Here is a 72,089-nt window from a genome sequence, read left to right on the forward strand (position 1 = left end):
ATATATTATTTAAGGTATATTTTGTAATGCCCTGAACCTGCTTCTTCTCCTTCTCCCCTTCACTTACATCCTTTTTCTGAAAATTCTTGGACACTCTTCCACTCTCATTCTAGGTGCTGAGCCATTGTAGAAGAAGGAGGTCCAAGCTCCTGAGGGTGAAGTTGTAGTTTCGTTTATAACACCACGATTTTCACAAATTATAAGAAGACTCAAGCCCAATAAGGGTGATTTAGTAGCTTAAAACGGGCCATCACTACTACAAACAGAGTTTTTTACATCTATTCTGCGAAGTCATCTACATTGGTTCCAAAATCGATGTAGAATAGAGTGACTTAGAAAATGGATGCAGTTTTACATCGATTTTAGAACCGATGTAGATTTGTACCTGGTCCCACCAGGCTTCTCGTACGAAGGACTTAACGACCATCTAGGAATCAACGACCTCAGAATCTCGACGGTGGCACTCTCGCGTCTCTTTCTCGTTCCCCACCTGGACTCCGCAAGGTACACTAACCTCAACTCGGAGGTACGACTTTTCATTGTCGCGGTTCAACGTGCCGGTGGCGGTGCTATCGAGCCCGGGGCCGCTAAGCGGGGCGAAGTGCAGGTCGTGCAAGGCGATGTGCTCGGGGTTGTGCGTGGAGAACGTGATGGAGAACATGGAGAACGTGACGTGCTCGGGGCTGTGCATGGAGAACATTTTGGAGGAGGGTGCGCTTGAGCTTTGCGACGCTCACGGTGGGTGGGAGAATATTTTTGACCGCGTGGCTGGGAACAAGTATGTCGCTGCTAGGGTTATTCAGATTCTTAGACCGTGAAAGAGATTCAGATTTTTAGGATTATTCACAAAAATGCCACCGTGCTTTTAATACTACATCGGTTTCACTTAAAATCGATGTAGAACATTTAATATTTACATCGGTTCCACTCAAAACCGATGTAAAATACCATTATATTTGATTTCTACATCAGTTTTACTAAAACCGATGTAGAATTGATGACGTAGAACATTATCTTTCTAATAGTGCGTTCCCAAACTGGAACAGGTCATTCCAAACTACTAAAAAGACCTATAAACTCTAGATTGGAACGGGTCGTTCCAACACAAGCTGTTATGAGTAAAATTCAAACCTAGAATGGGTCGTTCCAAACATGGCCGTTATGAGTTAAAACTCAATTCCAGAACGGGTCGTTCTAGATGTGAATTTTACACATGATGAATGAATTTAGAACGACCCAATCTCGATCCGAAACGGGCCGTTTTGGCCATTTTTGATGTCTATAAATAGCATACTTAGGCACTGCTCCTTGACACACTCTCTGAAGATCAAGGAGAACTAAGAGAAGGAGATCAACCAGATTTTGCTCTAGCTTCATCTTCTGGTTATCCAGGTAAGGGGGGAGTGCGAAACCTCGCTCGGGAGTGTGGAAATAATTGTTGGGTAGCAGGATTGGCCCCCAATCCCTTGCTTGATGCATGCTTCTAGGAACAAGAAAAATATGAAAATTTTCTGTTTTGCTTTTTGAATGTTCTGTTGCATTCCTCGTGTGATATTGAGTGTAAATATGTGTTTGATTTCAAAATTAGATAAGTTTTGATATGAATTAGAGTGCTCTGTGGGTTCCTGTGCGAAACCCTATGAGGAACAATTATGAGTATGACTATGTGAAATGTGAACAAATAACATGAGACATGATGTGAATGACGTGCTATTGTGAACACTATGACTATGAAAATGTGAAACGTGATGAAATGAGATAAGACATGAAATTCTATGAAAGGTGAAGTGATAAGTCCATGAGTTTGTGAATGTGTGACTTGCATCATATGCATTTATGTGACGGGGTACGATATGGAATACATCGTTAGGGAAGGCCCTCCAAGTGTGAAACATCTTGGAGGAGTCCTAGGGGATAGTGCAGTTTGGAAGGCCCAGTTCTGCCCATTTGTGTGCATGGGACATATCTTGCGCGGCTTCGCTATCTCGACGAGACCCTAGCAGTACATCCTTCTAGTTAAGAGTGCACAGTTGAGTCGGCATGTACTCCTAGATTACTTCAGGTATGTTGCTTCGGCAGTATACCACGTGATATGTAATTTTGAGACACGTGACTGGCACCACATGATGCATTTATAAGTCGAGTCCATGACATCAGCATGAGGATGTTGGTGATGAATGATTGTGTATGTGTTATTGTTGTATGTATAATTTGAATTGCACTTGATTAATGTGTAACTATGGCTGTGCTTGTTATGATTTGTGTGTGTGTTGCCTAACTTTTATTTTTACACCTGAAACCGAGTGAGATGTTTCTCACTCCCTTGTTGTTCTTTTGTATGTGTTTAAATTGTGTTGCAGGTGATCATCAGCATGTGGATATTGGTGATGAGGCTAAAGCTGCAACTGGGCATGCTCTGATAGGATATGTGACATCGGGGCATAGTTAGGCTTAGTTTAGGATTTCATTATTTTTATTTTGTTTTGGAAAAACTCATGCTTCAATTTTTTTATAAATTCCACATTTGACCATGTTTTAAGTTTACGAATGTGAATTATCTACTCTTATGTTAATGGAACCATTGTCTTAATTCTAAAGATTTTATTTAACCCAAGAATATGTTTTTATAATTATTGTATATGTATGTTGGGGTAGAGAGTGTCACATTTAGTGGTATCAAAGCCTGGTTGATTCAAACCGGATGTATATGTTATGTGCTTATCATGATTATGTTGTGTACTCTGACAATGTTTTGCTTGTTGTGTACTTTGATGATGATGATGATGATGATGATGATGATGATGATGTTCTCCTTGTGTTGATATTGTTGAGTTTGATACTGTTAGATTATTTTGTAATTAGAGGAATGATAGACATGATAGTGTTAGCTAATATCATTATGACTGCTCTTCTTCATTCTCATGATTGCTTGTTTGTTTGATACTTCTTGCCTACGTAAAAAGTAGTGGTTGGGTGGTATCGCTCGTGTTGCAAGCATATGTACGAGTAATAGTGGACGAAACATTGTGCTAATCAACTAGAAACTATTGGAACCTTAGGTTGGGTTGAGACATCGATCTGTTGAAAGCATTAAGATTCTATGGTTGGTAGAGTTTATGAAATCTATAGCTGTAGCGGTTGAATCCAAGGAGGTTGTAAGTTGAAAATTGGAGTTTGGAGTGTTCTTGATGAAAGGCTGAAATGTTGGTGATTTCTTGAGTTTTGATGCTTGCATGATAACCTTTTATGGATTAGGTTGCATGAGGACTTTATTTCAGATTCTAAGTCTTTTGTGCTGAATATGTGAGTTGTTTTGGTTTAGGATTGTAGGGGGAAGGTTAGATAGGGGTTTGGAAGTGTTTTAAAGTATTTTCGTGGCCATAGATTTTGGTACACTCTTTTGCTGTCTGATGTAGGGGATGTTTTCGCTTCAGTTTTGTTGTGCCAGTATAAGTACTTTATTGATAGAATTAGTTTTTGTAGTCTTCATAAAAGTTGTAGCCTTGGATGTTATCTTTTCAATGGAACCGAAATCAGGTAAAACGGAGGTCTAGAAATCCATTTATGGCTGTTTTAGTGAACAAAGGTCTAGCTGTTAGCGCTGATTATATCAGTTACGGTTTTTGAAAATTTTAGCTAAGTAGATGATCTTTTTAGAATTTCATACCTTCATAAGAGTTGTAGCTTATTCTCTTATATTTCTTTTGAGATAGGTTTGAGATCATTTGGATGAGTATAACTCTTTATGTATTATTTTCTTTGACAGTTGTTGAAGGGATATGTATGCTATCATGATGTTTTTGAGTTATTAGGCAATGCAAGGATAAAAAATGATTTTGTTATGATGTTCTGAGGTGTTGTTATTTAGATTGAGAGGTTGTTTAAGATTGTATGATGCTATGTGATAAATTTGGTTCATGTACATGCTATATGGTGTAAAAGGTGATTGATTCATACATGCTTAGGGATGATATATATATGAATGTTTAAATAGGTATTCTAATATGATTTGATATGTGTGTATGTTGATATGAGGATAAATGACTTTATGGATCAATTAGCGAATGTTTGTATGTTTAGTAAGATTGATCTTAGGGTGTGATATCATCATATTGGAGTTGAGGACGAGGATATATCTAAGGCATCTTTATGCTAAGTTATCTAAGTGTGATTTTTGGTTGTAAGAGGTGAGTTTTCTAGGTCTTGTAATTTCTAGTAGAGGTATAACGTAAATCTATCTAAGATAGAAGTTGTGCTTAAGTGGGAGATACCTAAGTCAGTTAGTGAGATTAGAAGTTTTCTTCGGTTAGTTTATTATTATAGGAGATTTATTGAGGAAATTTCTAAGATGACATTACCTTTGACTGGATTGACCAGGAAGATAGTTGCCTTTATGTGGGATAGTAAGTGTTAGAGTAGTTTCCAAACTTTTAAGGAAAGATTGACTAGTGTGCTAGTGTTAATATTACCAGATTTTAGTAAGTCTTTTGTGGTATATTGTGATGCTTCTAAGTTGGATTTGAGAGGAATTACCCTACCCATGATCTTGAGTTAGCGGCTGTGATATTCAAATTTTAATTTTGGAGACATTACTGGTATGGTTCTAAATTTGAGGTGTTTAGTAATCATAAGAGTCTTAAATATTTGTTTGACCCGAAAGAGTTAAATATGAGATAAAAGAGATAGTTGGAATTTCTTAAGGACTAGGATTTTAATCTTAGTTATTATCTAGGTAAAGCCAATGTGGTGGTCGATGCTTTGAGTAGGAAACCTCCACATTTAACTTTCCTTAAGATTAGGGAGATGGACCTTTTGGCTCGGTCTAAGGATTTAAATTTGACTTGTGAGATTACTCGTAGTAATGTGAAACTAGGTATGACTCGAGTAACGAATGGATTATTGAAGGAAAATGAAGAAACATAATTAGTTGATTCATTTTGGTGACAAGACTTGGAGACCGAGTATGAGTACGTAGTTAACTTACACTTAAGCGCTTAATCCTTAGAGAGGGTCAAGTAAAACTAATATTGTGGCAGATGCCTTGATTAGGATAACCATTCACCTATCATCTTTGATGATTTAAAGGTTGGATTTGATTGAAGAGTTTAGAGACTTAAGCTTGGTGTGTGAGCTTACCCTTAGGAGCATTGAATTGAGTATGTTAAAAATGACTAGTGAATTAATGGATGAGATTAAAGAAGCCCAGGAGTTAGATCCTTTCTTAGTGAACCAAGTGGAGAGGATTGGTAAGGGTATAGATAGCCCTTTACAAGTGGAAGTTGATTGTGTTTTGGGGTTCAAGGATAGAATCTATGTGCCTAATAATCCCGAATTAATGAATGATCTTAGAGGAAGGACATAAGAGTACTCTTAGCATTCAATTAGGAGCTACTAAGATGTATCAGGACCTTATGGAGATATTCTGGTGGCCTAAGGTGAAGAGAGGAGTAAAGGAATTTGTGTTCTTGTGTGTAGTATGCTTGAAGTCTAAGGTAGAACACTAGAAGTCTTTAGGATTTTTACAGCCTTTAGACGTCCCAATTTGGAAGTGAGATGGTGTGTAGATAGACCTTGGTTGTAGGTTTGCCTAAATATGCTTAAGAAATTTGATTCTTTTTGGGTTATAGTGGATAGACTCACCAAGTTTGCTTGTCTTACCCTTATTGATAATAGATATTCCTTAGAAAGATTGATAGAGTTGTACATAAATAAGGTAGTGAGATTACATGGGATTTTCTACTAGTATATTTTATGATAGAAAATATTTAGGAAAGTGTTATTTGGGAGTAAAGAACAAGATGCAAGAAGTTTATCCGTTTTTGTTTTCGGTAAATTTCTCGGACGAAATTTCAAAAAAAGGGGGGGGGGGGGGGAGGAATTGTAACACCCCAATTTTCACAAATTATATAAAGACTCAAGCCCAATAAGAGCGATTTAGTAGCCCAGAATGGGTCGTTCCCAATCTGGAACGGACCGTTCCAAACTTTTAAAAAGGTCTATAAACTCTAGATTGGAACGGGCTGTTCTAGCACAGACTGTTATGAGTAAAATTTGAACCCAGAACGGGCCGTTCCAAACATAGCCGTTATGAGTTAAAACTCAACTCCAGAACGGGCCGTTCTAGTTTAAGAACGGGCCGTTCTAGATGTGAATTTTACACATGATAAATGAATTTAGACAGGTCGTTCTGGATCCAAAATGGGCCGTTCTGGCCACTTTTGACGTCTATAAATAGCATACTCAAGCATTGCTCCTTCACACACTCTCTGAAGACCAAGGAGAACCAAGAGAAGAAGATCAAATAGATTCTGCTCTAGCTTCATCTTCTGCTTATCCAGGTAAGGGAGAGTGAGAAACCTTGCTCGGGAGTGTGGGAATAATTGTTGGGTAGCAGGATTGGCCCCCAATCCCTTGCTTGATGCATGCTTATAAGAATAGGCAAAATATGAAAGTTTTCTATTTTGCTTTCTGAATGTTCTGTTGCATTCCTTGTGTAATGTTGAGTGTAAATATGTGTTTGATTTCAAAATTAGATAAATTTTGATATGAATTAGAGTGCTCTATGGGTTCCTGTGCGAAACCCTATGAGGAACAATTATGAGTATGACTATGTGAAATGTGAACAAATAACATGAGACATAATGTGAATGACGTGCTATTGTGAACACTATGACTATGAGAATGTGAAACGTGATGAAATGAGATAAGACAAAATTCTATGAAAGGTGAAGTGATGAGTCCATGAGTTTGTGAATGTGTGACTTGCATCATATGCATTTATGTGACGGACTACGATATGGAGTACATCGTTAGGGAAGACCCTCCAAGTGTGAAACATCTTGGAGGAGTCCTAGGGGATAGTGCAGTTTAGAAGGTCCAGTTCTGCCCGTTTGTGTGCATGAGACATATCTTGCGCGGTTTCGCTATCCCGACAAGACCCTAACAATACATCCTTCTAGTTGAGAGTGCACAGTTGAGCCGACATGTACTCCTAGACTACTCCAGATATGTTGCTTCGGTAGAATACCACGTGATATGTGATTATGAGACACGTGACTGGCGCCACATGCGCACATTTATGAGTCGAGTCCATGACATCATTGCATGATGAATGCATGTGTTACTATTGTATGTATAATTTGAATTGCACCTGATTAATGTGTAACTATAGCTGTGCTTGTTATGATTTGTGTGTGTGTTGCCTAACTGTTATTTTTACACCTGAAACCGAGTGAGATATTTCTCACTCCCTTGTTGTTCTTTATACGTGTTTAAATTATGTTGCAGGTGATCACCAGCATGAGAATGTTGGTGATGAGGCTTAGGCTTCAATTGGGCATGCTCTGATAGGATATGTGACACCGGGGCAAAGTTAGACTTAGTTTAGGATTTCATTATTGTTATTTTGTTTTGGAAAAACTCATGCTTCATTTTTCTATAAATTTGGCATTTGACCATGTTTTAAGTTTACGAATGTGAATTCCCTACTCTTATGTTAGTGGAACCATTGTCTTAATTCTAAAGATTTTATTTAACCCAAGAATATGTTTTTATAATTATTGTATATGTATGTTGGGGTAGAGAGTGTCAAATCGTCCCCTGCCTTCTCTGTGTTTCTCTTAGTTCCTCGAAGATTTCAAATTTTTAGGTTAGGGAAGCTTCGCATCTTTTTAATTTGGATCAATTTCATGTAGAATGAAGTGTTGAACGCATTTTTATTGAAATGCAACTCTGTGTGTATGGATTAATTTGAGGTTTTTAGTCAAAAAGGTTGGGTTTTTTTTTGTTTGAAAGAAAAAGAGATGATTGATTTGAATAAGTGGTTGCATGTAGCTGTTTTTGTGTTTTAGGTGTTGGTTATTGAAGGTATTTCTACATTCTTGAAGTTGCATGTGTTGGATTCTTCTGAGATTACAGGTTTTGGTGAAAATGGTAAAGAACATGTGTGTTCTGTCACCAATGGTTGAGCCCTTTAAAAGGGCTGAACCCTTTGGAGGCAACGTGCAAGGAGAGGATTCCCTGGAGGCAAAGGGCTGACCCGTTGGGAACGGCTGAGCGCTTTGGGGAAACAACTGATCCCTTTGGGGCCGCGAGCCACAGAAGAATTCCTGGAGGTGAAGCGATGAGCGCTTTGGAGGCGTTGAGCACTTTTTTTATTTCAGAATTTGACTTTGGGGTCTTCATAAAAGTTGTAGCCTTGGATTTTAGCTTTCCAATAGCGTTTGAATCACCCAAAAAGAAGGTCTAGAACTCCAGATATGGCTGTTTTAGTGAACAGGGGTCAAGCTGTCAGCATTAGTTATAGTTGTTGCGGTTTTTGTACGTTTTGACCAAGTAGACGGTGAAATTAGGACTTAATGTCTTCATAAGAGTTGTAGGAACTTCTTATCTTTCATATGAGATAAGAATGAGCATGATAGGAATACTATAACTCCCAATATGTTGTTTTATGTGAAGGTTGTCATTTCACAATAAGTGATTTGGTTAAGTTGAAAGTTGTTTTGGGTGCTTAGGTTGATTTATGTTGTTTATTTGTGTAAGTTGGGATGATATATGATTTTTAAACATGTTAGATGATCTGTATTATGTGTTGAAGTTGTTTATAAGGTTGCAAAGTTGCTAAGTTGCCTGATGAAGATGAGTTGAGTAGTTGTTGGCTTATGTTGTTTATATGTTGTGTATTTGATGAAATTAAGTTGTGTACATGTTGTTTATCGTTGGATTATTAATAATTCACGGTGTATAAGTTGAAGTAGTTTATTATTTTAAAGTTGTTGAGTTGATTTAAAGTTATCAAGATGACTGTTGTTGTAAAGCTAAATGAAGGATGTCTATAGTTGTGAATTCGAAAAGTTGACATTGTGATGACTATAGGTGCTCAATTTGTTTATTCAAGTTGATATTATGATGCCTATTGTTGTAAAGTAGTATAAAGATGTCTATTGTTGTAAAGTTGTATAAAGATGCCTATTATTTTAAAGTTGTAAAGTTGGGGACATATGGTGAAGATATATGTCCTATGTTGAGATACATAGTACTAAGGTGATGAGTTGAAAGTTGTTTTAAAGTTGAATTCCTTAGTATTGTGTGGGTGACATGGAAGTAGTCGATCCATGTCATGGGTGAATGACCAATTTGAGTAAGGTATCTAGTTAGAGATGTAGTCTTTGACTAGATACTGGAGGGTGCGTGGTACTTGGAGGGTAGTGGGTGGGCTAACTCCATATGCGGATTGGCGATGCAAGCCAAGGCCGTGGTAGGCCTATACCCAAACCCTTCTGCCCTGACAGTAGTATTGAACCTCTGAGTCTAAGTGGCACACCTAAGCAATCGCCTATTGTTGTCTATACCTGGTTCTCTTTGGAGTTCTTAACAATGCCCTATACCTGACTTGGTTGAGATAGGTCAAATGTTGGATTCGGTAAAGTTTATGCCACCTAGACTACTCAACCTCAGTTGTTGGAGATCTCCTAGTTGTATATGCGTGACGATGCATTAGTTGATGTTGCATGTCTTATTGCATTCAAATTGCATATAATGTTGTATGAATGAGTTGATAGTTGAGCAATTATGATAAAAACTATGTGGTTGTGTTGTGATGATGAGTTGTTGATCACTGGGACTAGATGAGAAATTTTCGAAGTTACTTATCTCATTGTGCGGATTGAGATAGTTGTGGTGCTCTAAGAGCCCAGTTTATTAAAAAACCCTCCTTGGGAAGTTGTCCCTTGGAGTGGATGATGCGTTGTTCTCCTCTAGGACTTAGTTGGCCCATGTGTGGGCAAGGTCAAGGTGCACGTGTATGAAGCGACCATGGTATAAGAGACAAGCCGAGCTATACTGATTACAAGTGGCCAATTTGAGTAAAGTATGACGTGTTGAAAATGTTGTTGCTATTAGATGATGATGTATATCTATTGTTGTATGTGTTGTGTTGCTTTAGGTTGCAAGTTGAAAGTTGAATATTATTGATATTTATTACATGTTGACGTTTTTTTTTATTTTTATAATTATTGTTGTGAGCTTACTCTAGCATGTTTTCCCTTGTGGTTAGGGACTGCGATGACCATACCTTGGTATGCGAGCAGATCAAGATTAGGTGCTCTACTGGACTGGGTGAACTTCTTTTTGGTTGGGACTCAAGGAGGAGGGCTAACGTTGTATTTAGTTGATTCGTAACATTTGACTACCTAGTTGTTGTGTAGGGTATTATTCCCTACTTTCAGTTATATATATTATGAGACTTTTTAGTTGTGTATTCTCATTGTATATACAATTGTTTAGTAGTAATATTTTATTTTATGCTTGTATCTGAACGCTATAGACAATGCGAGACCTGGCGAGTCGTTACATATTTTACCATATATTTTAAAATATATAATATAATTATAAATATAATATCATGTTATACAAAATATTTTTTATTAAATTAATTTTTTTTATTATTAATGCACAATTGTTCAAGAAATTTATATATTTTAAGAGAATATAGGACATCAAACTAAATTGAGATGATTTGAGGCATAACTTGAACTTGTCCTCAAAATGCATCAACCTTAAATTCAAAACTCAAACCTATCAAAATCAACTTTGAGTCAAACTAGATTAATAAGGTGAGTTAAGTCATGGATTTGAATATAAGATTATAATCTTGAATTAATTTTCTTATGAGTATAAGTTTAAATGAGTTTTCAAGAATTCACAAAGGTGAGGACAATTGTCACTATTTAAAAAAAAAATACTTATAGATGTGCTTGTAAATCCACCAATTAGAGATGTAAGTGGATATGGGTCAACCCACAAATTCAATAATCTTGCCCAACTTACATTTCAACAAGTTGAGTTGAATCATTGGTTCAATTTAGATTCATTTTGACTAATCCAGTTGGGTTGGATATTTGGTTGATGAATTCCAAACTTAATTAACCTAACTCAACCCAAAGTACATATAATAATAAGAATAAATTAATAGCTTGACACTTGTATTGTATATTTGTTATGATAGTATTGGGTTTGGATGATTTTTTGTAAAAAAATTTCTCTGTTTTTAATCTTTTAAATTTATAAATTTTTTTGTCCTTTTAAAATTAGTAATTTTTAATTTTGGTCACATCAAATACTTTTCTTTAATTTTTAATTTATAAAAAAATTTAAAGTTAATAATTTTTGTTTCTAACTATTCAAAGAAAAATAAATAATATTTATTTTATAAATCTATAAAAATTTTATAAATATTACATTGACACGATATTACAAACAATTATAATAATAATTACTTAACCTTTTAATATCATTAAATAATAAAGATTATAAATAATAATTTTTAAATTTTAGAGAGATAAAATATTGTTCTTTTTTTTACTGAAACTAAAATTAAAACTGATTTATTTTGCAAGAATTAATAATATATTTAAATGTAGATTTTATATATTTTAAAATACTTTTTGTAACATTTTTTTTCTTTGTGGTTTTCTTCATCACGAATTAAAATATTTAAGTTTGATCTGTTTTTCATCCGGGAAAATACAATCATGAAGATATGAAGATATGGTTCTAGTAAGTTTTATTGAGCATTTTTTTTATTTAGATTACTTTTCATTTTTTTACAAATTAATTCACAAATCTTAAAATTACATATGCAAATTAAAAATAAAAAAATCTATACATAAAAGAGTAATACAATGAAATTTAAAATTAAAAAAATTAATTACAAATGCTTAAAATATGTGATGATTTGCTCGCTCACACAAATGCGTGCACATAATGTTTTTTAAAAATATGTATTTAGTCATTATTATATATTTTTTAAGATAGTTTAAATTGACTTTTTCTTTATTTTGTTCTTAAAATTTATTATTTTAGTTTTTATAATATTCGATTCATTTTGAGTAAGTTCTTATGAAATAAATTATTCACATATTACAAAGATAAAATGAAATAAATAAATATATTATAAACACTAAAATAAATAATAATGTCCAAAATAAAAAAAAAACGAAAATTTTACAAGAAATCATTTAAAAAATAATTTTATAAAAACTACAATAAAAATATAATATATTGCATGAATCCAGAGTATATTTAAGTTTATTAATTTTTATTTACAATATCTTTTTAACTTTGATTATAACTGTTTTAAAAATTATATTAATCACAGTTTTTTATTGGTCATAAAAATATTCTTTAACTTGTATGTTACTATTTTCCTCAAAGTGAGTTAATAAATGAATGATGATGTCATTGCACTATTGTGTCACCGTCTATCCCCTTTGCGATTATCTGAACCTAATAATAATAAAAATAAAATAATAACGAAAATCAAACTTTATTTTATTTTATTTTTTTAATGTTTTTTATTTATTTCCCTTTTACTTCACTATCTCGATTTCTCGCCGAGTTTTTATTGTTCCGATGCGGCAAAGCGGAATGCTGAAGCCGCCGTCTCAACCCGCCGCCGGTGACCTCTGTTGCTGATTCCACGACACCGTTTTGGTACTTCCAATTCATTCGTTTCTTCTTTGAATTTCATCTTTTCAAAGTGAAGGGAACCGACACTGTTGAATCTATCTTGTACTATTTTATTTTATTTTATTTTATTTTATTTATTTATTATTATTATTATTTATTTATTTATTTTTATTTAGCTAGACCATGGGCGTGTGGATTAACTATCACGGATTTGTTTTATTTCAGGTAGTATCTTGAGTCCAATATTGAATATACAACTAGAGTTAAATATTAATTCATGGTTTAACTATCTTATAATTTCATTTTATTTCTGTTTGCCTTTATTTCTGTTTTTTTTATTGCTATAAAGATTAAAAGGTAGAATTTATGAAATTATAAAAATTAAAAAGACACAAAAATGTTATGTAAATGAAATATTTTAATTATAGGGATTAAAAAGTAAATTCATGAAACTATAGAGAACAAAGAGTATTTAAACCATAATTCTAATATCTGTTTCTACTTTCTAGTAGGATTGCACCACAGAATACTGGTGATGGATAAAAAGAAAAATACAAAATTAGCTGTCACCGGTGATTCAATTTTGTGAAATTGGGATTGTGTGTGTGTGAGAGAGAAAATTGCATGCTAAAATGTGTTTTGGGTGTGGTTGCCTTGAATCTGAGATCTTCTTTGGCCATTTTCCATATGGATTTAATATATTTGTTATTTGGTTTTTAACCAAGCTCTGGGTTGTGTGATCATGTAAGTTGACTTGACTTCACCAAACAGCTGACCTCATCTAGTGGGATAACACTATTGTTATTTCTTTTCCTTTTGTGACAAATCAACAGGAATTGTTTAAAATTTCATAAAAGAAGGTAATTTATCCCAAACTTGTTCTGGATAATGATTTTGAACTGTTCTCATAATTTTGGTCAGATACAAAAGCCTGATTCCCTGTGTACTGTTTTAGCTGTTTGAACTTTTGTACAACAGTTTCAACACATTATTGGAGGATTAAGAAACAGGGGGAAGTCTTAAAGTGGTGGTAGTATGCTTGTCCTAGTCTTAGTGTATTACAAGTATGCATCTTCACTGTAATGTGTCTTTGTTGTCATGCTAACATTGAATGTGTTCAACTGAGCTCATTCTATCTTTTAATAATTGAGTGAATAAGTGGAATGGAAAATACTTTACAAAAAGATGTTGTAGAAAATAAATAGATCATAAAAATCAACATGACTGTGCCGATAAATAATTAATTTTTGGTGAAAGGCTATATTGAAATAGTTTTCTGGTGAGCCGATGAGCCGAACTGATGTTATTGACAGTTGAAGGGGGAGGATTCTTCTCTTCTTCAGCTTCAGGGTATAGTAAGGGTCTGATCCTTCTCCTCTTGGGTCAGAGGAGTGAAGATACACCCATGAGAGTTTTTCCCTGGAATCAGTTCCGGTTGGTAGGCCAAGAATCTGACCACGAGCTCCAGCTGGCTTCCCGAAAGAACCGTCTCTCCAGTGGGTGTGCTTCCTTTGTTTGCTTTGGTCACACCTCTGCAACGCTTGACACTCCATCTCATCTTAAAGTAGGTCCTGCCAAACATCATGATGTCTCTTCTGGAACACTGGTTTTCAACAAGGGCAACTATCCTTCTGCTGATGTAAATGATGATAGTAGAAAGGTTGCACCTAAAAGCAGCTTAAAAAGACAAGAAAACAAAAAACCAGCTCCTGTTGGGGCTGCTACTGAACATGAGGAATCAGGTGGAAAGGGGAATGATGCTCCTTATCAAACAGAGAAAAGGAAAGTGCAGTGGACAGATGCTTGTGGTAGCGAGCTTGTTGAAATACGAGAATTTGAGACAAGGTATTTGAATATTTTATTTTCTCTAGTGACTATATATATATATATATATATATATTTTCCTGTTTCTGTGTTCTGTGAGATTTCTTTCTGTGTGATAAATTGCAAAATTTGAAAGTTCTTATCTTGTGTGTCAAATTTTATCACTAGGAACTCCTGGTAGGCTGGTAATTTATTTTGTGTGACTGCTAGTGGATCATATATGCTTGTACATCTTTCGCTTCTTTCTTTTATTCTTGCTGATCTAAATATCTGATAGAGTGATAGTTATTGTTACCAAAGGTCTAAGAAACGTTTAGCAATTTGGCTTAGGACTTTAAGTGAAAATGGTTTGCATTTTTGTGAGGCAAAGTGTAAGCTGATTTCTGATTAGAGCAGGCATATAAATGGCTTCAGTTTTCAGGCACGTATTCTGAACCGTAAGAAGCTTTATGTTTTGTTCTTTTCAAATTCTATCAGGTGCAACTTACACTGTTCCTGAAACTAGTTTGAAATTTGAAGAAGCCTAACCGATATAACCTTGGTTCAGATGATTAAATACAGCTACATTATTTCCCAATCCATTTGAATAGTAATCTGATTATTCTTAAGAATCAGATTTGCTTATTCTTCTATTAGTGAATTCTGATCTTGTGATAAGTTGGAGGCCCCTTCCCGCACCATGTGCTCTCTTCTCACTCACTGACTTCCACATTTTGAAGGGTTTCCCCATTGAACATTGGTATATATGGACTTCCCTTAGATGCAATAAAAGGTCAATGGCAGTATATGAACAAGGAAGTCTTTCATTGAATAGTATAATACTTATAGTAGTGGTGTTCATTTTTGTATTTCCAATTTCCATAGTTCCACTCAATGCTTAAATTGATTTATATTTCTTCTTTGAGTTCTCTTTGGAAGTTTCCGACCACTTGTATGTCCTTTCATTTTTCAGTTTACTAAATAATCAATTGGATTAATACTAAAATTCTATTTGGTTAGTAGTTTTCAAATTATAACTCGGTATAATACATTCTTGGGTAATCAATACCTAATTAATTAAATGATATGTTTCATAAGTCTCAGAATTTGGACCTAGGACATAATTTAACCCTACAAAACTGATTTGTATGATAAGGATTGTTGAAGTTTTATAAGCACTATTTAGGCCCTATCTCTAGTTGATGTATAATCTTAACCCCCTAAGATTTGACATCTTAGCAGTTGCACGCTAAGGGCTCCACTTAGCCTTTATAGTCAGTCATTTTGTAGGTAGTCCTATTTGAGAAATGACATCGAATATTATAGACTCCAATTAAGTTGTGCTAGGTGACTCCAATAAAGGCAACTTTCCATCACACCCCCTCATGCCTAGGATTACAGGTCTTGAATGTTGCAATGCAGGTGATCTAACTGGATCTACGATAAACTTTGATAACATATTAAGAATTGAGCTTAGGACCTAAGTTCTAACTTAACTTTACAATATTGACTTGTATAGTGAGGATTTTTCAAGCTTTATAAAAATTGTTTTATCTCTAATCGATGTGAATCTTAACCCCTAAGAGCTAGTGTCCTAGTGGCTGCACACTACAATGTTAGTCAGCCTTTCTGGTCAGATCCTTCATAGGTAGTCCTTTTTGAGACATTGGCAACCAATTGTTAGGATCCAATTGCAAGGTGTAGGACTTGAGTCCCACATTGAAAGTATGGGATTCTAGTGTGGCGTTTATAAGCTTTTGGACTCTTGAACTACAATAACTAGCTTTTGTCGTGTGATTCTCTAAAGGTTCTTATCAATTTGAATCAGAGCCTTCCACCATGTTTCTCACCTGCAAACGAGTGGCACAGGTGGTGACTTCGTCATTGCAGTGTTTGCCCAAGACTAGTCAAAGGGACTAGTCCAAAACAAGCCTGTGCGGGTGTCGGGATTGCAGAACTTGATGGGATGTTAGGATCCAATCACAAGGTATGGGACTTGAGTCCCACATTGGAAGTATAAGATTCTAGTGTGGGGGTTTATAAGGTTTTGGACTCTCCAACTACCATAGCTAACTTTTCTGGTGTGGTTCATCCAAGGTTCTTATCACCATCTCTAATCTCTAATAGTTTGCCTTGCAATTAAGGCGACTAGGGTAATCGCAGTTAAGGCTGTTTTCCTACAAGGCATCCTTCTTTGATATTTATTTTTCTAATTTGATACTTTCTGCATTTTGCTGGTGAAATCAGAGCCCTGGGTTTTTTTATGATTCCCATAGTATATTTCAGTTCTATTAGAACCACAATTAACAGTCAGGTAGGAGAGATTTTTTTTTTTTTTTTTTAATTATTTAATGCAGATTCAAGGAGTTAACCTCCTCCAAAGGGTCTCACCTTTACATCAAAGTAGCTGCTCAGTATTCCAATCCTACCCCCTAAAAAGATGCCTTCCCTGAGTACAATTTCTTTTGTATATCCCTCTTCCCCTAAGTAACCCTTTTTAACCAACTTACCTCTCCTAACTTCTAATTGTACCTTTTGTTCCTTCTAGTATCACTTTTCATATTCTCTCTTCTATCTTATTATTTCCTCCTCTAGCAAAGCATTTGACTTCCTTTTTTCGCTTTGATCTTTCTGTTTTTGTCTCATGATTCCTGATTCTTTCCCTAAAACAAGTCTCCTTTTTTGTCTTTTTAATATTTGTCTCATCTCATGATTCGTGTTTCTCCCTCCTACACAAACCTCCTTTCTGTTTTATAATTGTAGTCTCGGCTCTTTATCCCTCTGGTCTGTCGCCGTGAAAATATTCGTTTAAATGTTAGTTGTGTTTTTAAGGTTATTTCTTTATGTGTGTTTTGTATAGGGGTTTCTCCATAGGTTGGTTTTGGTTTGTTTGTGTTTTTTTTAAAGTTTAGATTAAGATAAGATCCGACTCTATGTAAGTCGATCACTAACCTCTTTGAGGATTTCCAGCGAGATTAAGGATCACTTATTCCATTATCAGCAGAAGGATATAAAGTACAAGAGAAATCAGATTTGATCCCAGGTTAATTAGCAAGAGCAGAGAGACCTAACCAACTATGCAACTATTGTAGGACGGTGTTGGTTTGGTTTGAGTTTAGGTTGAAATAAAATTCAAACCAAACACATATAATTTGTTTGTTTGTATGTTTATTTTTAATTTTTTTAACTAATCTAAGCTAAACTAGTCCGATTTAGGTTAGATTGATTTTATTTGCACCATCAGGTTAGGTTCAAAATATTACTATATTTGTATATTTTTATTGTCAAATTATTTATTATATGAAAATTTAATTTTAATATTATAAATTAAAAAAATTCAATAATTTATATGACATTTAAATCAATTCCAAACATTAATATTATTTTCAACTAATATATAACTTTTTTTACAACTATAATTTTATATATCCTAATCCCATTAGAATCTATAAAGAGGATACATAGTAAACATAACCAAAGACAATTAATAATACATACATAAGAAACTCAAAATAAATGAAAAAGGAAAAAAAAATAGAGGAAAGGTCTAGATAAGTCTAGAAGGTATAAATTTAAAGTTAAAAAACCTGGTTGATTGGATGATTGGGTTAGTTATGGTCGGAAAATGATAAATCCAAGAACTGAGCGGACTGCAATTGACTTGATTCGGGTTTGAAGTTAAATGAACTAATTAACCAAACTAATTTGAATCAATTTAATTTAGTTTGGATGACTCTTTTTTTTAGGTCAAATTCAATTCGATGAATATCCCCAATTTGGTGTGTTTGTGTGAATATAAATTTATTTGTATTTTAGGTAAGATTTCAATTTTGACAACATTTGTTACAAATTTCTACCAGAAAGTGTAAATCTGTCCCAACCTTTTTTAACAACAAAATCCCTAAATTTTATCCTCCAAAGGTACGCACATTATCACATTAGTCCCATAAAATTATTGTCACCAAATTAGTCCCTCTAAGATTCTTTTTCACCCTTTAATTCTCCAAAGATTTTGTGACTGAATTGGAGGATTTAATCTGACACTAAATTAGTTCCTCAGAGTCTTTTTATTTCCAATTTGCTTTTAAAATTTTGGAAGGACTGATGTGGTGATGCATGCAACCTTTGAGGACCAAAATGACGGTTTTCTCTGAACAATATTTTGTACTTTCTTTCAAAGCAAATTCTTAAATGAGTGACCGTAGTATTCACTGCATATAGTAACGCCCATGTTTTCTTTTCTCCACGTGTTATATAAACAAGTACGTCACAAATTAGGCTCAACTACAATTAGTGTATTTTTCAATTTCTCAACTACAATTAGTTGACAAACATTAGTTTTATTTATTCTGTTGCATAACATTTCATTATTCTCTATGGATGAGCTTGATATAATGGAAGTTTGACACCCTTTCCCCATGTCATATTTATATTTTTCATTTTCTTGTTTTGTTTCTACTTATTCTGAGATCGTGATTGACGTTCAATTGCAGCGAAGCAGATGGGTCAGTTAATGAATTTAACAATGGCAAAACTTGTTCCTGTGCTATTATGTAAATTCACATTCCAAGAGATGATGACACAGACCCATTTATGAGGTGTCAAATTGTTGATTGCTAACATATTCCATCACGCAGCTTGAGGAAAAGGAGCAGAGGTTTTTCAGTTTAGTAGAGTTTTAAACACCATCTCTTGCCTGAGCAATCATTTGTCTATAAATGCTTGCTGTGGCCTTCAATTTTGTTCTTCTGCTTTTCATAAATTTGTTGTATAATCTTCGTAGTGTGAGTTCTTTGCCTTTCTTAAATTTTATATAGCTCAAGCAAAGTTCTAGTTTTATGCTCTGGCGTTATCTAGAAAGAAGACAACACAGATGTAATATTTTGTAGAGAATCAGTGCTGTCTTGATTTGTTAATGAACCTGTGCTGCCAACCTGAAAAACTTAGCACTCAGCCTTCCGTGTTGTCTTGGGGAAAGAGCTTTCTTGCGATTTGGATTTTGGAATGACTTTATCCTTTTTTTCTTGACCTGGTTATTGCCAGCAGACACTTTCGTGTGCTGACAGATTTCTAATAGGTGATTGATTTTCTTATATGTAGTGAGATATTTCTCAGAAAATATAGTTTGCATTGTGCTGTAGTTATGTTTGGAGACAAGTCGTGAACATGTATATGAGATTTGTTAATGTAGAATACATGCTTGTCATTAAGAAGTATTTTACTAAGTTGTAATTTCAATTTTCTTAAAATGTATCTAAAGGGTAATTTGTTTTTGTTGTATATTTTGGGTGTGTTATGCACTAAGGGGGTTTCACACACACATCTCCATAATAGTAAGATATTGTCTATTTTAAACTTAAACTCTCATGATTTTAAGTGTATATTTTGAATGTGTTATGCACAAGGGGGTTTCACACACACATCTTCACAATGGTAAGATATTATCTATTTTGAACTTAAACTCGCATGATTTTGTTTTTGAACATCACCTAAAAAGCTTCTTACCAACGGAGATAATTGTATGTATATAAACTCAAATTCATCCTCTTGTTTAAAGAAAATGTATTCCTTCCTTCAAATAAATGACTATGGTTTATTTTCCTTGCTGAGAAGTTAATCCATGAGTATTATCTAATGGTGGTCCATAGAGTCCAGTCACGCTCTAGATGCTTGTGTCGTCGCTCCATCGTGTTAATCTTAACCCTCCATGTTATGGAAAAGACTTTTGATACAAGGGATCTCATACTCATCTATCTACCAACTCTATCATACTCATCGAGGCAAAAGAACTATATTCTCTCGATTTTCCTTTTAGACATCACCAAAAGGCTTCTTACTAATGGAGATAATTGTATGTATATAAATTTATGTTCATCTCTTGTTTGAACGATGTGAAATATTATTTGCATCCTAATAGAGTGCTATTTCAAAATGGTTAATATATTAAATCATTAAGTTTTAAAAAATTATTTTAATGACTTATCAAAACTATTTTTACTTAGAATTAATCTTGTTGATTAGGCCTCTTTTACTCTTTTTACTTTGTCTTTTAAGAATTTGTTTTACCTTATCCTATTAACTAGTTGACTTGGTTTTAAATGGTTTGAGAAATAGTTATATATATATATATATATATATATATATATATATATATATGATATTTTGAAAGACTTTTTAGAATACTCTAAAGCATTCTTAACACATTTTTCTTATAAATTCTTGAATTATTCTTATAAAAAAATTTGTTAATTTTTGTTACACCAATTATTATTGAAATGATTTGTTAAATCTTCAGGAATTTGTGTATCACATGAATAAATTTTTGAAGATAATATTATCACACATCTCAAATTAATTGTTGTTGTGATTATACAAATTCGTGATGGGGATATTGTATGTGAAGTGGGCTTATCTGTTGTGTATGTGAAGTGGAATTGTGTACGTGATGTGAATTTGAATTATGAAATGAGATGTTGTATGGATGTGATTATGATTGTGATTGTGGTGCCTCACATCAGTGACTAGGGATGGCACGACCCCTGGGTAAGTGGTGCTACAGGGAGGGCGTGACCCTAGCATGGTGTGGGATGAGTAAGACAGTTAACACACACCACTTATGTCGATTATGGCAGCCCTGACATAGGGTTAATTGCAAGAGACTGTATGATTGTAATTTGATTGTGGTTCCTCATACTAAAGGATCAAGGATGATACGAACCCTGGTAGTTGATGCTTCAGGGACGAGCGTACTCCTGGATGATCAGGGATGATACGAACCCTGGGTAGTTGATGTTTCAGGGACGAGCGTACTCCCGAATGATCAGGGATGATACGAACCCTGGGTAGGTGATGCTTCAGGGACGAGCGTACTCCTTAATGACTAGGGATGGCACGGCCCCTGGGTAAGTGATGCTACAGGGAGGGCGTGACCCTGGTTTGGTGTGGGAGGCAATTAACCTGTATCACTTGTGTCAGATGTGGCGAGGTCTTGGCATAGTGTTAATTGTAAGATTGGTGTGAATTATGGATGTGGAAATGATATTGTTAATTGTAAGATTGACATGAATTATGGATATGGAAATGATGTTGTATATTGTATAATTGGTGTGGATTATGATGGATTGAGATATGTATGTGAAATGAGATATGTTAAATGTGAATTGAGATGTGAAGATGATGAATGATTGTTATATATATATATATATATATATATATATATATATATATATATTTTATTAAATAATGAATTATGATGAAATTATATTGTGATGTGTTTGTATGTACTTTGCATATAGATATTTTCTTTTCTCACCGTATAAACTGTGGATATTTTAGGTGAAGAAGATCCGGCTACGAGTGGCATCTAGAATGCCAACAGTTAAATTATGGGAATGCTCTGATAGTGTGACATCAGGGCAGAGGATTTCTAGGACAGAATATTTATATGTATTTGGTATTGTAATAAATGATTTTAAAATTGTAAACTCTTAAATTTTACCTTTCAAGTTTTATTTTTCAGTCATTTTCTTATATTGAAGAAAGAACAGTTTTGAAGTTTTATGTGAACCCTTTTACGAACCCTTTGAAAGTTTATTCTTCTTAATTAAATTATATTATATGTGTGTTGGGGTAGTAAGGGTGTCACATTTAGTGGTATCAGAGCAGGTCGATCCAATCGACCGTGAGTTATGAGTCTACTATGTTTGTTTGGTAGATGAATGATGAAATGAATTGTGAAACTTATCGATATGTTAGTATAATGATTGATTATGTTTGTTGTTGTTGTGTACTCTAAATGTTTTGCTTTAGGATGAGGATAATGATATGATGATGATGTTCTCTTATGTTGTTAGTGTCGTACCTATGTATTATTTTCTCGGAATTTGACTGAAAGACATGATATAGCTTAGTTGATGATTACTCATTGGTTTTGATACTTCTTACTTATGTAAGAAGTAGTGGTTGAATAGTATCGCTTGTGTTGCGAGCACATGTGCCGGTAATAGTGGACGGAGCCTTGTGCAAGCCAACTAGAACTATTAGAACCTTAGATGTGAGTGATACATTGATTTGTCGAGTGTACTAAGTGTAACATTGTAAAAAAAAAAAAAAAAAAGAGGTTGATTCAGTAGCCCAAAACGGGCCGTTCCCAAACTGGAACGGGCCGTTCCACACTACTGAATTGAACTACATATTGTAGTTGAGAACGGGCCGTTCCGGCAAGGAGAACGGGCCGTTCTAGGAAGGAGAACGGGCCATTCCGGAGGGAGAATGGGCCGTTCCGGAGGGAGAACGGGCTGTTCCTGAGGGAGAACGGGCCGTTCTGGATGAGTCCCGGAACGGGTCGTTCTGTTTTCAGAACGGGCCGTTTTGGGCGTGGTTTTTGTGCGTGATCTGGGAGTTCAGAACGGGCCGTTCCGGTATCGGTACGGGCCGTTCTGGCCACTCCGGATTGCCTATAAATAGGGGTGAAGGGGGGGCCGTGAGGAGTTATGGTTCTAGAGAGAAGTTTTAGAGAGAAGGTCTTTGGGTCAGTGAGCTCCTTTCTCTCCCAAATTTCTCTGTTTAACTCCTTTTCTCCTCTAGATCAATAACTCCTTCTGTCTTTTCTTGAATTTCAGATTAGAAAGCTTGTTTTGGGAGGACTGAAGTTTCGAGTTGAGCCTCGAGGGGAAATTATACTTTTGATTCAGTCTTTGGCTATCTGAGCCAATTTTCAGGTAAGGGAAGCTAGATTGTTTGCATGTGGCTGAATTTGTTAGTTTGGATGAGAATTTTGAACTCTCTGAATAGTTTTAGGCCGGGCGCAGGTTGAGCGTATCAGGCGTGGAAGAGCTTAGAGCTCTTGGGTTGGTGTTAGGCCAGGCGCGAGTTGACGGCACTGTGCTTGAATATATTTATGAATGAATTGATGCTTATGCATGTTTAAAGTTGAAGTTTTAGATCATGTATGTATGATATATGATGTATGGTGAGGTGTGATTCATATGTATGCTTTGTGATGTCTTATGACATGTGTATGGTTGTTGATCATGATGGTGGGCAGACCATTATGATGTATGATGCATGATTGCATGTGATGCCTATGGCATGAGTCTAGCCTAGGACTTGAGGAGAGGAAAAATATTTCGAACTGGAAGAGCTCACATAGAGTCTCTTGAGAGTGGTGCTTGGATAGGCCACTAATATATGAGAGTGGTGCTCTGGGAGGCCACTGAATTTGGGAGAGTGGTGCTCAGATAGGCCACTGGGTTGGGTAAGTCTCCTCTAAGTCCTTAGCTAGTGTTGGAGCGGGGTATGAGGTCGAGGGTTTTTCCCTTAACCAAGTACTCGGGAAGGTGCGTGGATCCTTGCGGATAGTCGGTGGGCGAACTCCACAATTGACTTGGTTAATGCATGCCAAGGTCGTGGTAAGCCCGTACCCAGCTGTGCTATACCTGACGGTGGATCTGGACTTCCAAGTGTGTAAGTGACATCATCCGAGTAAACCCGAGGGAGGATTATATCCTGTTTAGCTGTGACCGAGCGGGCGCTTTGGGCGTGAAAACGGTTGGGGTAGTTTCGGTAGGATGGAATGTCACTTATACAGCTCTATTGTTATGGAGATCTCCTAGGTGTATGCGTGACGATGCATTAGATGATTGATATGTATGCATATCTGTCATGAGTTGCATTCATTGCATGATTATTAATATGATGAAGTGTGGTGTTTGACTTCATGTTTGGTGAATGAATGATTGATTGAGATGAAAGGTTCCTTAGGGACAGGATTTGGGATGCATGTGTAGTATAGAATTTTTATTCTGTACTTGTATTATTGATCTTTGAATTCTAGCTTACCCTTCTGTTTTCCATGTGGTGGAACTGCGATGATCATACTTGGTATGGGAGCAGGTCAGGGATAGCTTGGGAGTAGAGATGATCGTTGTGAGACGAGGAGCTGAGTCTCGTGTTTTGAGTTACCATTCTGGGTAACATTTTTTTTTGTCAGTGCTTGACCGGCACTAAGGAATATTTTGGGATGACTGTACATATATGGTGCTATATTTTATATACAGAAACTTAATTATTTCGATCTTTATATTTATGCCTGTATGTATGTGTTATCCAGTTTAATATTCTCTTAGTTAACTAGTTGTAGTGCGATTCCACTAAGTGTAGAGACCGTGGCGGATCGTTACACTTTTATGGTATCAGAGCCGGTTGAGTCTTTTAGGATACTATGTGGGGAGTGATCCTTCTAGGTTTCTGTTGTGTCATATCTCTGATATGTGTTAGCCTTTGGTGAATTGTGGGGGTATTATGTTACTAATAGGATGTTTGAATTCTTGTAGTATGGTGAGACCCCAGTATGACCAGATTGCTAGGGCCATGGAGATGATAGCCATGGCGATGCAGCAGCAGAGTGCTCACTTTGCTCATATGGAGGCAGGTAGAGCTGCGGCTGAGGCAGCTAGAGCTGCGGCTGATGCAGCTAGACCGGTGGTCTCTCAGGAGGGGAGAGATTTAGCAGAGTTCAGGGGATGTCAGCCTCCTCAGTTCAGAGGGGATTCAGATCCTGATGTGGCGGATCAGTGGTTGAGGGATATGGAGAAGATCTTTAGTGTTTTAGGATCTTCTGATGAGAGAAAGTTGGCTTATGCAGTTTACATGCTGGGGGGCGAGGCTGAGTACTGGTGGAGAGGCACCAGGCAGATGTTAGAGAGCAGGGGTGTGCCTGTTGACTGGGATTGCTTCAGGAGGGTCTTTTTGGAGAAATATTTCCCAGATAGCGTTAGATACGCTAAGGAGGCAGAGTTCATGAGATTACATCAGGGGAGCTTGTCTGTTTCTTAGTATGCTATGAGGTTTGAGCATCCAGCTCATTTCTACTCTCAGGCCATATCTGAGGCTTGGAGATGTAGAAAGTTTGCAGAGGGATTGAGGCACGAGCTGAAGAGGGTTATAGTCCCCATGTCCATAGTAGAGTTTCCTGCCTTGGTTGAGAAGGCAAAGACTGTTGAGAGTTTGGAGAGTGGTGGTAGCAGCGGTAAGGCTGCTAGAGTTCAGGAGGGATCATCTGGGTCCAGGAGGGGAGGCCAGCAGAGGGGACCTTATGACAGACCTGTACAGTCTCAGAGAGGAGCTGTTAGTAGGGGACCTCGACCTGTTACTCCTCAGGGCGGAGCACAGTCGGTGCGGTGTTATCGATGTGGAGGAGCACATATGGTGAGAGATTGTTCCCTTCCGGGGAATGTTTGCTTCAGATGTGGTAGGCCAGGCCACATCTCTAGAGATTGTCAGACACCGGCGACTTCATTTGGGAGTGCCCCGAGGCCACCCAGACCTACAGCTGCGGGGAGAGTGTTTGCATTGTCAGGTGCAGAGGCTTCTACTTCATCAGACTTAGTGAAGGGAAAGGGGAAGGCAGCAGGTGAGGATGTTTTATTTTTATTCGATTCTGGAGCCACGCATTCTTTTATTTCTGTTGATTGTGTGAAGAGATTGGGTTTGTCTGTATCTTCCTTGCATGTTGATTTGTTTGTGTCTACTCCGGCTTCAGTTTCTGTGGTGACGTCGGAGATGTGTGTGAGATGCCCGATAGAGGTGTCTGGTAGGAGGTTCCGAGTGAACCTGATTGTGTTGCCCATGGTGGATATCGACATAATCTTAGGGATGGATTGGTTATCTGCCCATCACATCCTTATAGATTGTGCTCGGAGAGAGTTGATGTTTCCTCAGTTGGAGGATGAGGTGTTGGTATCAGCGGGTCAGGCTGAGCAGTTGATGAGGGATGGAGCTGAGTGCTTCATGTTGTTTGCAACTTTGAGTATTGAGACAGAGAGAGCTATCGCTGGGATCGAGATTGTCAGTGAATTTCCTGAGGTGTTTCCAGATGATGTGCCAGGATTGCCACCCAGGCGTGATGTTGAGTTTAGCATTGATCTGGTACCAGGTGCAGGACCGGTATCAGTGGCTCCTTATAGGATGGCTCCAGCTGAGTTGGTAGAGTTGAAGACACAAATTGAGGATTTGTTGGAGAAACAGATGGTGAGGCCCAGTGTTTCTCCTTGGGGTGCTCCGGTACTGTTAGTGAAGAAGAAAGATGGTGGGGCCCGTTTGTGTGTTGATTATCGGCAGCTGAATAAATTAACGATAAAGAATAAATATCCCCTTCCAAGGATTGATGATTTGATGGATCAGCTGAGGGGAGCTTCAGTGTTTTCAAAGATTGATTTGAGATCCGGATATCACCAGATTAGGGTGAAGGAGAGTGACATACCGAAGACTGCCTTTAGGACTAGGTATGGTCACTATGAGTATGTGGTGATGCCTTTTGGTGTCACTAATGCTCCAGCAGTGTTCATGGATTACATGAACAGGATCTTTAGACCGTTCTTGGACAGATTTGTGGTGGTCTTCATTGATGATATTTTGGTGTATTCTAGATCATTGGAGGATCACCGTGAGCATTTGAGGTCAGTTTTGGAGGTGTTAAGAGAGAGACAGTTGTATGCCAAACTGTCCAAGTGTGAGTTTTGGTTGTCCGAGGTGAGATTTTTGGGGCATGTGATATCGGCAGAGGGGATTGCAGTAGATCCAGCCAAGGTGGAGGCTGTGATTCAGTGGGAGCGTCCGATGACTGCTACAGAGATTAGGAGTTTTCTTGGGTTGGCGGGTTACTATCGGAGGTTCATTGAGGGTTTTTCTCGAATAGTAATGCCTTTGACTCAACTGACTCGAAAAGATCAACCTTTTGTTTGGACGGACGCTTGTGAGCAGAGTTTTTAGGAACTAAAGAGACGGTTAACCACTTCTCCAGTTTTGGTGTTACCTAACACTGGTGAGCATTTTGATGTGTTCTGTGATGCTTCTCACCAGGGGTTAGGTTGTGTGTTGATGCAGGGAGGGAGAGTAGTGGCATATGCTTCGAGGCAACTGAAGACCCATGAGAGAAATTATCCTACTCATGATTTGGAGCTTGCAGCTGTGGTATTTGCCTTGAAGTCTTGGAGGCACTATCTGTATGGTGCGAGATTCAGTGTATACAGTGATCACAAGAGTTTGAAATATCTGTTTGATCAGAAAGAGTTGAATATGAGGCAGAGGAGGTGGATGGAATTTCTAAAGGACTTCGATTTCCAGTTGATGTATCATCCTGGAAAGGCGAATGTGGTAGCTGATGCATTGAGTAGGAAATCCATTCACATGTCGGCTATGATGATTAGGGAGTTGGAGTTGATTGAGCAGTTCCGAGATTTGAGACTAGAGGTGGAGGTTGTTCAGGATCACATTAGCTGTGGTATGATCACCATAACTAATGAGTTCTTGAAGCAGGTGGGAACTAAACAGTTACAGGACCCACAGTTGTTAAGGACTTTGGGATTACTTGGTACTGAGAGGGCAGCTGGTTTTGAGCTTGGTACTGATGGGATTCTGAGATTCAGAGGTCGGATTTGTCTGCCTTGTGATTCAGAGTTGAGGAGAGCTGTTCTAGAGGAGGGACACATGAGTCGTCTTAGCATACATCCTGGTATGACTAAGATGTATCAAGACGTCAAGAAAATTTTTTGGTGGCCTGGTATGAAGAAGGAGATAGCAGAGTTTGTAGCCGCTTGTTTGACTTGTCAGAAGGCGAAGATTGAGCATCAGAGGCCCGGAGGGGTTTTACAGTTGATGGAGATTCCTGAGTGGAAGTGGGATAGTGTCACTATGGACTTTGTGGTTGGATTGCCTAGGACAACTCGGAACAGTGACTCTATCTGGGTGATTGTTGATAGGTTGACAAAGTGTGCTCATTTTCTTCCTGTCAACAAGAGGTGGTCCTTGGAGAGGCTTGCACAGTTATATATCCGAGAGATAGTACGGCTGCATGGAGTGCCTTCCAGTATTATTTCTGACAGAGATCCAAGGTTTACTTCAAGGTTTTGGCAGACTCTACATCAGGCGTTGGGAACGAGATTGAGGTTGAGTTCCGCCTATCATCCACAGACAGATGGTCAGTCGGAAAGGACAATTCAGTCACTAGAGGATCTTCTGAGAGCTTGTGTGTTGGACCATCTGGGTAGCTGGGAGGAGGTGTTGCCATTGGTAGAGTTTACCTATAATAATAGTTATCATGCGAGTATTGGCATGGCACCTTTTGAGGCTCTATATGGCAGGAGGTGTAGGACTCCATTATGTTGGTATCAGGAGGGTGAGTCAGTAGTGGTTGGTCCAGAGTTAGTTCTTCAGACTACTGAGATGGTGAGACAGATTCAGGAGAGGTTGAGAGCTACTCAGAATCGACAAAAGTCTTATGCTGATAAGAGGAGGAGACCTCTAGAGTTTGAGGAGGGAGAGCATGTGTTTCTCAGGGTGACACCCACTACTGGAGTGGGAAGGGCTGTAAGGGCCAAGAAACTCACACCGAAGTTCATTGGTCCTTATCAGATCCTTCGTCGTGTAGGTCCAGTAGCTTATCAGTTGGCGTTACCTCCGATTCTGTCCAACCTGCATGATGTGTTTCACGTTTCACAGTTGAGGAAGTACATCAGAGACCCGAGTCACGTGATAGAGATGGATGAGGTGCAAGTTAGAGAAAACTTGACTTACGAGAAGAGACCGGTAGCTGTAATTGATCACAAGTTGAAAGAGCTTCGAGGCAAGTCTATTAGCTTAGTGAAGATTCTTTGGGATGCAGCTACTAGTGAGGCAACCTGGGAAGAAGAGAGTCGGTTCAAGGAACAGTATCCATTCCTCTTTTCAGGTAAGCCTATTTTCGGGGACGAAAATTCTTATTTGTTGGGGAGTATTGTAACATTGTAAAAAAAAAAAAAAAAAAAAAAAAAAAAAAAAAAAAGAGGCTGATTCAGTAGCCCAGAACGGGCCGTTCCCAAACTGGAACGGGCCGTTCCACACTACTGAATTGAACTACATATTGTAGTTGAGAACGGGCCGTTCCGGCAAGGAGAACGGGCCGTTCTAGGAAGGAGAACGGGCCATTCCGGAGGGAGAATGGGCCGTTCCGGAGGGAGAACGGGCTGTTCCTGAGGGAGAACGGGCCGTTCTGGATGAGTCCCGGAACGGGTCGTTCTGTTTTCAGAACGGGCCGTTTTGGGCGTGGTTTTTGTGCGTGATCTGGGAGTTCAGAACGGGCCGTTCCGGTATCGGTACGGGCCGTTCTGGCCACTCCGGATTGCCTATAAATAGGGGTGAAGGGGGGGCCGTGAGGAGTTATGGTTCTAGAGAGAAGTTTTAGAGAGAAGGTCTTTGGGTCAGTGAGCTCCTTTCTCTCCCAAATTTCTCTGTTTAACTCCTTTTCTCCTCTAGATCAATAACTCCTTCTGTCTTTTCTTGAATTTCAGATTAGAAAGCTTGTTTTGGGAGGACTGAAGTTTCGAGTTGAGCCTCGAGGGGAAATTATACTTTTGATTCAGTCTTTGGCTATCTGAGCCAATTTTCAGGTAAGGGAAGCTAGATTGTTTGCATGTGGCTGAATTTGTTAGTTTGGATGAGAATTTTGAACTCTCTGAATAGTTTTAGGCCGGGCGCAGGTTGAGCGTATCAGGCGTGGAAGAGCTTAGAGCTCTTGGGTTGGTGTTAGGCCAGGCGCGAGTTGACGGCACTGTGCTTGAATATATTTATGAATGAATTGATGCTTATGCATGTTTAAAGTTGAAGTTTTAGATCATGTATGTATGATATATGATGTATGGTGAGGTGTGATTCATATGTATGCTTTGTGATGTCTTATGACATGTGTATGGTTGTTGATCATGATGGTGGGCAGACCATTATGATGTATGATGCATGATTGCATGTGATGCCTATGGCATGAGTCTAGCCTAGGACTTGAGGAGAGGAAAAATATTTCGAACTGGAAGAGCTCACATAGAGTCTCTTGAGAGTGGTGCTTGGATAGGCCACTAATATATGAGAGTGGTGCTCTGGGAGGCCACTGAATTTGGGAGAGTGGTGCTCAGATAGGCCACTGGGTTGGGTAAGTCTCCTCTAAGTCCTTAGCTAGTGTTGGAGCGGGGTATGAGGTCGAGGGTTTTTCCCTTAACCAAGTACTCGGGAAGGTGCGTGGATCCTTGCGGATAGTCGGTGGGCGAACTCCACAATTGACTTGGTTAATGCATGCCAAGGTCGTGGTAAGCCCGTACCCAGCTGTGCTATACCTGACGGTGGATCTGGACTTCCAAGTGTGTAAGTGACATCATCCGAGTAAACCCGAGGGAGGATTATATCCTGTTTAGCTGTGACCGAGCGGGCGCTTTGGGCGTGAAAACGGTTGGGGTAGTTTCGGTAGGATGGAATGTCACTTATACAGCTCTATTGTTATGGAGATCTCCTAGGTGTATGCGTGACGATGCATTAGATGATTGATATGTATGCATATCTGTCATGAGTTGCATTCATTGCATGATTATTAATATGATGAAGTGTGGTGTTTGACTTCATGTTTGGTGAATGAATGATTGATTGAGATGAAAGGTTCCTTAGGGACAGGATTTGGGATGCATGTGTAGTATAGAATTTTTATTCTGTACTTGTATTATTGATCTTTGAATTCTAGCTTACCCTTCTGTTTTCCATGTGGTGGAACTGCGATGATCATACTTGGTATGGGAGCAGGTCAGGGATAGCTTGGGAGTAGAGATGATCGTTGTGAGACGAGGAGCTGAGTCTCGTGTTTTGAGTTACCATTCTGGGTAACATTTTTTTTTGTCAGTGCTTGACCGGCACTAAGGAATATTTTGGGATGACTGTACATATATGGTGCTATATTTTATATACAGAAACTTAATTATTTCGATCTTTATATTTATGCCTGTATGTATGTGTTATCCAGTTTAATATTCTCTTAGTTAACTAGTTGTAGTGCGATTCCACTAAGTGTAGAGACCGTGGCGGGTCGTTACACTAAGAGTTTGCGATTGGTGGAGTTTCTGACATCTATAGTTGTAGCGGTTGAATCTAAGGTGGTTGTCTCCTTGGTGAGAGATTGAAATGACGGTAATTCCCTTGAGTGTTAGTACTGGCATGTTAACCATTTATGGTTTAGGTAGCATGTGAGTTGTTTTGGTTAGGATTGTAATGAGAGGCTTGAATGGAAATTGAGGTGTGAGTTTGGAAGAGTTGAGATATTTTTGTGGCATTAGATATATTGATACACTATTGCTATTTGGTGTAGAAGATATTTTCGCTGTAGTTTTGTTGTGACAGTATGAGTATCGTATTGACAGAATTAGATTTTTGTGGTCTTCATGAAGAATGTGACTTTGGATATTATCTTTCCAATGGAACTAGAAAAAGATAAAACAGAGGTCTAGAACTTTAGTTATGACTGCTTTGGTGATCAGAAGTCTAGTTGTAAGCGGTAAATATATCTGTTGTGATTTTTGAATTGTTAGCTAAGAAGATGATCTATTCAGAATCTCATATCTTCATAAGAGTTATAGCTTATTCTTTTATCTTTTTTTTGAGATAGGATTGAGATCACTGGACGAGTGTAACTCTCTAGGTATCATTTCTTGCCAGTTGTTGAAGGGATATATACGGTGTCATGATGTTTTGAGTGTTAGGCAATGCAAGGATATAAAAAAAAAAAAAGCTGATTTAGTTATGATGTTTTGAGGTGTTTTCATGTAGATTGAGAGGTAGTTTAAGGTTGTATGATGCTATGTGGTAAAGCTGGGTCATGTACATGCTATATGGAGTAAACGATGATGGATTCGCACATAATTAGGTATAGTATATACATGAATGTTTGAATTAGGTGTTTTAGTATGATTTGATATGCATGTATGTGGATATGAGGATAAATGACCTTATGGATTAATTAGTGAGTGTTTGTGTGTTTAGTAAGATTGACCTTAGGATGTGATATCATCAAATTAGAGTTGAGGATGCTAGACAATTTTATGCTAGTTATCTAAGTGTGATTTTTGATAGTATGAGGTGAGTGTTCTTGGCCCTGTAATTTCTAGTGGAGGTAAAACGTAGATCTATCTAAGATAGAAGTTGTGCCTAAGTGAGAGATACTTGAGTCTATTAGCGAGGTTATGAGTGTCTTGGATTAGCTCATTGTTGTTGGATATTGATTGAGTAACTTTCTAAGATAGCATTACCTTTGAACAGATTGAGTAAAAAGAGTGTTATTTTGTGTGAGATAGTAAGTGTGAGAGTAGTTTCCAAATTCTTAAAGAAAGATCGACTAGTGCACTAGTGTGAGCATTGGCCGATCTTAGTAAGCCTTTTGTGGTATGGGTTGATGTTTCTAAGATAGGTTTGGGTGGAGTGTTGATGCAAGAAAGAAAGGTAGTGGCTTGTGATTCTAGGCAATTGAAAACTCATTAAAGGAATTACCTTACCTATGATTTTTTTAAGTTAGCAGTTGTAATATTTAGAGATACTGCCTATATGATTCTAAGCTTGAGGTATTTATTGATAATTAGAGCCTTAATTATTGGTTGACTGAAGGAGTTAATTATTAGACAAAAGGGATAGTTTAACTTTCTGGAGGACTAATATTTTGAACTTAGTTGTTATTTGAGTAAAGTCATTGTGGTGACCGATGTTTTGTGTGGGAAACCTTTATATTTATCTTTCCTTATGATTAGAGAGATGAACCCTTTTACGAACCCTTTGAAAATTTATTCTTCTTAATTAAATTATATTATATATGTGTTGGGGTACTAAGGGTGTCACAATTAGAAGATTAATAATAAAAAAAGACAACATGGTCAACATTATGTGTATGTATATAATTTTGTAATATTACATCTATAATAACTTTTTTGCTTTAATAACTTTGAAATCCAATTATATATATATATACATATATATATATATATATATAAATTAAGTATTATTAGATAAACACATAAAGATTATATATTTCTATGCAAATCGAGTATCAGTAGCTAAATACATATATTTTTTTACTCAAAAGTGTGGTAATGCATTTAAGTGAAGCTTACGAATTAGCTTATTTTATATACTAGATCGATAGTTTTTTCATCCTCAAGGACCCCTCGACATCAGCCAAATATTTTTACTATTACACTAAACTAATTAAGTTTAATCAATAAATTATAGTTTAATCAGTGATTTGAGAACAATAATTTTAACTAAAATCTTCAATTATAACCCTTCCAAGTTCCAATGCAAAACAAAAGCAAACTATCGGGGCCACTGGGCATATATCCTTAAAAATTGTAGAATCTATTATCCTCTGTGTACTCTTACACCAAAATCAGACAAAATTCAATGGTTGATGAAGTAATAAACGTAATAAACGACATTCATGGACAGCTTTCAGTGGTTAAGACACATACAACTCTACTGAACTTGAGCCACTTTTTGGTGGAAACTTGGTAATACCTTATCCACACACATGTTCTCTGATTTTGATAAGGTACCACAAAGTCCAAGCCAATAGAAGAAAAGGCTAAAGCAGAATAAAATTAAAATAAAAAAATCTGTGCATAGTTAGTTAGCATCAGGAGAAAAAAAAAACAAAAAAGAAAAATGTCTATGGCAGCTTCATTCCCATGCATCAAAATCCCAACATGTTCATCTTGTACTTCATCAACTTCATCCTATTCTTTGAGGTTCTCTTCTTCCAAGCCTCACAGTGTGATTATAAGGAATTCTCAGGCTGAAGGGCCTCTGAGAAGGCCAGTGGCACCCCCAATAAGAGAACCATCATCATCATCATCATCATCAAGTGCCCCTCAGCTTCAGAAGCCAACACTTCCTTCTCAGCCTCCACCATCCCCTTCAGTGGTGCCTCCCCCACAGAAGCCAGGTATTGTTGGGGATGATAAGAGTGTCATTACACTAGAGTTTCAGAGGCAAAGGGCTAAGGAGTTGCAGGAATACTTCAAACAGAAGAAGCTTGAGGAAGCAAATCAGGGTCCCTTTTTTGGTTTCATAGGGAAAAATGAGATTAACAATGGAAGGTAATTTTTTCCCTAATGGAATAGAATAAAGTTGGAGCTATTCTATTTGTGGGGTTTATGCTAATTGCATTTTCTTTATGATGGTACAATTGGTTGATTGCTTCCATTTTATTAGTTTGTGTTATTTTCTCCCTCAATTTCAAGGGGGATTGCTAAGATTTTTTTTTTCTTTCTTTTATCTTGCCCTAATTCAATTGGCGAAAATTGGGCTCTTTAGGTTAAACTTTGAGGATACTATACCAAATTTGGGATAACCAAAAATTGGCCTAATTCAGGATACCAATGTATTGTTCTGCAAAAGTTTCACTTTAATGCAAACACAAAACTTACATTTTCAGAGGCTGGAATTTTACAATTTTGTCTTGGCCTTTTAGTTCAAAATGGCCGTGTGAAGTGTCACAATTGTTAAGATGGAGTGATGTTCAATAACATTGTGAAAGATTTCTATCACAATCTATTGGAAACATAAAGTTTCATTCATTATAGTATCTTCTTTGTGCAGAGATGAAAACGAATAGAAACGATTGACTTGTTTTATGGATATCTGAGACATTTATCTGCGTTCATATCAGTAGTTAAAATCTAAGTAGCTCAGGTTCAAAGCAGCATTTTCCCAACTTGTGTTCAATAATTGACATTCTATTGATTGAATACCTGTCACACTCAAATTGAAATTTGCATTGTTATGCAAGTTCTGCTGTATTTTGACTTTCTAATCAGTAACTTCATTTCCGCAGATGGGCAATGTTTGGTTTTGCTGTTGGGTTGCTGACAGAGTATGCAACAGGCTCAGACTTTGTTGATCAAGTAAAGATCCTTCTATCGAATTTTGGGATAGTAGATTTGGAATGAATAACTCGACATAAAATACTACCAATACTTTCTTGTTCCCGTCCTTGGTGTAAACAATGTTGAGTAATTTCTTTCGTAATTCATTTATAGCATACAAGCTTTCTCTTCATATTGATGGAAATATTAAGAATGTGATTTTCCTTTCCCTTTATGCTGAGCTATCTGGAGATTGAAAAAAAATTATGTGCATTACAATTTTATAGCTAATTCATTGGATAATAGATCGAATATGTCAGATTGTCATAGATTAAGTAACAACTATATAGCTACTCTCTTAAGGAACTGCATTGTTCTTGCTCCGGAAAAGCTGATCGTTGTTATACCAGCTGAAACCTTTGTTGAAATGTATCCAAGTATCTTCAGTTTTGAAAATGTAGAATTTAGATTTTATAAATTTTTAATTATATTTCAAAATTTTCAGATATTGTTGAGATAAATATAAGAATATTGTACTTGTCATCTAAACTCAAAGATGTTATCAGTTTATTTTTAAGATTAGGATGCTATTAGTATCTAAAGTTTTTTGTTGCCCTTAAACTCTGTATTTTGAGTTTAGGAATAAAAGTTTAATAAGCTCCTATGCACAATACATTTTTTTTTTGAAAACTATTTCTTTCAAAAAAAAAAAAGTCAATTAATTGGTATCAAGAGTTATCTTCTTCTAACCTATAAAATGGGAGTCCAGGTAAATCTTTCACAATTGCCTCCCTTTATATTTGATGGGAAAAGCTACATTTCTCTAGTAAAAATAAAGACACATCTAGAGATTTTAAATCTTTCGAAAAAGTGATGGAAGAAGATTACAATGTTCTTCCATTGTCAAACAATTTCACCATAGTTTAGACATAAATTCACTTTAATCTTTTTTGTAATTCATTCATAGAAAACAAGCTATCCCTTCCCTTTGATGAAATCTCAAGAAAGTGATTTTCATTTCCCATTGTGCTGAACAAGCTAGAGATGGAAAATTTTAAAGTGCATTACAATTTTATAGATAAGACATTAGATAAAAGGTGGAATGTGTAAGATTGTCATAGAGTAGCAACTAAATGATTATTTTCTTAAGGAACTACGTTGCTCTAGTTTCTGGACATGGTGATCATTGTTATTCTGATTGAAACTTGCGTTGAAAAAAGTCTAAATATCTTTAATTTAAAAGTGGATAATTTAATTTTCATAAAATTTTAATTATGTTAATGGAGTCATACTTGAAAGTATTAGATCTTTGGGAAGTAGTCGAAGAGGATTGCAATTTATATTGTTAGACAATCTCACCATGATCTACATAAAAATTAATAAAGAAAGAAAAACTAGAAACGTCTAATTGTATACATATTAATCACAATATTATACACTTATATATATACATATATATTTATAGATTGAAAAGATAAGTATATTATTAATAATATTATATGTGATAACAAAGAAATATTTTTCAAACTCCTTTACATATGATTAGCTTACAATTCCATTACATATTAAACTAAAAATATTTATCACTACGTGCGTAGCTACTTACTTTTTATATATATATTAAAATATTTACAGATTAAGCTGGTACAAATTTACAATAGATTAACGTGGTTTGCGGGAGGTAAATAAAAAGTAACGACTATAGGGCCTTTGATCATAGTAGGAACTTCTTGATTTGGAGAGAATGTGAAAAATGACACTGCCACTCTGTTGAAGGTGACCGAGTTTGCTAAAGTATCTACACTCCACGTAGTGCCAGAGAATACCGTGGATATCACTAAAGCGAAAGGAGTCGGAATCCCTGGGAAATTCATCTATATTTATTTATTTATTTTTATAAATTAATTACATATATTACACAAGAAAACATAAGAAGTGAGAACAATAATCCAATAAATATCAACAATTACATAATATGCATAGAAATATTTACTACTAATACATTTTTTTTATATAAAAATTTAAATTATACTTGTAGTAACTAGTTAGGATAAATGAACATTATAATAACAAATAACTAAAGGTTATTTTACCTTAAATCTTTACTCATTTAAATCCTGAAGGTAAACCTCCAGCTACAAATTAATTCAAACTTTCATTCTTATGACCATAGAATAATATTTATTTGCATGAAGAAATAACAACAAGATGAGTTTAAAATATTCTTAATAAAACTATATTATAGTTAATATTAACATAAAAATAATTAAACTAAATAAATTTGAGTATTTATCATTATTTAAGCTTTAATAAAATAAAGTTTGCGTAAATGGAGTGTATTAAAGAGTACTAATCAAATAAATGACAATGATAATCAATATAAAATAATTTCATAACATAAACTAGGAACACCTTATTAATTATTATGAGTAAAAATTATTCTAGATTAAGCGAATAAGTGAGGTTAGGGACACCTTACTAAGTAAATACACATAAAATATAACATAACTAAATAAACATAATAGCATATAAAATTTTAAAAAGATAAAGTTCTCCTCCCCCTTACCTTAGAATATAGACTTAACAAGAGGTCGTCTTCTTTTATCAATATAACTTCTCTTTCTACTTTGAGTAGTTCTCAATTTTTCCTGAATTATTTTGATTTTCTCCGTGGCTTGTTGTACCATTTCAGGACCCAAGATTAAATTTTCTCATGCTTCAAACCAACACAAATGAGTTTTGCATTTTCTCCCATATAAAGCTTCATAGGGTGTCATACCTATGCTAGAATGGAAACTGTTGTTATAAGTGAATTCAATCAGAGGCAAATATTGATCCCAACTACCAGAATCTTCTAGCACACAAGTTCTCAATAAGTCTTATAAGGATTGTATGGTTCTTTCTGATTGCCCATCTGTTTGAGGATAATATGCAAAGCTAAGGCGAAGCTTAGTTCCCAATGCTTGATGTAAACTTCCCCAAAATTTAGAAGTAAACCTAGGATCTCTGTCAGATATTATGCTAGATGGTACACCATGCAGCCGTACAATTTCCCTTATGTATAGTTCAGTCAATTTTTCTAGTGAATACCTAATGTTAATGGGTAAGAAGTGAGAAGATTTTGTTAGTCTATCCACGATAAACCATATGAAATCAAACTTATGTGTTGTTCGTGGTAAACCAACTACAAAATGCATTGCTATACTTTCCCATTTCCATTCAGGTATATATAAGGGTTGTAACATTCCTGTTGGCTTTTGGTGTTCTATCTTGGCTTTCTGACAAATCAAACATGTAGCTACATATTGTGCTACCTCCTTTTTCATTTTAGGCCACCAAAACATTCTCTTGAGATCCTGATACATTTTTGTTGCCCCAGGGTGTATGCTCAACTTGCTCTTATGTGTCTCACCTAAAATTATTTTCTTAATTTCGGAATCATTAGACACACATATCCTATCATTAAATCTCAAAACTCCATTTTGATCTATAAACTTTTCACTACCCTTTTGTCCTAACAATCTTTTCTTCTTCTAAATGAATTCATCTACTACTTGAGCCTTACAGATTTGTCCATGTAAGTAACTAGTATAATCTGAACTGCATACAATTGTATTTTATCCTGACTTACCATAGTTGAAAAACTCATATCTCTAAATTTTTCTATCAAATTCATCTCATGAATCATCAATGAAGAGATATGTAAAGATTTTCTACTTAATGCGTTAGCCACCACATTGGCTTTTCCTGGATGATAATGTAATTCAAAATCAGAATCTTTCAAAAATTTCATCCACCTTCATTGTCTCATATTCAATTCCCTTTGATCAACCAAATATTTTAAACTCTTATGATGACTAAAAGCATCAAACTTACCACCATACACGTAATGTCTCCATATCTTGAGTGCAAAAAAAATGGTAGCTAGTTCTAAGTCATGGGTTGGGTAATTCTTTTCATGAGCTCTCAATTGCCTAGAAGCATATGCTACTACCCTTCTATCTTGCATAAGAACACACCTTAATCCTATTTTTGAGGCATCACAAAATATGAAAAATTGTCCATTATGATTGGGTTAGGCTAAGACTGGTGCAGTGGTTAATCTTTTCTTAAGCTCTTGACAATTATTCTCACATTTTTTTGTCCACTCAAAGGGTTGTCTTTTCTTAGTGAGTTGAGTTAAAGGCATGGCTATTTTAGAAAATCTTTCAATGAATCTTCTATAATGTCCTACCAAACCCAAAAAACTACGGATTTCTGTCACCGTCTTTGGAGGTTTCCATAGTAGAACTGCTTCTACTTTAGACGGATCCACAGACACTCCGTCGTTGGAAATCACATGTCCTAAAAACTTAACCTCCTCTAACCAAAATTCACACTTAGAAAGTTTAGCATACAATTGTTTATCTTTTAAGATTTGAAAAATAGTTTGAAGGTGTTCTTCATGCTTCTCATGAGTTCGAGAATATATGAGGATATCATCTATAAAGACCACCACGAAATGGTTTAAATACGGACAAAAAATCCTATTCATATACTCCATGAACACTGCAGGTGCATTGCTTACTCCAAAAGGCATCATTTGATATTCATAATGGGCATACCTTGTTCTAAATGCAGTTTTCTGTATGTCTTCTACTTTCACTTTCTAATTTGATGGTATCCTGATCTTAAATCTATCTTAGAAAACACAATTGCTCCTCTCAATTGATCCATCAAATCATCTATCCTGGGAAGAAGGTATTTATTCTTTATGGTAAACTTATTTAATTGTCGATAGTGTACACACAACCTAAAACTTCCATATTTCTTTTTAACTAACAAAACAGAATCCCCTAAGGTGATACACTAGGGTGTATGAATTATTTTTAAAGCAGCTCTTCTAATTTTTTCTTCAGCTTGGCTAATTCAAAAGGTGACATCCTATACGGTGCTATGGAATTTGGTCCAATTCCAGGCATTAAATCAATTGAAAATTCAATTTCTCTCTCAGGTGGCAAACTAGGAATATCATTAGGAAAAACTTTAGGAAAATTTTGAACAACAATGTTTTTCAGATCAACTTCCTCTTTAGCTTCCATAGAAGATAAGATTAAATATCCTTGAACTTTACCCCATGAAAACGTGCTTATTGGTTTGGATAATGAAATCAATAGCTCCTTAGAATTAGAAAACAGGACAGGATTTTCTGCACAATTGAGAATGACATGATTGGAAGATAACCAGTCCATACCTAAAATCACATCTAATTGTGATAAAGGTAGATAGATCAAATTTACAAGAAATTTTCTATCATTAATGAAAAGATGACAATCTAAACAAACTTTATTGGTAACAATAGATTTGATTGTAGGGGTTGAAACAATTAGATTAGTCTCTAAAGAAGAAACTGGCAATTAAAAGTGTTCAACGCAATCATTGGAGATAAAAGAATGAGTTGCGCCTGAATCGTATAGTACATTCAAAGTTTTACCTTTAATGAAACATTTACCTTGTATTAGATCATTGTTTTGGGCAGTTTCAATTCCGGTCAGGGTATAAACTCTCCCAGTTGTAGGAGGTCTTGTTTTGGGTTCAGAAGTATTTGTGTGTGCCTTCGGTTGTCCGCACTCATAAAACACATAACCAAGCTTTCCACATTTGAAACAAACAGGTCCTTTGAGATGATAGTCTTTAGCACAATGACCCTGTCCACACTTAAGACACTTAACTTGATTATTCATGGGTCTACTGGAATTTCTTGCAAATTGAGAAGATTGGGGTTTCCATTGAGGTCGATCATAAGGTTTTCCTTCATTATTCCTTTTCTTGTTAAACTGAGGACCAAAAGATTTTGGTATGTTATCCTTATTATGATCAAAACCTTCCAAAAAAATGACACTTGTATATTAATAAGGGAAAATCAGAAATTTCTAATATCCCTATTGCATTTCTTAATTCTGGCTTAAGTCTATCCTCAAATTTAATACACTTCATCCTCTCACCAAGGTTATAAAAGAAAGCAGAATATTTTCTCAATTTCTCAAACTTAGAAACATACTCTCCTACTGTCATATTACCTTGTTTTAATTGCATAAATTTTATTTCTTTATCCCTCCTAACATCATTAGGAAAATATTTTTCAAAAAATTTAGCTCTAAACACTTCCCATGTAATAATTACTCCTCCTCCTTCTAATAACCTTCTAGTACTATCCCACCAATATTTCGCTTCTCCTACTAACATAAACACTACATAGTTTACTTTTTGGTTAACAGGACAGTTCATGGCTCGGAATATCTTTTCTATTTCTTTAATCCATAATTCAGCTTTTTCAAGATTATACCCTTCATCAAAATAGGAAGGTTTATTTCTCCTAAATTCAACAAATCCTTGTGACTCTCCCATTTCTTCCGGTTGTTGATTTCTTAACAAGGTTATAGCCATGTCTTTAATAGCGTTCACAGCCTCTGTCAATTATGTGTTTCTTCTTCCTGCCATTTGAAATTTTTATAGATTAGTTTATCATACTAGAAACATGGTTAGCACATTTCCCCAAGTTACACATGGAATGTTGCTCTGATACCATTAAAATGTAACATCTAATTGTATACATTTTTTTTAGGTTCGTCCCTGAAGTATCCACCTCTGATAGCAGTGACTAATTGTATACATATTAATCCCAATATTATACGCCTATATATATACATATATATTTATAGATTGAAAACATAAGTATATTATTAATAATATTGTATGTGATAACAAAGAAAGATTTTTCAAACTCCTTTACATATGATTAGCTTACAATTCCATTATATATTAAACTAAAAATATTTACCACTATGTGCGTATCTACTTACTTTTTACATATATATTACAATATTTACAGATTAGGCTGGTATAGATTTACAATAGGATTAACGTGGTTTGTGGGAGGTGAATAAAAAGTAACGACCATAGGGCCATTGATCATAGTAGGAACTTCTTGATTTAGAGAGAATGTGAAAGATGACACGGCCACTCCGTTGAACGTGACCGAGTTTGCTAAAGCATCTACACTCCACCTAGTGCCAAAGGGGTTGGGATCGCTGGGAAATCAATCTATATTTATTTATTTATTTTTATAAATTAATTACATATATTTCACAAGAAAACATAAGGAGTGAGAACAATAATCCAATAAATATCATCAATTACATAATAAGCATAGAAATATTTACTACTAATAAAATTTTTTTTCTTGATATAAAAATTTGAATTATACTTGTAGTGACTAGTCAGGATAAATGAGCATTATAAAAATAAATAACTAAAGGTTATTTCACCTTAAATCTTTACTCATTTAAATCTCTAAGGTAAACCTCCAACTACAAATTAATTCAAACTTTCATTCTTATGGCCATAGAATAATATTTATTTGCATGAAAAAATAACAAGATGAGTTTAAAATATTCTTAATAAAACTATATTATAGTTAATATTAACATAAAAATAATTAAACTAAATAAATTTGAGTATTTATCATTATTTAAGCTTTAATAAAATAAAGTTTACGTAAATGGAGTGTATTAAAGAGTACTAAACAAGTAAATGACAATGATAATCAATATAAAATAATTTCATAACATAAACTAGGAACACCTTATTAATTATTACGAGTAAAAATTATTATAGATTAAGCGAATAAGTGAGGTTAGGGACACCTCACTGAGTAAATACGCATAAAATATAACATAACTAAATAAACGTAATAGCATATAAAATTTTAAAAAGATAAAGTTCTCCTCCCCCTTACCTTAGAATATAGGCTTAACAAGAATTAACTGCGTCAAAATTTCACTATCCTCTTCCTACTCACTTCTCTCTCTTTCTTTCTCTCTTTCTCTCTTCTCTTCTTTCTCATTTTTTTCCCATTTTGTGAGCTTGTGTCCTCTATTTCCATTGTGCATGTGCAGCCTATTTATAGAAGAGGTGGTAATGATGACATGGTTAGGATTGAATGAAGAATTTGCGTATTTGGTTTGATTTTTCGGTTCCATTACATACTTAGTTACTTAAGGATAGGGTTAATTAATATAAGATAAGGTGATAAGGTGTACAACAGCAGATTTTTGTTGCAAATTTATTTTCATTTTTTTTTAAAATTTTTTAGAATTTATATGTGTATATATATACATATTTATATATAATAATCAAAATGTTAATCTAGAAAATTATAAAAATAATTAAAATGGTATTCTAGAAAATTATAAAAATATTTGAATTACAACATTTTGATTTGTTCAACTATAAGAATTTTAATGTATCAAAATAAAACATTTATATTTATTTATTTTGAATAAGGTAACTAAAAATTAAAAGAAATATATATTTATATATATGTATTATTTTTAAGAAGAGATAATAAAAATTTATAACATTACATTGAAGTTTCATAATATTACATAAAGACACATCTTTTTATGGTATTCCACAAATTATCTTTATCAAAATTACAACTATTATACTAGTAAGAGCAATTTGGGCTTACTTGAAGTAAGAATATGCAAGAAACTAAAAGATTTGAATCTTGCATATGTTGATTTTAATGAGGAATATGAATATAAAGATCAAAGAAGTTTAAGAGAATTAACTAAAACTTAGACAAATTGTTTGACATTTCTAATAAGGTACAATTACTTAACATTGAATTTTCTTATTCCAAAATTATAGAAAAAAGTTGTTGTAATTTGAAAAATATGAAGCATGTATACTCATCGTGGAGAACACAAAGAATCTAAGTAAAATCACTTTGACAAAAGTGTTTATATACATTTTAGACACTAGAGCACAAAGAACTTATGAGACAAGAAAGAAATTTGAAGGTGCTTTTCAAGCCAAATTGGAAAACAATGGTAGCAACAACAAGAAGGAGGAGGAGAAATCCAGAGATTTTGGAAATAATGACAAAAAGTCTTAGGCTAAGGATCAACTAGAAAAGGAACAACTATTTACAATATCAAGCCTTACACTTCATAGTGGTTGTGCAAACTATATGACTTGTGATCTAGAGCTCTTCAAAGAGCTCAAAAAAATTTCTATTTCCAAAGTCAAAAATGGAAATTGAGCACATAAAACACTAAAAAGCAAAGGAATAGTCTTGATAAAAAAAAGTCACTTAGGTTTGACAATGTTTTATATGTTCTTGAAATTAATCAAAATCTTCTAAGTGTTGCTTAATTTTTAGAAAAAGACTATAAGGTGTTATTCAAACATAAAGCTTGCGTGATTAAGGATATAAACTATGTGTGTGTGTGTATAATAGTCATCGGTAATGAAAAATCCTTATTTTTTTTTCAGCCTAAACTTCAAGTTTTAGTTGGTCCAAATAAATTTATTGTTAGTTGGTCCAAATAAATTTATTGTAACAACTCTAATCGTCTGGAAGTGGAAATAACATTTACAACTTTAAAAGTAGTTTTGATTTGTTTTTCCTTTTGACAAACTTCACAGAGAAGGTAGGTTTTTCATGAAATTTCAAATAGTCATTTTACCAAATCTTATAAACTCTTTAAATGTGTCTCAAATTGGCATATTCAAGCTTTTTGTGCCAAATCCATTTTCATCTTTTTTAGATACCAAACATGTTATTTTTTTTATTCAAATTATATAAATTGATCTCATGCAAATTATTCTTCCTAAATGCAATAAAAAGTACAGACTCATCATTCACTCAAACTATGAATGATTCTTCCTTAAAAGACAATATATTCATGTTAACAAAATTGACTTATGCTCAATAGATTATATTTTAACTTATCATCAAACAAAACATTTTCAATAGTAGGTAATGAATCCTTAATCTTTCCTTTGTCACTTCCTCTAAAAGATATTGTTCCTTTGGGTGGTTGCGAGGCTAGGGTTATAAACATTTCTTTTGTCATGTGACTTGAGCAACATTGTCTAAGTATCAGTGTGAATCCTTCCTTCTTCCTATTAAGAAGATTTGTAACAAGAATTATTTGAGACTTACACAAATATTTTTTGTCCCTTTTATGTTAGCGTTTTTTGACTTAGTCATTTTTTTGTTTTCTTTCGTGGATACATTTCTTGGTATGATGTCCATTTTCCAATAAAAATTGTAGAAAAGTGGCTTAGGCTTAAAAGAAAGAGGCTTAGTCTCTTTGCCTTCAAACCCAAGACCACATTTGTCATAGAGTAGTCTTCTATGTTTCGAAGTCAAGTTTAATTTTGAAAATCCTTCACAAACTTAACAAGATTTTTCTTGAATTATATGTTGTGGTCTTTCAAAGCTACAACCTAATATTAGTTTGTTGATGTGTTTTTTTTTTTTTTAGAGTTTGGTTCTCTTTGCAAATCCTAATAAACTTTTCTTGAGTTTTTCATTTTTAGAAACTAGATTTTTGTATGTTTCTTTAAACATTTTGTACTCAAAAGTGATTGTGTGAGAATTTGCTAAGAGAGCCTCGTGGGATGTTTCTTCCTCCTCAAAACTAAAGTTTGAATGATAAATTAATCACTAAAATTTTAGAATTACCTCAAGGTTTGTATAGTCTGTATCTACTATCAAACATATGTTGGCCTCTTCATCATTTGAATTTTTTCCATTACCTAAATCTTCCCATGTGGTCACCATACTCTTTTCACCTTTTTTTTACAACTTAGGACACTTAACTTTATTTGCCTTCGTTTCTTGCATTTTGAGCAAATGATAAGATAACTTTCTTTCTTTGTGGACTTCTTGAACTTGTTCTTCTTTCTCTGAACTTTTTTGAGTTTGTCTTTCTTTTTCAGTATCTTTTTGAACTTCTCGGACATCAAGAAGATCTCATCATTAATTGAGTCTTTTGATCCTTCATTCGAGCTGTTAGGATCAAACTAAACCTTTAAAGCCTTTTCTTTTTCCCTTCTTTGAATAGACTCGTCAATCTTAAGATAAGCAAAATCATTGGAAAAGGTGAATCTTGTAAAGTTGAAGAGCTCCCAATAACTCATCCAAAGTGAAAGTTTTGAGATCACCAGCTTTGAAGATAGTTGTGGCCATAAATTCCTAGACCTTGGGTAGGTTTTTCTATGATTTTGAGGTTATTTTAAGCCTTTGAAAACTCAATGCCCAACGCTTATAAACCATTCAAAATAGTTTGGAATCTTCCAAATACTTCATCTACTGTCTTAGTCTCCTTTATGGAAAATAATTTATATATAGTTTCTCTAATGAGTGACAACTCTTCTATGCCTAACGTTTTTAATTCCTTCACGAGTTACCCTAATGACATCCTACATTTCTTAACTATACAACTTGTTAAACTTTATTATGGATAATTAACAAGCTATGATGTATGTAACTTTAGTATTAAGTTGTAATATGTTATGGTCTTGCTGAATAAACTCATTTTCTGGCTTAAGAACTAGGATGTCTCCATATGAGATTATCTTCCAAATATTATATTAGGTGGACTTGGTGAACATCTTCATCTTGTCCTTCCAATATAGGTAGTCTTCTCTACTGAAGGTAGGAGACTTTGTGAGAGAGACTTCTTGCTACTTCCCATCCCAGGATCTTCTCCATTAGCATTATTAGATGTCCAACCCCATTAAGAACTGAGTTCTATTACCAAATTGTGGAGCTAAAATATACACAAGAAGGAGGTTTAATTGTGTCTATTAAAAAATTCAAAACTCTTTTAAGAATGCAACAAGCAACGCGACAAACTAAGGGAGAAAGATGAAATAGGAGAAAAAAAGATTTATATTAGTTCATCACTACCATAGAGATTACATCCAGTTTTGATCAACATAATCAAGTTTGACAAACTTATTATAGTTACAAGATTATTCTTTCACAAGCTAATGTTGGCTCAATTCTAATTTTTACTTTCCTTTTCAAGCTTCCAGTTAGAACACTTAGTTTAAGCATTAAGGGTAAGACTAACAAATATCTTCTTCTTTAAGATGTGATCAAACACTTTAAGTATAAGAAATCTTTTTAAAGAGAAAGTTTCAAAAGAAAGTATTTCTAAGATATCAAAGTAAGTTCTTTTTTTCTCTATTGATAATACATATCTATTGGTTGTCTTTAAAGATAACTATTGCAAATCCTTCAAAGTGCACTTAATTGCAAACTTTCTTCTTAGTATGACAAGTGGTGATTAGTGCCATAAATGATAGCATTAAGTGTGTTTCACCAAATAATCAATTCTTATTTGATTTAAGAGATTGATCAACATTTTTTTTAATAGAAGGAATGGTACATTTTTTGTGTCAGTTTTAAACAACTTGTGTGCTAACCACACTCTTCTCATAAAATAGGTTTTATCTTTTTCCATTAAAAAAGTATTATACTATCTTAAAGGTGTTACCAAACTTGAAGAAGTTTGAGTATATTTGTACTATTAAGGAAGACACTAAAGACAAATGATAGATCATTCAAGGAACATTAAATGATAATTTAAATCAATTATTTTGAGACAGATAATGCACGTCATTTGTTCCATCTATTTAGTAAAATAGTTTTTGTGTTTCCTTGATAAACAAAAACCTTTCATTTGTAGATATTTGATCTTTCACACTTCAAAAACATTTGTTTATTATTATTAAAACATAAACTTTAAGGGGGTACTAATCCATCTTTTTTTATAACAGATACACAAACCTAGTTTACACATATTGTAAATCATATGGGAAGTCTTGGTAAGTAATTAACTAACAATTAAATGTTAAATATATAGTAGAATTTGATGTCTTAAAGATCATGTACATAACAAACCTCTTCAGTAAGTTTAAGGAGTATGAGATCTAACTCAATAAAATGGCTAAAAAATAAGAGAAAGAAATAAACCTAAAAGAAGAATGGCATTCAAACTTAACGCACTAAGGAGGATGACTCTGACTTTGACAAAGACATGCTTTTGTTGGAAAAACAATTTACAAAGTTCATGAAAAAGAAAGGATCTTTCAATCACAAAAGGAATGAATTCAAATAGGAGGAGTCTCCATCTACATGCTTTGAATGTGGAAATCCAAGGCACTATAAAAATGAATGTTAACTCAAAAGTGAGGAAAAATGTGAAAAAAGGAAGAAGAATAAAAGAAGAGTCTATGTAGCTTATGAGGTTGCAACATCCTAATTTTCATAATATAACTAATAATAAGGTTGTTTAAATAATATTTGTTTTATAAGCTTAATTAATTTATTAATTTGGCTAATAAGATAAATAAAAGATGTTTCAGAAAATATAAAAAAATAAATATATATAGGTTGAGTGTGTTTAGTGTTATAAAGGGATTTAAGAAGTTTGCACACTTTGTTTTCATCACCAGGAACCAATAGCCTTCAGGTTGGGACATATATATCTTTTCCTCTAGGTCACCATTTAATAAAGTCATCTTCACATCCATTTGGTGAATTACTAACTTATAGATAGACACTAAGGCTATCAAAACACAAATAGAGGAAATCATGCTCTGGAGCAAAAGTGTCAAAGTAATCTATGTTTGGTTTTTGAGTAAACCATTTAGCCACCAATCTAGCTTTATACTTGTCTATATATCCATCAAAGTTATATTTTTTCTTAAAGATCCACTCACACACAATAGGTTTTTCTCCTTTAGGTAAATCTACTAATGTCCAATTATTGTTCTTTTTTATAGAATCAATTTCAATCTTAATGGCTTGTTTCCAATGATTTGCATCTAAAGAACTAATTGCCTCAAGATAAATCAAAGGACCTACATTAACAAGATAAGTATAAAAATCATCTCTAAAAGATTTTTCTTCCCTTTATCTTTTACTCCTTCTAATATCTTAACATATATCTTCATTACATGCTTCACTAGGTTGTTCAAAACTATCATCAAGATCTTCTCTAACATTAGCATCGGTTCTAACCTTTAAAGGGAATATGTCCTCAAATTAAAGAATTAGGCATTCTTAGTTTCTAAGATATTATTGCAATCTATAACATTACATTTGAGGATGAGAACCCTATAAACAACATTATGTTTTGCATAACCAATAAAAATGTAATCAGAAGTCTTAGGTCATATTTTTCTTTTCTTAGGGTCATGTAACAACACTTTGGCTAGGCACCCCCATATTCTCAAGTACTTCAAGTTTGGAAGATACCCTTTTCCATAACTCATTAGGTGTCTTACCCATTTTACTATGTGGGAATCTATTCTGTAAAAGAAAAAGCAGTTAAAAGAGTTTTTCCTTAAAGATTATCAAATGTAGAGGAACTAATAAGCTAAGCATTCATCATTTCTTTAAGACTTTTATCTTTTCTTTCAATTGTTCCATTAGACTCTGGTGAATAATGTGGAGTTACTTCATGGGTAATACCTTTTTTTCACATAAATCAATAAACAAGGTGTACTCATCTCCCCTATCTGATCTTATCCTTTTCATCTTTCTATTACATTGATTTTCTGCTTAAGCTTTATAAGATAAAAACATATTAAAAGCTTCATCTTTATATCTAAGAAGATAAACTTTTTATATCTTGAGTAATCATATATAAAATTTATAAAGTACTTTTTACCACTTCTAAACATAATTTGTTTTAAATCAATAAGACCAAAATGAATTAAACCAAGCATATCTGAATCACATTGGACAAGAGGACAAGGCATCTTAGTTAACTTTGATTCAACACATATATCATATTTTATAATATTTTTATCACGCAAATTAATTAAGTAAGCCCAAACTTTGCGATTTAATAATATAAGAATAATTTATATGTCCTAATATAGCATGCCATATGTCATACAGATCAATCACATACACAAAAGAAATGGATTCAATCATAGTTTTTGAAAGGTTCAAGAAAAATAGTCCTTGATTGTAATACCTTCTTCTTCTTCTTTTTTTTCCTACAAACACATTATTCTTAGTCATAACAATTTTGTCAGACTTAAAAGAAACTTTAACCCCAACCATACCTAACTGTGCTACAAAATTATATTAACTATAATAGTGAGCATAGGGCACATCCAACATATCACTTAAAGCTAGTATCTTCCCAGATGTGAGCTTTAGAAGAACCTTTCCATTCCCTAGAATTTAGTAGTACTAGAGTCACCAAGGTACAAATGTTCTTCTTGATTCTTCATGAGTGTAGGAGGTAAATGCATTTATGTTTACAAAGATCTGTTTGGTAGCATCAAAATCAACTATCCACTTACTCACATCAATCATAACATTTACTTGAGAAACAACACAATAATATTATCATCTCTTTCAACTAGGTTGGCCTTAGGCTTATGAGAATTTTTGTTTCTCGCCATTCTATATTTGCATTAAGATGCATGATGTCCTAGTTATCCACACGCATAACAGTTTCATCTTTTCTTAAAGGAGAGGTTAGATGCAACATTTTGTGGGACATTATTAAGATATTCATTTTTTTCTTTAGCGATCATATTTGTTATCAAACCTTTTCTTAATTGGTTTATCTTCCACTATATTTGCTTTTGTAGTTAGTGTCTTCAAGATTACAGTACCACACTCTTTCATGTTGCTATCTTCTATGATGATACGAGTGATCAGGTTCAATAATGACATTTTCTTGTGTCCATGTTTCAGCTGCTATTTATAGTTCATCCATGATTTAGGCAACTTTTCAATCAATAATTTAGATACAAACTCATTGGGCAATGTGATATTTTTAGCCTTCAAATCTTCAAGCAACTTATGGCACCCATTGATATGAACTTTGATGTCTTTGTCTTCAATTATCGTCTAGTGGTAGTAGTTTACCATGATGAAGTGTTGCCTAACCACATCCTCAGCAATATATTTGAGGATGAGAGATTTCCAAATATCCTTTCTTTCCTTATAGGAACAATACTCATCAAACAAATCATTAGATAATTCACTTAGTAAAGTGTGAAAAATATCCTTAATTTCCATATAGGAACAATACACATCGAACAAATCATAAGAATAATGCACTCAATAAAGTGTGACGACATATCTTATTGGCTTTGTTCCAATTTTCAATATGTTTGGTTATTGGCTTGTTGCCTTAGAATCTGGTTTTGGAGTGGTAACAGTGAACACAACTCCATACATATCAAGTAAGGTATTGATATGTTCTTACCAATGACAAAATTTCTAACCAATAAAAACTTTAATTTTGGAGACATCGGACAGTGGCTTCACATACGTCAAGGCAACGACAACAACAACAACAACAAGAGCCATTTATAACTCTTTTAGATTGTAGTAACAAATAGTTAAGAACATATGGAATTCTTGAGGCATATTAAGCAATGTCCTAAAGGATCTGCAATATCTACACGAGCCCTCCCAAATATAACAAAAATGTCACAGTTTTCTAACTGAGGTTGTAGAACTAGCAACGAGAAAAACCCATAATTCAGAACAAGGAGAGAAGATGCGAGAAAGAGAAAGAGAGGAGAGCATTTGGAGGCATCGCACACGAATTAAAAGGCAATTAAAATGTAATTAAGCACCAATAACCAAAAAATAAAAACCATTAAAAAGGTTTAATGAGTAATGAATTTTTAAGATGCTAAAACCATTATCTCTTGTAGCCTCTCAATTTTAAAAATAGTTAAAAATAATATTAAACGAACATAAGTATCTTGCACGTACGTAAAGGTATTTTCACTACAATAAACTCAAATATTTGACCTATGTACGCAAGCCTCTCTATTCTTACTTGCCTCTTTATATGCCTATATTACAACTTGATATATAAATCCTTTTTCAAAGACAATACTAACCAGTATAAGACTTCTTCCTTTTGTAATATTTATATACAACAAACTCAACTCAATTCTTTTAAATAAGTCTCAACTTTAAGTATATCTTAGATGAAAAAATGTATTTGAGAAAGAAAACTCTATTATTAAAGAATGTTAACTAAAATTTTTAGTAGATATTACTCATTAAAAAAGTCGACACCGATAATATAATTAAAATTATATATCACCTAAAGCCTTGTTCTTTTAGATGATAGATATAGCTAGACCGAAGAACATAAATCATATACTAAAGAAAAAACAAAAAACTGCAGGAAAATGAGTTCAGTATTACATTACTTAATTCTTAGATACATACCAATTGAACTCTTACATGTCTGACCAATATACCATGATAGTTTCCTGTTATACAAGACCACCATGAAACCCTTAACAACATTTTGGTTGAAGAAAACATCTTACACAATCTTTCTCCGTGTAAAACATCTTACTTGATATAAGTACCTTTGAAGATAAATACAACAAAAAAAACTATTCTTTCCATTTTCTCTTACAAAGGAAAGTTTTGTTTTTTTCTTTTTTCTTTCCTATAATTTCATACCTCCAAAGCTGAGATCACCGAACAAAAAGGGGTTCTACTAGCCCACTATTATTCTAATTAGAACTTAGGAGATGTTTAAATAAGTTCTTCCATAAACATTTTTAAGAGATAAAAATAAGCAAAAAATTAAAATAAATTTTTCTATAAGGTAAAATCAACTTATGCATGATTTAAAAATAAGATTTTTGAAAAATTAACTGAAATAAACTTTTATAAATTAACTTATGCATAAATTAATTTTAACTTATAAAAAAACCTTTAATTTTTTTTCTAATTTTTTTTCTCTTAGAAGTTTTTTTTTTTTTTTTTCGAAGAAGTTTACTCGAACAAACCCATAATCTTCTTTAACAATTCACACAGCATTGCGAATATAACATGATGATCACCATTCACCAAACTTGTTCTTGATCCACTTGAAGCCGCTTCTTACACTAGCTTTAACCTTTCTCTCCACCGTGAACACATTATAAGCCTTGATTCTCTTCTTCCTCTTAAGCTCAGGATCAGTGGCTGCAGAGAACCCACTTCCCTTCTGGCTTGGCCCGTTGAAGTTGTACGAGTTTGATCTTTCATTGAAGCCAAATTCGGAGTAAGAGCATGAGTATTTAGGGAACGAGTTGTTTTTCTCCATAGGCTCCCTTTGGTGTGTTTGAACACTGCATGGAACAGGAAATATGTTTGTATTAAATGGGGTGTGGGTTTTAATTAGAGGGAGGGCTACATCATGAATGATGATCCTGTGTGGTGGCACCCATGTGTGATGTTGGACAGCTGCTGTTTAGGGTTGTGGGGAGCATGAGGGTCCATGGTGGTGATGGGGTGGTGGGGCCTCTTGTTGGGATGGAATATGGAAATGCCACCATCTATTAGTGTGATCAAACAATGTGCTTGGATTCACATGGTGGTGTAGTGGGACCCTACATGTTTAGATGGGAGCAGGGGAAGTTTGTTTCTTTTGTGTTTGGTAAATTGGAGATAAGGCACAAAGACTTTGTTTAATTAGTTGGAATTTAATGCCTTTTTATTTTAGAGATATTTTATATGGTACCTATGTTATTTGAGAAGGTATTGATACAATTTTTTTATATTATATATTTTTAATAATTTATTTAAATAATTATAATATTTTATTTTTTTAATTTTTAAATTATTTAGTCTTTTATTTTTATTTTATATATTTTAATTTATTTGTAATAATATTATTATATATTTAAATAGTTTAATTTTAACAGTTTTTTAAGTTTATTTTTATTTTTTTCACTTAAAATTTTTAAATTTCTATATTTTAATTTTAATAATTTTTTAAGTATATTTTTTTGTCTTTTTGTCTTAAATTTTTTAATTTCTATATTGTGATTTTAATAATTTTTTATTTTTACTATTTATTAATTTTTTATTTTTTTAACATTTTTTAATATTATTAAAATCTTATAATTTTAATCTCTATAGTTTTATCTTACTTTTTATTTTATAAGTATAATTTAAATTATTCATTTTATAATTAAATTATTTTTTAAAATTTTTTTTAATGAGTTTACATATAAAAATGTATTGAAACTCCTCGATCTTTGAAGGTACCGTAGCAACTCCCTTTATTTTATTCATGAATTTAGGGTTTTTTTTTCTTCTTCTTAAGTTTGAATTTAATGGCTTCTTCATTTTATTTATAAACTAGTATTTTAGTATGTGTAATACACAAGTTAAATATATATTATATATAACTAAAATTTATAATAAATTATATATATACATAAATGTTATGTTTGAATATATAAATCATATTTAAAATTTGTATAAATAAATATTTTTAAACATATAAGTTATATTTTAGATTTATAATAAATAGTTTAAATTATAGTACAATGTTATTTTTACTTATCGATAATTTATTTTAAAATATTAAAATTTAATTAATAAATAATCATGATAAATAAAAAAATCAAATTAGATAAGAAATTAAAAAAATTCTTAAAAACACTTCCATGAAAAGAAAAATTCTAAAAATATAATTATATAAAATAAAAGTTCGTGTTTAATATAAAAGGTTAAGTTTAGAATATTTTTTTTTTAAATAAGAAAAATTTATCTCTTAAAGTACTAAAATGTAAATGTTATATAACAATATCATTTCTAATTAATACCTTGTTTATTATTAATTAGAATTCGTTGAAAATAATAAATTTTGATGAGTTTTATATTTTATTTAACAATTCCTTTTTTATTTAGAATTTGACCAAAGATAGAATTTTTTTTTAAATATATTGTTAACAATCTTCAAAAAAATATTTATTTAAAAGTTTAAATCATTGAATGCATATATTAATTGATGTAGAATTATTTTATTTTAACTAAACATTTTGAATTTAAATTCTAAATATGCAATTGCATTAAATATTTGGAGAAATAACTTTTGGTGTTTTTTTCATAGTGATTCTATTTGTCTCGGATAAAAGTTAAGCTATATATATATAAAAAAGAATACATAAATTTTAAAACCAAATCTTTTCTTCGGAAATGATTATCTTTGAACCATTATGCTCATTGTTGGTAACTTAATGTCCATTTGTCACTCGCAAGTTTTATTACATGCAAATTTAGTTTTCACTTTTCAATAGAAAAGCAAAACGGAGTCGTTTCTCACTTTATGTCAAAAATGGTGGCTCAGTGCTCCGTGGGCCTTGTATTTTTTCATGCAGACAATGAAAAGATTACCTTGATCCCTCTGCTCATAGATCTTACGCCAAAAATTACCCTATGAATTATTTATTTATTTTTTGATGAAAATTATCCACCGGATTTATGATCTAAACCCTGAATTCTAATAATTAGTCTTAGACAATTTATTTGCAAAAATATATATATAGTTCAAATAAAAAATACACTACATTTAAAATCGGGTCAAGTTGTATACGATGTACCAAATTGATAACTTTGGAAGTTTTAAAATTGAGACAAATTCTGCATTCCTTATGAAATGTTTGATGAATTCTTGGAAACTTGCATGTGTTTCTAAACTGATAATTTTTTTTATAACATACATAATTGAGAGTCTTCAGTTTCTACCACAAGATAACATGTCTAGATCTTGTTCAAATCCTACTTTCCGTAATAGAATTTAATATGATATACCTTTGGGGAAAGGGGAATTCGTCTCTTCATGACTTACTATAGATTTGTATGGTGATACCAAAGAAAATATAAAAGTGAGAATAGAGACTTGGAGATACAAGTGGACCCACATGTACGGCACCAAGAGTACCAATGCAACTGGCCTAATAATGCCTTTAGTTATCCTATTTCTGTAGACTCCAAAATGTTCATGTCTATAATGGGTCGGTCGATTTCGTCTATATTCATAATCTTTTCAAAGTTGAAATTTTAAAAATAGTGGAAATAGTTAGTTTAATTTAATTACGCAATTTTATGTCAAGAAAATTTAATTTAATTACACAGTTAATCAATTAATTCAAGTTGGTATTTTAAAGTAGTTTTTTTTTTAAATATAAAAAATTAAGAAGATGACCACCTAATCTTGATGTTTCTAATTATCAATCCCAACCCTTTCCTCGAAATTTTAAAGTAATTTTTTTATGAGTAAGTTTAAAAGTAGTTATTATAATGATAATAAATTCATCATAATAGTAGTAATTTGTCATTAAATGGTGATTAATTTATATATATATATATATATATATATATATATATATATATTTTAATAGTTAATCATCCATATATTATCAGTATAAAACTTTTTACACTGGTAACCAATCATATATTTTATATTATTTTATTTTATTTTTATTTAATTAAATAAGCAAATGACATGATATTATTAAAAGATATGATTAGTTGTCAATGTAAAAAAAAATTTACACAAGCAATATATAGGTGATTAACTCATATTTTAATTATATTATCAGTACAAAATACTTTTTTTTCTCACAATAACTACAATTTGAGAGTTTTTATACACAAATTAATAACAATAACAAATGTATTGTCTTTTAATATAATTTAGCCAAAATAACATTACTTTCAATAAATATATTATTTTTAATTGTGATGGTTGAATATTTATGAGAAAATAAATGAGAAAAATAATAAATAATATTATATTAAAAAGTGAGAGACATTTTTTAAATTTTAACTACAATCTATTTGAAATTAAAAAAATATTCATTATTTTTATTAATGACTAATTTTTAGAAAATCATCTTGAATAGAATTTATCTTTCTAACTACATTTTTATTATCCATAGTGCTAACTCAGTTTCCCTCGAATGAACAAATTGTTAGTTAGAAAAGTTTTTATATCATCAACATATTTTAATTAAATTAAAAATGCATATGTAAAAGCAAATGGGGTTTGCGAGCTTTGTGCTCCTTGCCTCGTGCTTTAATCTATGAATTTGTTTGGAGTTCTTTAAGATGTTAGCATCTTATCAATTTACAGAAAAGTGTCCAAAACTAGGGAAAGCTTGCCAACCTTTGGCAAAGAGATTCTCAAAATAAGGGACCATGCTGATTCTTGATAATCATCATGACACTTTCCCTTTCTATTCCCTGCACGCGTGTTAGTCAATAGTCACTACAAGTTAATTAATACGTTTGTACTCCTAGAGTTGTTAAAAGGATTTATAACGAGGGTTGTTTATATCAGTGTCAGATTTATGGATTGTTTAAATTTTAGCAGAGTTGCTTGTAAAAATAATTCTGCTAAAATTTAAGCAACTCATAAAATGGACAAGAATTGATTTGGCAGTGATATGGCACAGGAGGTTGCTTATAAGCAATCCCCATTGAAAATGTTCTACCTATTTCCAATAAATGTTTCTTTTGATTTTCCTTGGAACCTTTCTTTAGTTTTATCTTTTCTCAAAAGTTAATACATTTCCACACTTCATGTTATCATTAAGATTGTGTAGTTTACACAAAGTTGTGTGAAGAAGATCTCATAAAAAGAAAATAAAAGCAAGAAGGAAGGGCTTATGTTGACAAAATCAAAAACTGTGTAATATATATATTGTTGACTGGGAAAATTTTGTTTTTCAAAAGTTTTCGTGAAGTAATAAATATCGAATTTATAATGATTGCATGTTTAACTTTTTGATTAACACGATTTAATCAAAATTAAACAAGCAAGAAAGAAATTTTAATAAAATATTGATTTGGGTGAAAGAAATCAAGAATCAACTTAAATCAAACGCAAATAATTAAAATTGGAAAACTTTAATAATAAGAAATTAAAAATCAATTTAAATCAAAAACAAATAATTCAAATTGGAAAACTTTAATGATAAGAAAATTTTTAACGTTGAAGATTCGCACTATGCTTCTTTATTAATCTAATCATTTTATCTTAATGCTTTTTTATTCTCTTTGAATTTGAATGTGAATTAACCTGACCCTTCATTCCTTTTTAAGTATATATAGAGAGTATTTAATTTAATTAATCTTTACTTCGTGGTATTTAATTTATGTCTAATTAAGAATTTGTTTAAATTAAAATTTAAAAGTATTTTTAAGATTTTATCTATTAAAATTAATTATTTATTTTGAATAGAAAATCTGTTGAAAACACTTATAATTTGTATTTAAAAATGTTTTAAATTCATTAGGTTTTTTTTATTACTTCATCGAGTTCTCAAAAGACCAAACATACTGATAATTATCAAATATTGTAATTTTTTTTTTTATCCAATGTAGGAAATTATTTAGCATGTTTTATGTTTTAAGTCATGTTTTGTGAAAAATTAGTATTTTAATTTTATCTCATTAATCAGTAGAGTTCTTTTAGTTTTAGGTGTTTTTGATATTTTCTTTAGTTGAGATATAAGGAGGAAGGAGCTAATATCAAAGAAATTGAATATTGGTGCATTCGCTAGAGCGAGAAGAAAATATACTCTAAGCAACTTCATGCTAACTTAAAGTGAGTCATTTATAAGCTTCAAGCAAGCTAACTTAGAAGATACTCCTGAATACCATGAAGAGTTCGCTTTAACAAGTCAACTAGTCGCTATGAGCGAGTGAACATCACAAGTCCAATTGAAGAAAGCCTATTAAAATATCATTAAGAGAGAATAGAAAAACATTTCTTATATTATATATTTTAGATAGGTTTGAGAGACTAAAGGAAGTCATTGGTGGAGATTGACGTAAATAGTCCATGTAATTCTTTTTGTTTGTATTCAATTGATGTTTTTATTTAGTTAATTGTTTTCTTCTTCTCTTAGTGTGTGTTTTGGCTTAGTCTCCCTCTACACGATCCTATAGATTTAATTAAGTTTTGGGAACGTTTTAAAACTATGATATGAAGAATAACACTAATAATGTTTGTTACTAGGAATAAGATAAGTCTTATTAATTAATGTTTTAGACCTCCAATCTTAATTTGGGTTGCTTAACAAACTTCACCAAGGAATTAATATTTTCCTTAAGGAACTTGGAATTTCTCATCTAAGAAATTAGGGTTAAAATATTTTTGTTCGTTTTTGAATGAATTAACTTGATAATTGAATAATAATTAAGAAGGATACGTGTGTGGAAGGTTAGTGAAAGCAATTCCTGACATATTTTATTTTAATTTTTTTATTATATTTTCAATCTTTTTGTAAGGAATCAACACGTTCCTATACTTTACAACTCAACAACTACAACAATGAAAAATATAAATTTAATTACCTAAGGTTATCATGCAAACAATCCCTAAATATATGTGCAATAATATATATATATATATGTGTGTGTGTGTGTGTGTGTGCGTACGTGTGTGTGTGTGTGTGCGTGTGCGTGTGCGTGGGTGTGTGTGTGTGTGCGTGTGCGTGTGCGTGTGCGTGTGCGTGTGCGTGTGCGTGTGCGTGTGTGTGTAAACTTCATCAATTGAAAAACATAATGTGAGCCCCTCAATGGAATTGAAACTATAACTACACACACACTTATATTGAAAACATAAACCTAGATTGTTGGTCAAATAATTACTACAAAATAGTTATTTCAGGGTAGCCTAAGAAACACCACCATTTCCTAGCATGGCTTTCAACATGTACTCCCCTCCATCCTTTTCCTATCCTACTCCCATAACAAGTATATTCAATGCAATTCAACCACAAGAAAACATGTAAGAGTAAGCTTATAGAAGATAACAAAAATATATAAGTAAATTACAACTATACTATCAACGAAAACATACCAACACTTATGAAATGAATACAACAATCTCCAATTTACAACTTTCAACGAACCAATACAACATATAAGCCACACCATACAACCCATACATGTTTTTCAACTTAAACAACACAACAAATTACAATACAATATACAATTTTCCTACACATCTTGTGCAAAACATAGCAACTTAAGCAACATTACTACATATCAACATCAACTTCACAACTTACCAACACAACAACATAATGCGGCATCATGCATTTCAAATAAGATAGCTCTTATAACACAAGTGAGCAATCTAAGTGACTTGACCCTACCAAACTAACTTAACAATGTAATCTTTTTGGACTTGGTAGATCAATATCAGATTTGGATAAAAATCCACAACACAACATGGTTTCTTTAATTTCACCACGTAAACTAAGCCTATTATGAAATTAGCTTGTTGACTACCCTCCAAATATTGCATCCTTTCCCGTACTTAATTAGGGATTTTAGTCTCGATCTTGTACCTTACTTAATTTGGTAACTTCACACACGTATGACTTGACCTGCCCATACGAATCTATATTTGGTCACTTTATAATCAGTATGGTTCGACCTGACCCCCATACTATATCAACTAAAGATCTAAAAGAGACTCAATTTTCCACTCTAAGAGTTAACAATACTCAAGAAGGATTTTTCAATAACTAGGCTTATAGAGCACCACAATACCATTTCCTCATAATGAGATATTCATCTTTGGAAAACAATACCTCTCCCTTATTCCTAAGTCAATTAACGCAACTCAACTACATGCCTTAAGCATTATCTATACAACTATTTCAACACTACACAACATACAACTTTACTACTTTCAACTCTCATCAACTTACAACTTTAAGCAACCTAAATATCAACATACATCAATCTAGATCAATGTTCAATGAACTAGAATCATAAAACAACATACAACATGTGAGAATCACAACCTATAATTCATTTTTTCAACACTTAGTCAAATAATCAACTATTTTTCATTCAGTAACTCACGCCTAACGTCATTCTCCCAACGTCCAACACCATTGAGGCAAAGAGCCTTTGGCTCATCCACATCCATGACCATTCTAATCACATCCAACGTGAATGAGGTATAAAGTCCTTATGTTAATCACACTAAGCATGGTTAAACCCATGTCGATCTCATTTTAGGCAAAAAGTCCTTGTCTGACTCACATTCGACGTTAATATTAACACCCAATGTCATCCAGATAGACAACTACTGCCTTGATTATGCCTGATGCCACTAAAATACATTTTTTAGTTCATATAGTTTAATTTACTTTATCATTTAGTTTTTATAGTTTAAAATAAATATTTTTAGTTCTTATGCTTATCTTTATTAGTCCCTATAGTTTAAGATAAATCTTTTTAGTCATTATACTTGCATTTTTTTAATCCTTTTTACTCTTTGTCATTGATTTTTTTTTTAATGTCGTTTCTTTGGTGTTGGCATAGTAGAGGTCTTTAATTTTGTGAAGGTAAAAAAATGTGTCTCAACAATAAGCATTGCAAGTGAAGGTAAAAAAGAGGCACAAAATGTCGAGAGATTTAATTTAGAATAACAATAGTAGAATAAATTCAACATTAGAAATACAAAATTGAATACCGTCATTATACTAAGACAAAAGAGACAATATTACAGAAAAAAGAAAATAATAGAAACTAAAATATTTTAAAACTATAAATATAAAGACTAAAAATATCTATTTTAAATTAATTATAAGGACTAAAAATAATTTTAAAAAATTAACATTAAAACTAAAAAAAATCAATTTTAAATTATAAAAACTAAAATGTAAAATAAATAAAATTATAAGGACTAAAAAAATGCATTTTAAATAACATGATCTCCTCATTGACAAACAATTGTTTCACTAGCTATTAGCTCGTGAAGTGCGTTGTCTCATTTATGATGTTCCAACCAGTAGGGTTTGGAGGGAGAAAGTTGTTTCACGGGTTACCCCCAATGACAATCTTGAACACAGTTAAGGTGGATGATCGTTTAGAGTCTCATTTTCAAAGGGACACCAATTTTTTTTAATTTTATATAAATATAAAAATAAAATGTACATAATTAAATTATATAAAAAGTATTATTATAAAAAATAAATTAATTAATAATAATTAATCAATTGATATGTGATATTCCTATTTCTTAATAATTTAGTTGTAATTTTAGATAAATAAATTAATAATGTTAAATATAAAGAGAAAAATATATATAATATATAATATAATATATTATTGATTTATTTCCTTTAATTTATTTTATCTTATATTTCTCTTATTACTAATAAATAAGGATTATCTTGAAATTTCTCTCCTTCCCTATATATATATATATATATATATATATATATATATATATATATAATTTCTTAATTCTCTCTATTATCTTAATCGTCTTATACTATACTAAAATCTTAAAATAAAATTAAAATATCTATTTGTTAGTTATTATGAATTTCTTGGAGACATGCTATCATTGTTATTTTTTATTTCTTCCATTGCAATAAATTGAGAGTTCAAGGTGAAGATTTAAAAATAAGCAATCAAGTACCATAATTTGAATAATAAATTATAATTTAGTTTTATGTTTGTACTTATCTAATTGTTTAGATTTAAACATGTTGCATAAAAAAATAACCATCTAGTAATCTAAAATGGAAACGAAATAAATAAATATAAAATTGATATTGATTCTCAAAAGAATTTTTTATATAAATTTTTTGTTAAATATTCTATAATTTTTTTTCAAAATATGCAAATCCAAATATTAATCTAAACTTCAAAGCAAAACATTTTGAGAATGAAGAACTATTTGAGAATAATGAAGAACTTGATATTTTAGTTGAAAATTATAGTAAAAATAAAAATGATTATTATAATAAAATTAAATATTTTAATGATAAATTAACATATCCAAGTTAGACAACCTAGTTAATATAGTTCATTAAACATTTACAATATAATAAAATAAAATAATCTTGAAATTGATTTACAAAATGATTTACTAAAAGAAGTACTAAATGATATATGTTTATTGTGAATGATCCTAAGAATACTTTTGATATTCTAATAATTTTATAATAAAAAATATAACAACAATACTTAAATAATTAAGAACATCGTTTAGTTCATTTAGGATCTTAAAAAACTAAGGCTTGACCCTAGTTACCCCTTGTGTCCCTCGTTTCACTGCACTCCAACAAACAGGTTTCACGAGTATGAGCTATTTCACAAGCTACCTATCAACCTTGCTACCTCCTATGTCCAAAACTTGCTTTCTTAAGTCCTTTAAATTTCTTTGTTGCTGAACACAACTAAATTGATTCCATGCTAGCTTCAACATTCTATATATTACTTTCCCCAAATTCTCAACCCAAGTTCCATGCTTCCAAGGTCTAAATGTCAATCCTTGAAATCAAATTAACCTAAAAGTGTAACAAGTAGAAAGGTATATATGGAAAAACATTAAAAGATAGTTAGATATATATGAAGCTATATAAGATAGAAGCGTCTAACTTGACTAAAATGTTATATAAACATGGTATATGAAATGCAATACATCAATTATATTTGTTAGTAAATTTATTTCATAGTATTGTACGTCTAGACTTTAATTCATAACTATAAGTGTGGATTACAAAAGCTAATTGAAAGAAGGGAAGATCATGTTGAAAGTTAAAATTGTGAACACCGCAACACAATTATAACTGTGGGCGAGGTGGACTGCAAAAGAACTAATTACTTTTACAAAACAAAACAAAAATTGAAAGAAGGAAGATGATGGTGAATTAATGGTGCATTGTTAAAACTGCATGACAATCATAATTGTGGGTCTCCATTAATTAAGCGAGGCCAATGAGAAGAGTTGTCCTAAAGTGTGAATATTTTTTCATGCAGAAAGCAACCATGCAAGTGTATAATAACACCTGGTTTTGCTTTTGATAAAAGCTGGTCGGTGCTCGATAAAGGGGTTGAATACTTGAATTGAACCCGATACACAGTTTTACACGGCAAAGCCAGACATCATCATGCTACATGTAACACGCAAAAAGTTTGCCCCCTCTTGTTCCTGGAATCTTGAATAAATAAAAAAGATAATGAATTTATGATTTATTATAGGTATACAATATATGTGTCATTTTATAGAACCAATAAAAATTAATCATGGTAAGGATATATATAGACTCTAATACCATTTATGAAAGAGAATTAAATTATCTAATTTATTTTTATAAATTAATTTGTAAAGTAAAGATTATAACTCATTAATATATACTATTATTATAACTTTGTTATGAAAGAGAATTAAGTTATCTAATTTATTTTTAATACTATGTGGTCCATGTCTAGTGAGATTCTTTTATCAAATGAAGATAATGTTATACAAGAAAAAATCAAATTAATAATTACTTATTTAGTTCAAGAACGTATAAACTTCTTTAATTAGGAATTACTTATTTAATCAATATTTTGTATTATTTGTAAGTAATTACTTAATTTAATTACTTATAATAATTAATTTATACCTATATATAAAAGAAATTTTCTATTTTGGTGTACATAATTTTTAGATAATTTTATCGTTTAATTTTTAAATAATAAAAGTAATATTAAAAATTTAGTAATTTTATAAATTCAATATTCAAATCTAAGATTTTAAGATTTAATAATCAAACACAATTAATTTAATAGATATTAATAATTTTTAAATATCTTTAAATAAATATAATCTATACCTCGACCTCACTAATTAAGTATGATGAACATTTATATATAAATAGAAATAATAGTAACATATTTTAGAGTCTTACAAACTAGTGTCCTAGAGACAATAGCTAAGGAATCAATAAGTGAAAAGTTTATATTGGAAATTATAATAAAGTTACACGGATGGATGTATACAAATACACTTTTTAACAAAAAAGAAATATTGTTTTTTATTTATATTTTATATTATTAATAAAGTTTATAAAAAATCATTAAAAGAAGTTGATCAGTTTCACTTTCTAATTAATGAGTTCTAGCAAGGATTTATAGATTTTAATAAATTTTAATTCAATAATAAAAATTTTATTAGAAAAAATGTTTTAAGAAGAGAAAAAAAAAAGGCTAACCTAATGATTGGAAAGGAAGGAATTGTAGTAGTTAGAAATATGCATGGAGATTTAAACTACATATTCATTACGATTATTTTTATAATTTTTATTTTTATATTTAAAAAATAAATTCTCTGGAGTGTTTTTTTATTTTTGAAAATTTCAAGTACTAAAATCTCACCGTAAAATATTCAAATATATCCCCGCTAAGTATAATAAAAATGATTTATATTAATTTTTCTTATAACCTCATTTAGTGAAAATATCACTGGATATTACCTTTTACATTGGAGTGTATTACTCATCAATTTAGAATTTATCATTAAAATAATATTTTATTAATTATTTAAATAAATTTTTTAAGAATTTTCAAAATCTAAACATTTTAGGTAGATAGTTGCATGCAGTTTTTCATATATATATATATATATATATATATATATATATATATATATATAGTAAAATAAATTTCAAAACTTATATTTTTATATGTTATTTATATTTATAAACATTTACATTAACATAGACTAAAAATTCAACTTCATAAAGAGAGAGAGAGAGAGAATTCCAAGGATACAAAGCTCATCAAATAACGACACTCCTCATGCTTATAATAATGATGTATACATCTAGATTCTCATCTTAGTTGTTGAGTTGAGTTGAATTACATATACTTCCCGTTCTGATCTTATTAATTACTAAGTTGTATATAGTGTTGATTTTGGGTGTTATATTAGATAAAAATTTTAAGCCTCTTTTTTATAATTTATTATTTAACTAATTTAAAGTTTGTTTGACTAAATAAAATTCATTTAGTAAATAATTTTATTTTAATAATTTATAACATTTTAATTAATAACATTTTCAAACTCACTTTCCGTAATATTTTTTATAATTGATGACTTGTCTATAACCTAACTTTATCATATTCACTTTGAATAAATATGTTCATCAAAATAAAATTTTATGATCATTGGAGTTGTCGAAGTCGCAACATAAGAAAATGTAAGTTCAGATCGGATCTTAAATTATTTATGTCAACCATGATGGACTTTAGTGTTAGATGTAAAATTTGATAACTAAAGTTCGGAGTCAAATTAAACTCTATTAAACTTTAGTTAACCGCTAAGTACCTAGTAATATTTGGTTTGAGTACAATTATAAAAGATATCATTTCCAATCTATGTTAGTCAATTTTCTTTTTATCATGCTCACTGCTTGCTCTTTGCCTTTTACCCGAGCATGCAGATAAAGCATTTCCTCTCCTGCATTCTGCAATCATATCTTTACAGCGATTGATTCCTATAAGCTGTAATAAATCATTACATAAGGAGAAATCAATAAAACAGTACGTGAATAATATATATCTATATCTATATATATATATATATATATAACTTATATTTTATATTAAATTTTAATGATTTAATTAATTAAAAATAAATATATAAAATAATTTTATAATTATCTATTAATTTGAATTAATAAAATGAAATATTAAATAATTTTTAAAAGTTTATAAATTTAATTTATATATAAAAATTTTAAATTATATAAATAAATTTATAAAAAAAAATTGATTGATTAATAATATATGGTTATTAAGGTTATAAAAGTCAATGAAAATCTTTTAAAAAAAAACTTTCACGCCCAGTGGGACTCGAACCCACAATCGCTTGATTAGAAGTCAAGCGCCTTATCCATTAGGCCATGGGCGCTGCTTGAAAACTATATCATATTCATATTATATCTTTCGTAATTTCCATCAAAATAATAATAGTTTTTATTTAGCTATTGTTGAATGAAATGACGCTTGTTTTTCGTGTAATTCGTGCATACAAATGTTCATAACAAATAACACTGTTCACTTTTCATATTTGGGCTGAAAATTTTTTTTTGATAGATGAATTTTAGGGTATTAGCATCCACCATCAACATAGTTGGTGTACGAGGGACAACTAATATATACATTAGATTTTATGGTTCTATGCTATCTAACAGTGCACCATCTGCACCAAATATTTTCCTTCTTTCGTTTTTTCACTTCATCAACATTTGTGGCTACCAAGTACCAACCTCTTCCCTTCTCACTGTTCCTCACCCCATCCATTATAATCAGTGTGTTCATGAATGTTAAAAAAACAAATTCGATAAATAATTTTTAAAAGATAACGAATTAGATAAAATTCCAAAATAAGCAAATTCGGCCATAACAAGGGAAGCAGTTTGAAAAAAGGTGCATAATTGCATAATGAGTTAGCATAAAGGGTGGTGGCGTGGTGCCACAAGTGGTTTAGACATCAAGGACATGTAGTGTGATTTCGGTTCAAGATCTTGTCTTCAAGTTGCCCACTTTGTTTTTCTGAAATTTCTTCATATCTAACCCTCACATTTTCAATTTGATAACCCAAATCTAATTTTTTTTTTTTTTTTATCTCATCTTCGAAAAGATTTTCAATTCTTATCTCTTCTTTGATGAAGGTGGTGAATCTAATAAAGAGATACAAGTCGAGGCTGTGATATACTATATAGAAGAACTAACAAGGGGAGCCTAGTGTTGATTCACATAATTCAATCATATTTTTTTAAGGGAAATGATAATATACAAAAGGAGTATATTAAGATCATATAAATCCTCGTCATCTGATGATTGAGAATAAAAATCTATCATTCTGAATCATGCTAGAGTTTATCTTTTAAGTATAACAAAACTCAAAATGATTTAATTTTTTTTTAGTAGAAAATGGTCATTCAAGAATTTTTGCAAAAAAAATCACAAAAAATAATATTATATTCGGGTAAAATTATTAATATTAAGAAGAAAGCAAGAATTTAACCAATAAATCTAAGAAACGTGGATCAAGAAAGCAATGGAGCTGTGAAAATGTTTTAGAATTTCCAAAATGGAGCAATCAAGAAACCACAAATCTACAAAATGTCTTAGCAATTGAGCAATTAAGAAACGTCAAATTTACAAAATGGTCATTTGCCTCAGAATGAAATGCCTATAGGCCTAAGCAATCAAAAGTTGAAAGGCTGATTGACCATAGTGGGAGACTTTGTGAAGTTATTTATGTAAATGGGGTTATTTTTATACTATGTACATTTTTTGGGTAGTTTTTAATGGTGTCGTTATGGTGCATAGTGACACCGTGACACGTGGAATTTTTGAATTTCAAGAAAGTCATGAGAACCATATTTATAAAGTCGCTACAGCCTATAAAGACACAAAACGGCTTCAATGAAGTCGCTATAGCCTACAGTGCCACATTTTTAATATAAAAAAAAATTCTTTAAAAAAATATAAGTAAATAGTTTTTAAAACAAACGAGTTTGTACAAGTGGCGCTATGGCCTATAGCGACACTATGTCGCTATAGGCCATAGCGCCACGTTTTTAAATATTAAAAATGCATATAAATAAAAAAAAATTATCTAAAATAAAGAAATTACAAAGAAGAAAAATAAAAAATATAGATTTATATTAAATTCATAATATAATTTCAAATGTAGAAAAAAGAAATTAAATAAATAATTTAAATAAAAAAATGTTAAAATTAGTGGCGCTATGGCCATAGCACACTAAGTCGCTATACGCCATAGCGCTACTTTCAAAAATATTTAAATACTTAAAAAGGAAAAAAATACATTTAAAATAATGAAATAATAGAATTTTTTTTATATAAATATAGATTTATATTAAAATCATAATATAAATTAAAATGTGATAAAAAGAAATTAAGTAAATAATAAATAAAAAAACAAACGTTAAAACTATAGGCCATAGCGTCACGTTTTTAAATATTAAAAATACATATAAATAAAAAAAATTATATAAAATAAAGAAATTATAGAAAAGATTTATATAAAAATATATATTTAAATTAAATTCGTAATATAAAATTAAATGTGGAAAAAAGAAATTAAGGAAATAATTAAAAAAAAAAATTGGTTAAAACTGGTGGCGCTATAGCCTATAGGGACACAGTGGCGCGATAGGCCATAGCGACACTGAGGTGGTTGAAAAAGTTAATGACTCTAACCACGTGTCAAGTTACCGCAAATTTAGCCAATAATAGCTTGACACGTGGCGTGAACAGTAAAAAAATTACCCTTCTATATAAAAGAATTTTACCTGATGGAATGGTCCCCTCCCCCAAGTATCCGAGAACGAGAAGCTCAAGTCCGTAGGTAAGTTTTTTCGTTTTTTTTTTTGTTATTAATTGAATTATAATTTATTTTTTATTTTAAAATTTTTTGTAACTTGTATATATTTTAATTATTATTTCAGGTTATTTCTGTTTTTTTGGAATATCTTTAGAGGTATTTTGTGTTTTAGGTATTTTCTATTTTTTTAGTTTCTGTAATTTAATTAGTTATATTTATTTTTTTAGTTTGTGTAATTTAATTAGTTATATTTATATAATTTATTTTTATGTAATTATTATAAAGTTGCTATAGGCTATATCATTTTAAATAAATAATGTAAAAAAGGGTTTTCCAGTTTTTCAGTTTTTTTTTTAATTTGTGTAACAATATATTTTAATTGTTTCAGGTTGTTGGTGTTTTTTTCGGGATATATTCATCTTCATAGGAGGTATTTTGTGTTTTAGATTTTTTAAAATTTTTTATTTTCTGAAATTTATTTAGATATATTTATATATTTGTTTTTTTTCTGTAATTAATGTGAAGTCGCTATAGGCTATATCATTTGAAGCAATTTATTTAAAAATGTTTTTATTTAAATTTGAGATTTTATAATTTATTTCTGTTTAATTTAGATTTATTTAAAAAATAATTATATTTAAATTTTAAATTGATATAATTTATTTCAGTGTAATTTATATTTATTTAAAAAAATAATTATATTTAAATTTTAAATTGATTTAATTTATTTCTGTGTAATTTAAATTTATTTAGAAAATAATTATATTTAAATTTTAAATTGAGTGAATTAATTTTCTGTGTAATTTATATTTATTAAAAATTTAATTATATTTAAATTTTAAATTTATTTAATTTAATTATGTGTTATTTATATTTATTTTAAAAATAATTTTATTTAAATTTTAAATTGATTTAATTTATTTCTGTGTAATTTATATTTATTAAAAAAATTATTTTATTTAAATTTGAGAGGAAAACTTTCTCAGATGAAACATTGGCTAAAGCACGACTACCACGATTACTAAAATACTCAGCGCAGCTGGTATAAGTCGACCGAACTAATGCAGTGATAGGGAGATTTCTACAATCCTTTAAAACCTTGTTAACACATTCAGACAAATTTGTTGTCATGTGATCATATCTTCGACCATCTGCATCATATGTCATGCTCCATTTGTCTTTTGATATCCCTCCTATCCACCTTTCAACATCAGGGCTAGATTCACAAAACTTTTGCAAATTGCGATCAAAAATGTGTTTACACGGTGTATACCCTGCATACAAATTATAAATAATGCACAATAAAAATTAATTAGTACAAATAGCTACAATTTATATTTTAACAATAAAAAAATTATACTCACAAATTTCAATCAGAAAGAAACGTAACTGGTAGCAGGGGTATATATATGATTTTGATGATTTCAAATGTGAACAAAACGTGACTGTCGTGAGGGGTATATATATTGTAATAGGCACTATGGGTCATAGCGACACAATGTCGCTATGGGCCATAGTGACATTAATTTTTTTTTAATTTTCTAATATAAATTTTGTAATTATTTCTGTATGTTTTTTTTCTATTTATTAAAAAAAAACTTCAAAACATGAAAATTTATTAAATATGAAACGCTGAAAAAAAAACATTATAATTAATTTATACAATATAACTAAATAATTTTTCTAAAAAAAAATAAATAAATAATTAATGTCGTTATAGCCTATAGCGACATTGTGTCGCTATAGGCCATAGCGCCACTTTCTTAACTATTTAATACATAAAAATAAAATAAATTAACTGAACCATAAATATATAAAATAAAATTTATATTAAACAAATATATAAATAAACAAATTTCTAAAAAATAAATTAAAATGTAAATATTTAAAAAACAAAAATAAAACAAAAATGGTGTCGCTGCCCATAGCGACCCCAGTTTTTAATTTTTTTTATTTTTTTTTTAATTACATTTTTTTCGCCCTGTTTTTTTTTTAAATTAAATTATAAAAATATTATTAATACACTTAAACAATAAATAATTTTCCCCAGTTTTTTAAAAAATTAACATATTTATAAAATAATTTTATTTAAATTATTTACTTTGTGTACTTTTAATTAAAATATAAAAATGAAAAATTAAAAATAAAATGTGATTATTTAAAATTAAGTTTTTTAAATGAAATGCTAATATTTAAAAAAATAAATAATAAATGGTGTCGCTGCCCATAGCGACACCTATTTAATATTTGAAAAATAAATAATTTTCCCCAATTTTTTAAAAAATTAACATATTTATAAAATAATTTTATTTAAATTATTTACTTTGAGTACTTTTAATTAAAATATAAAAATTAAAAATTAAAAATAAAACGTGATTATTTAAAATTAAGTTTTTTAAATGAAATGCTAATATTTTAAAAAATAAATAATAAATGGTGTCGTTGCCCATAGCGACACCTATTTAATATTTTAAAAATAAATAATTTTCCCTAGTTTTTTAAAAAATTAACATATTTATAAAATAATTTTATTTAAATTATTTACTTTGTGTACTTTTAATTAAAATATAAAAATGAAAAATGAAAATAAAACGTGATTATTTTGCAAAAATCAAAAATACAAAATGCTTGGTGCTATGGCTCATAGCGACACCAAGTCGCTATGACCCATAGCGCCTTTCTTTAAAAATTCTTATAATTTTATTTAACATTACATTTGTAAAAAATTTAATTTAATTTTTATAAATATATAATAAATATTTCAGTTTATTATTTTTATTTTACATTTATATTATTTTTGTTTTTTTTATTATTTTCTTACACAGTGTCACTATAGGCTACATTATTTTTTTTAGTCCATCAATTGTGCTGGCCCAGCCTATAGTGACACTATTGTGGCTCATTCCAGCCCAACCTAAACAAAAAAAAAGGTCACGTGTCATGGGTGTCGCTATGACCGTTGTAAACAGTCCCAAAAGCGTAATTAGTTACAAAACAGCCCCATTTACGTAATATGTTTCTAAAATAGCCTTTACTATGGTCAAAAAGCCAAGTTGAAATGTAAGACATCATCAAAATGCCTACAAATACTGTATTTATACAATAATTACTTTAGTAGAATGATTGAAAATGGAGTAAAAGCTTATTTAAAATGAATTTTTTTTTATCATACAATAAGCTTTTGTTACTTTTCTTTTTTGGTAATTACTGTTTAGAGTGTTCATTAATTAAAAAAATGTTATTTATGTGGAAAGCAATGCCTTATATGATTAGATCACATTTAAGAAAATGTTACCCATCGTAAAGAAAATAATATTTA

The 72,089-nt window shown here is 32.0% G+C and overlaps 2 protein-coding genes and 1 non-coding gene across 5 annotated transcripts; 2 read left to right on the plus strand and 1 right to left on the minus strand.

Moving 5' to 3' along the window:
- The first annotated feature begins 12,342 nt into the window (after positions 1 to 12,342).
- On the plus strand, positions 12,343 to 19,487 carry LOC109803683 (uncharacterized). 3 transcript variants are annotated; one of them, XM_083076840.1, is made up of 4 exons: positions 12,383 to 12,492; positions 12,645 to 12,693; positions 13,782 to 14,313; positions 18,765 to 19,487. In XM_083076840.1, the coding sequence occupies exons 3-4, from the start codon at positions 13,874 to 13,876 to the stop codon at positions 18,826 to 18,828; spliced, it is 504 nt and encodes a 167-aa protein (XP_082932966.1). In that variant the 5' UTR covers positions 12,383 to 12,492; positions 12,645 to 12,693; positions 13,782 to 13,873; the 3' UTR covers positions 18,829 to 19,487. The 3 variants fall into 3 exon arrangements, with proteins under 3 accessions (XP_020220959.1, XP_082932966.1, XP_020220956.1); XM_020365370.3 differs by lacking the exon at positions 12,645 to 12,693 and having other exon boundaries at positions 12,343 to 12,492; XM_020365367.3 differs by lacking the exons at positions 12,383 to 12,492; positions 12,645 to 12,693 and having other exon boundaries at positions 12,714 to 14,313.
- Positions 19,488 to 33,663: 14,176 nt separating this feature from the next.
- Positions 33,664 to 35,163, plus strand: LOC109804107 (light-harvesting complex-like protein OHP2, chloroplastic). Its single transcript, XM_020365882.3, has 2 exons — positions 33,664 to 34,202; positions 34,940 to 35,163. Exons 1-2 carry the CDS (start codon positions 33,769 to 33,771, stop codon positions 35,052 to 35,054), a joined length of 549 nt encoding a protein of 182 aa, XP_020221471.1. The 5' UTR covers positions 33,664 to 33,768; the 3' UTR covers positions 35,055 to 35,163.
- A 31,086-nt stretch (positions 35,164 to 66,249) lies between these two features.
- On the minus strand, positions 66,250 to 66,322 carry TRNAR-UCU (transfer RNA arginine (anticodon UCU)). The gene has a single exon. It is a non-coding gene; the product is annotated as a tRNA-Arg (tRNA).
- Positions 66,323 to 72,089: the final 5,767 nt, after the last annotated feature.

Source organism: Cajanus cajan, chromosome 1 (genome assembly GCF_000230855.2).
Source record: "Cajanus cajan strain Asha chromosome 1, NIPB_CcT2T_4, whole genome shotgun sequence".
NCBI lineage: Eukaryota > Viridiplantae > Streptophyta > Magnoliopsida > Fabales > Fabaceae > Cajanus > Cajanus cajan.

Coding starts and splice junctions, on each gene's coding strand:
- LOC109803683 (XM_020365367.3), top strand. CDS start 13,769: ATGTTATTGACAGTTGAAGGGGGAGGATTCTTCTCTTCTTCAGCTTCA. Junction 14,314..18,764: donor ATACGAGAATTTGAGACAAG/GTATTTGAATAT, acceptor GTTCAATTGCAG/CGAAGCAGATGGGTCAGTTA.
- LOC109804107 (XM_020365882.3), top strand. CDS start 33,769: ATGTCTATGGCAGCTTCATTCCCATGCATCAAAATCCCAACATGTTCA. Junction 34,203..34,939: donor AATGAGATTAACAATGGAAG/GTAATTTTTTCC, acceptor TCATTTCCGCAG/ATGGGCAATGTTTGGTTTTG.